This window comes from Cajanus cajan, chromosome 3 (genome assembly GCF_000230855.2).
Source record: "Cajanus cajan strain Asha chromosome 3, NIPB_CcT2T_4, whole genome shotgun sequence".
NCBI classification, from domain to species: Eukaryota; Viridiplantae; Streptophyta; class Magnoliopsida; order Fabales; family Fabaceae; genus Cajanus; species Cajanus cajan.
Genome location: NC_138519.1, coordinates 24,888,607 through 24,960,695, shown reverse-complemented (window position 1 = coordinate 24,960,695; position 72,089 = coordinate 24,888,607). Strand labels below are relative to the sequence as shown.

General features: G+C 34.9%; 3 protein-coding genes and 1 pseudogene across 17 annotated transcripts in view; 3 read left to right on the top strand and 1 right to left on the bottom strand.

Moving 5' to 3' along the window:
- Positions 1-17,382: 17,382 nt before the first annotated feature.
- LOC145956163 (uncharacterized) lies at positions 17,383-18,309 on the top strand. The gene is made up of 2 exons (XM_083071730.1): positions 17,383-17,644; positions 17,960-18,309. The coding sequence occupies exons 1-2, from the start codon at positions 17,383-17,385 to the stop codon at positions 18,307-18,309; spliced, it is 612 nt and encodes a 203-aa protein (XP_082927856.1).
- Positions 18,310-24,774: 6,465 nt separating this feature from the next.
- On the top strand, positions 24,775-31,299 carry LOC109818371 (putative cyclic nucleotide-gated ion channel 7; annotated as a pseudogene). Its single transcript, XR_014432346.1, has 6 exons — positions 24,775-27,127; positions 27,307-27,509; positions 28,245-28,555; positions 29,032-29,185; positions 29,856-30,080; positions 30,134-31,299. The product of XR_014432346.1 is annotated as a putative cyclic nucleotide-gated ion channel 7 (transcript).
- Positions 31,300-35,359: 4,060 nt separating this feature from the next.
- LOC109818361 (N-methylputrescine oxidase 1, peroxisomal) lies at positions 35,360-45,337 on the top strand. Of its 14 annotated transcripts, none has more exons than XM_083070705.1 (9): positions 35,360-35,498; positions 38,775-40,238; positions 40,317-40,394; positions 40,496-40,689; positions 40,810-40,923; positions 41,025-41,353; positions 42,842-42,904; positions 44,289-44,375; positions 44,687-45,337. In XM_083070705.1, exons 6-8 carry the CDS (start codon positions 41,162-41,164, stop codon positions 44,304-44,306), a joined length of 273 nt encoding a protein of 90 aa, XP_082926831.1. In that variant the 5' UTR covers positions 35,360-35,498; positions 38,775-40,238; positions 40,317-40,394; positions 40,496-40,689; positions 40,810-40,923; positions 41,025-41,161; the 3' UTR covers positions 44,307-44,375; positions 44,687-45,337. The 14 variants fall into 13 exon arrangements, 8 of the variants coding, with proteins under 8 accessions (XP_082926834.1, XP_082926833.1, XP_082926837.1 ...); XR_014432345.1 differs by having other exon boundaries at positions 40,496-40,614; positions 40,810-40,906; XR_014432343.1 differs by having other exon boundaries at positions 40,810-40,906.
- Positions 45,338-71,252: 25,915 nt separating this feature from the next.
- LOC145956162 (uncharacterized) overlaps positions 71,253-72,089 on the bottom strand; it is a 23,477-nt gene continuing 22,640 nt past the window's right edge. Inside the window, exons 2-3 of the mRNA XM_083071729.1 lie at positions 71,447-71,574; positions 71,253-71,328 (exon numbers count right to left, since the gene is read on the bottom strand). Of these exons, the coding sequence (XP_082927855.1) occupies positions 71,253-71,328; positions 71,447-71,574 (204 nt within the window). The remainder of the gene's footprint in view (positions 71,329-71,446; positions 71,575-72,089) is intronic.

Below are 72,089 nucleotides of genomic sequence, written 5' to 3'. Positions count from 1 at the left end.
CTAGGTTCTGAAATTGGTGTGAAGTGTGTTGTGGTGAGTTTCAATATAATTTTTTTAAATGATTCACTGTGTGAATTTTATTGCTTCTCGTTTACTGCATAACTTTTTGTGTTATGTCCCCTTATACCATTTCCAGCATAATACTTAGCTTTAAATAATGGTTAGGAACTGTGTTAATCTTCTATTTGAGACAATCATGTTAGAAAAACTATTTGCTTGACATGATTTCCTTTCTCTCTAGCTTGTTGGAGGAATTGACATGGTACAACAATCCATAAAGATAGCAAAGCTACCTCACATTATTGTAAGTGTTACTGTTGCTGATAAGAATGTTTTGATTTCATTTGTTTCTTTAATTCAATAGTGTTAGATAATAGTTGAGTGAGATCCAAAATTTAATCTTGAGTTGAGTATGTATATAAAATATATCACTCATGTTTTACTAAAAATATATAATGCTGCCACTTTTTGTGTAAATTGTTTCTTTAATATGAGGATTTGATTACAATAAATTGTAAATTGTGCAAACTGTTTAGCAAAAATATATAATGCTGCCACTTTTTGTGTTGTTTGAAACACTGCTTGTTGGTCCATTACCTTATGAAGAAATATGTAGCAAAAGAAAAAAAATGGGTAGAATCTTCATTGATGGCAATTTTGTTTTGTTACAGCTGAGGTTGTGACAGGGTCAGCTGCATGCCTTGGTCGAGGTCTGTCTTGTGTCTGCGTACAAAGAAGAGATAGTGATGCTTCTAACTCTTTTGATTTAACACTAGCCAAGGTATTTTTTTGGTACATCATCACTATAGCACTTTTGCAATATAAGCGTTTTTCAATTTAGATTTGTATTGGATGATCTGTCTTATTACCAAATAACTAGCCTAGTGTTAAATTGTATTTCTGGTTATATGCTTTTTATTCTTGTTTATGATCCATATCTTGTGCATGGTTTGGGAGTGGCAGAAAATCTATTTGTAGGAGGGAATCTTAAGTAGCTCTATTGTGGCTAGTGGTGCCAAGATAGTTGGACAATAGTAATGAGTTATTATATACAGTTGATTAATTGTACAAATTAAATACGCAAGATCTTGAATCAATAATTGTTCCATTAACATACTATAAACGCATTTTTCAATGATTGTTTGTAGCTGATAGGATTATATAGCACACTTAGTTACTTGTTATTAAATTTCAGAAAACAAATGTTATTGTTTAGTCGAGAATAATAGGCTCTGGTAATCGATTACATGACTTGGTAATCGATTACCAGAGGTTTAAAATTAAATTTTGAAAATTTTCATCTTCTGGTAATCGATTACAGGAATGGGTAATCGATTACCAGAGCATGTTTTAGTAAGTGAATTTTGAACGTATGAGATTCATCCTCTGGTAATCGATTACATGTATTGGTAATCGATTACCAGAGGATGAAAAACAATAATTGCCTTATTAAAACTTAAAATATAGAAAACCTTTATCAAAGATGCCCAGTTTGTGAGGGATTCAACCCAGTTAGTGACGGATTTTATCCGTCGCAAATTGTGACGGATTTTGTGACAGACTCACATACCTCTTAATCTCTCTCAAATAGCGAGGGATTTAATCCCTCACAAATTGCGACGGATTTTTATTAATTTCTAAACATTTATTGTTACAAATTAGTGACGGAAATTATATTGTTTGTGATGCCTTAATTCCGTCACTAATTGTGACGGAGAAAATAATCCGTCACTAAATATTTTGTGACGCCAAATTTTGTGACGGAATCATTTCCGTCACAAATTCCGTCACTAACTTATTTGTGACGGATTTTATGAAGATTAGTGACGGATTTTGTCCCTCTCTAATTTTAATTTTTCTAGTAGTGAGTGGATCTTGTAATAACTTTGTAAGCCAAATGTTGGTTGATAAGCTTAACCTAACTACTATAGCCCATCCGAAATCTTATAAACTTCAATGGCTTAATGAGGATGGACCTATAGAAGTTGAGGATCAAGTAAATGTTCCTTTCTCCATTGGAAAATATAAAGATGAAATTTTATGTGATATAATTCCAATGGATGCAAGCCACATTTTACTTGGAAGGCCTTGGCAACATGATAGGAAGGCCATTCATGATGGTGTTACAGACAAAATTCGTCTAGTCCACCTAGGCAAGAAACACACCTTGACTCCTCTTTCACCTTCACAAGTGTTGGAGGATCAAGTATTTATGAAATCAAAAAAAAAGAAAAGAGGAGAAAAAGAAGGTTCTAGAGTTGGAGGGTAGTGTCTCCTCCAAGGAAGTTGTTCCTAGAAGTCAATTTTTAATAGAGCATTCTATTAAAAAATGTCTTCTAGTTGAACAACCTCTTTACCTTCTCAATGCTAAAAAGACACTACTCATGGAAAGGAGTAAGGAGGATAGTGTCTCCTTCAAAAATCTTGTGATAAAGGAAAGTCACTTTTCTATTAAAAATGATTGCAAAAAGACTTTTCTTCTTCACCAAGATTTTAGTTCTTTTTCTATTGCTGCCACGGACTTAGAGCTTAAGATCCATAACCTAAATAATTTTGAAAATAAAGGATCTCAAGTTCTTAGTTTTGTGAAGAAGAAGTGGACTTCACCTAGTTCTACTTCTTATGCTACTACTTTGGTGGTGCCCAAAGTAGACAGCCATTGTCTATTTAGGACTTCTCTTACTTTAGTTGTTCTAATAAAGCACCCAACCTTTGGTTTATATTGTTTATTAGATACATCTCATGGTGTCTTATTTTCTATTTTTGATCTTAAGGGAAGTTCAAACTTCTTTGAACTTAATTTTACTACTTCCCTTCAAGACCAAATTAGATTCTATGACTCTTCTAAACTCTTTACACCCTCTTCCATGATGTATCTAACATATAATATGATCAAGGGTTGTCTAGGTAGTTTCCTTATTATATTCACTTTGTTTTCTTGTAGAAGCCTAGGTTACTACATAGGGTGCTTTAGGCAAGATATCTTAATATATAGGACTACTTCCTTAGTTTCTTATAGTTTTAGCACTTTCACATTTTTAGGATTTAGTTTTACACTTAGACTACACTATAGTGAGGATCCTATTCTTATGCTTAGAGAACCTATCCTTCCTAGTCTAAGGACCCTTGCTAGGATTATAGCAGGAATTCCTCATAGGGTGCACTTTCCACATATATTATATGAATATGTCATCCCTAATGCTTTGTTTTTTGTTTTCATTGTATGTGATGATATCTTTGTGGAAGGACCACTGGATTTGAGGACAAATCCTTTCAAAGGGGGAGGGTATGATGGAAATCTAATCCCCAAGGATCCCTTTGGAAGAGGTAAGACCAAGAAGGGTGAAGGTTGAGCTAAGGAGTCTCCATTGTACATACTTGCATAGTTGTTTTCTTGTACCTTGTATATAGTAGATACTTGTATAGGTGTATTTTTGCCTTTGTATTTGTGAGGCACTTTATTTCCTTTTTAGTAGCTATTGTATATTGTTTCTAGGGTTGGTTACTTGGACACTTTGACTCCATTTAACCTAACCTAGAAATACATTCTTTTCTTAGTTTTTCTAGTAGGAGTGGCATTACAAAATAGAGAGTGTCCTTAGTAAGCTAGAGAGTGCTCCTAGCAATTTAGCCAAAGGTGGTCCTAGGCTAAAATTTACATATTGGACTCATTTTACTCCTAATTTTTCATAGATTTGATTTAGCTAGGTTCCATTCACATTGAATGAACCTAACTAAACCAAATTAACCATATTCAAACCGGATGGAGTAATTTAATTCCAAAGAGCCGCCCACCTTAGAAGTGTGTTCACACTTGTGTTCACACTTGCCTTTGGCCGAATTGTTTGATGGTTCTCTAGCTTGGAAGCTTGAAGCACAAGCTTCTCCTTAGCAAGCTTACCAAGCAAGCTAAGTGAGAAGCTTGCTCTTCAAGCCTCAAGACCATGAGTTTTTAGCTAGACCTTACCATGGTTTCTAGTGAACCATGGTTAAGACTAGCTTACTCTCCAAGCTTACTACTCCTATATTTTCGTTTTCCTTCATTGTAAAACACTTTTGATGTAATTGAGATTATATTTTCTGAATAGAGTTCAGATTTCTCTCTTCCAAAAGTCCCTAAACCTCTTTGAGTTCATCCAATTCTCTTATCCCTTCATAGAAGAGTGTGGTGAGAATTGAAGGGGCTTATCTCTTCAACAAGGAGTGGCGCCTCTTAGGAGAGTTTCTCCACCAACCGTGGTGGTCTTAAGGCCTCCTCCTCCATAGGAGACCTTAACCAAGCCTAGGAAGAATCAAGGAGTTCAAGATCTAGGGAGGAGCTTGAAGGGAACTCAACATCAATCCGGGTTTCTCCAACAAGTTTCCATCACAAAGGTAAGCTAGATTTGAAAGAATATACGTACAACAAGTATAGAAATAAAGACGACTATACTAATCACCAACACCAACATGTAAATAAATAATAAAGCACCTCATGATTCACAACATATCAACATAACAAAACACCTCAATGTGGCACCAACAAGTTTGAAAGAAAAACAACTTAATCATATCAAACTTACACCACAACCATGCCATTCAACAATATAATCACCAAAACATATGAAGAACACCAAATTACACCACATCATATGCATACACCTCAACTAATGCATCATTACGCATTATGTTGGTCCCGATAGAACACAAATCTAGAAAGGGGGTTGAATAGATTCTACACTTAAATGACTTCCTATGGCCTTTAAAAACTTTCTTTATGCTCTTCTTTCTTATTCCAATTTCAATTAATCAAATTCATATTACAAATCAATAATTAGGTACAAAAAAAAAAATATACCACATAGTGGATCAAATACTTGTAATCTAAATTGATTATAGTAATTACCTTCTTTCATTTGTTATTACCAAATTGCATATATGATAAAATGAATATGAATCAACAATTGATAACATGTAGAGAAAATTTTTCTTAAAATTATTTTTAACAATTATCACAAGAATTATATAAAGAGATAAAGGTTAAGAGAGAATTACATACTAGTTTATACTAGTTCAATAAAACAAGGGCCTACATCCAATTTCTGACTTAGCACCCTACTAAATCAAGTCATTTCATTATAATATTCTTTACACACCATGTACAAGAAATATTACAATCAGAATGAAAATCATACAATCTTGAATACATAAGATTTCACAAAAAAAGATTCTTGCACCCCACAAGAACCTACTTGAGAAAAACTCAGCCTCAAGATTTCTCTTAACTCTTCTTGAGACACCCTATCTCAAAGAGTAAATCAAGCCACAAGTAAAAACAAAGATTAAAGATTAGAAACAATAAACCTGATATGTATAAAATGATCTTCCACAAAGATTAGCTCAACAATCTTTGAAAACTTTCAAGAACTTCACCTTCTTGAATTAATCTTTTCCACTTGTATTTTTTTTTTTTTGATCTTTTTCTAAACCTTTTTCAGAGTAAATGTAAGACCCCTCCCGCAAGTCTCTCTCTCTCTCTCTCTCATTTTCCCCTTCCTTCCATTACTCTTTTCTCATTACCTTTCTTGGCTAAAATATGGGTGTTAGGGTTTAATTTTCAAGGTGGAGCTATTGAGAATCAAGAAGAGCGGCAAAGCTAGTCTTCCTCCTTGAAACAATTTCATTTCTCTTCTTCTTCTTCTTTTCCCCTAGAGCTCGGAATTGGAATTCTTCTCCCTCCGAGGTAAGGGAAGCTAGAATTTGTTGATTTTGGAACAAAATGTTATATTTTTGCAGCATATTGTTGGTTGCATGTTGATTAAATTGGAGTGTGTGGAATTAGAAAGAGGAGTTTTGAGTTATTTGAAGAATGTGATGGACTGGGTCGAATTTTTGTTGCATGTGGGGTTTGTGATGTTTTCTTAGTTGCATGTTGATGGTAGGAATGTTTTCTTGATAGTGTAGGTGTTGGGTCCCTTTGGGTTGTAAGTTTTGATGGATTTTGAGTGAAAAACATGTGGGTAGCCATGGAAGGGCAGAAAGTTTAATTTGGAGCGCTGAATTGAGCGCTGTAATTCTGGGGTTATATGACCGTATTCAGTCTTAGAATCTTCATGAAAGTTTTATCCTCGGATGTTAGCTTTCCAATGGCACCAGAATCACCCAAAACGGAGATCTGGAACTCCAGATATGGTTGTTTTAGGGAACAGGGGTCAAGTTGTCAACATTGGTTGTAGCTGTTTTGGTTTTTAAACTTTTTAACAAAGTATATGATAGAATTAGGACTCAATGTCTTCATAAAAGTTGTAGGTAATCTTATTATCTGTCATATGAGATAATTATGAGCATCATAGGAGTAGTATAACTCCAGATATGGATGTTTTAGTGAACAGAAGTTAAGCTGTTAGCATTGGTTGTAGATGTTGCGGTTTTTAAAATTTTTAACAAAGTAGATGATGGAATTAGGACTTGGTGTCTTCATGATAGTTGTAGGAAATCTTCTTATCTTTCATATGAGATAAGGATTAGAATTATAGGAGTAATATAACTTCATATACGTTGTTTTATGTGAAGGTTGCCATTTCACAATACGTAATTTGGTTAAGTTGAAGGTTATTTTGAGTTCTTAGGTTGCTTTATGTTGTTTGTGTGTGTAAGTTGGCATGATAGATGAGTTTTGAACATGTAGTGTGAGTTTTATTATGTCGTAAAAATGTTGTGTGTTGATAATTGTTGAAAAAATATTGAATAATGATGTGGTGGGTGATGGTTTTGTGATAATGATGGGATGTAAACGAGATGTATGAGTAGCTATGAGATGCTTTGTGAATGTTGTAAGTAGTTAGAGATGATTTCATAGAATGGGTTGATGTGTGTTGTGTTGAAAGATGATATTGTGTAGCATGATAAGATACTTAGTAGTGAGATGTGAGATGCATGTTGTAGTTGAGTTGTGAAGTTGTGTAGTTGTGTAGAGATGCTAAATGAGTTGAAGAGTTATACGTTGTGTGACTTGTTGTGATAAATAAAAATGTGTTGAATATGTAGTATGATGTTAAAGTTTCTTTATGTTATGTATTGACTATTTATACGTTGTAAAATGTGATGAGATGATATAGTTGAGAGTTGTGAAGAACATGATGATAATGTTGTGAGTTATGAGAAGCATGATGTGAAGTGTGTAGATGTGTTGAGATTTATACAAAATTTATTAGTAGATTGTGTTGCTAAGTTGTTAGATGAGAGTTGTATGTTGTTATAAATTTGTATGTTATACTATGTGTTAAAAAGATATTTCTTTATGATGGTTGAGTTGTAAATTGTGAGTTGAGCTATTAAACTGTTGAGTTGATTGTGTTGTTTAAAGTTGAAATAAGTTGATAGTTGAGCTGATGAGATGATAATTGTGTTGTTTAAAGTTGATATGAGTTGAATGAGTTGTTGTGTTGATAAACTTTTTTGTTAAAGTTGTGAGTTGACTGTGTTGTTCAAGTTGAAAGTTGATTGAGATGATGAGTTGAAAACTATGTTGATCATGTTGTGATGATGAGTTGTTGATCACTAGGACTAGAGGAGATATTTTCGAAGTTGCTCATCCCATTTTGTGGATTGAGATAGTGATGGTGCTCTGAGAGCCCAATTTGTTGAAAAACCCTCCTTAGGAAGTTGTCCCTTGGAGTGGATGATGTGTTGTTCTCCTCTAAGACTTAGTTGATCTCGTGTGTGGGCAAGGTTGAGGCACACGTGTACAAAGCGACAAATCTTTTTTACTTCTTGGTTTCACAAAGAAAATGCTCCAAGAAGATCACAAAGATCAAAAGTTTCACAAAGTTTACTCATAATATCACTTGCTTGTGTTTCTGAATGAGAAAACCATTTTTATAAAGTTTTCAGGCTCAAATAATCAATTATTTACAATGATAGTCGATTATTTTGTTCTAAGTAATTTTGGAAATCACTCAAGAATAGAATAACCAATTATTTCACAAGATAATCAATTATTCCAAAGAGTGTTTTCTAAAACAATCGATTATTTCTACAGATAATCGATTAGTACAACACGGTTAAGCAGTTTGGAGAATTCTTCAACATGAAGTAATCTGAAGGGCTGGGCCCCTCAAATCCGTTGAGCACCTGAGATAATTCTTCACCATTAAGCAAGCAAAGGGGCTGAGCACTTCTGATCCGCTGAGCGCCTAGGAGGCAGAGAGCACTCATTCTTCCAAGGCTAAAACCACTCAACGCTTAGGAACGGCTGAGCGCCTCTCCTCTTTTGCACTTACTAAGCTCTCTGGCTTGAAAGCGCTCAACCCTTTTGAAAGGCTGAGCCGTTTTCCTCCAGACTTCAAAAGCTACAAAATAAGAGGAGAATCTTATCAAAAGACTCATCACTCCCTGTAATAACGTAAATTAAGAGCCCCTCTTTGATTCTAAGTGTATTTGCCAAAATTATATCAATATGTACAAAAAAATTTGTGCCAGATAAGTGTCTCAAATTTATATTTCATCAGACTAATTAGACACTTATCAAGCTACCCCGGCAACAGCGCCAAGAAACTTGTTGGTTCTCTGAGCAAGTGCACCCAAGTCTCTGTAATATAGTAAAAGGTTGTCGATCCTCAAGGACTTGTGAAGTAGATCTTGATTCTATTATGCTAATTGATACTTGTAATTTCAAAGTTTGAGTATTCACACATGTTAAATATTTTATATGAGCAGTGATTTCAATTTAAGTAACCAAAGTCAGATTAAACTTAAGAAATCAGATATGATGAACAGTTGGGATTAAATTTCATCAATCTCTCTCCTATGTATTCCTATTGATTCTTGTAATTGATTCCATTACTCATTTCCATTGAGTTCTTTATATTCATTCAAACCCAATTCCTTGGTATAAGAAATTCTAAGATATTTAACTCAATGAATGATTCCTCACTTTATTCAGTTAAAGTCTTACATTAAGAATCAGAACTTGTTGCAACTATTAATTTCAAAACCATCCTTGGCTTTCAAAACTAATAGGTGATTTGTTTCAAAGCTAGATTCAGAAAACATTTTCCAACCAAATTCTAAATCCAAGATCAAAGATAAATGATTAGTTTATCAAAGCATTAAGAACAGAATACAAATCACTGACACTGAGTAATAGATGTAATATATATATGAATCAAAAAGGGATACAAAGGAGTTTAATGATTACATTAATCCCAACCCTAGACCTTTAGCTCTCCATAGAAGAAGAAATCACAAAAGTGTAATAAGAAAGGTAGAAGAGGAAAGATTGATCCTAGGAATCACGTTCCCACGAGCTCCAAGGTACTCTATTTTCTTTTCCTTTCTCTGTTCTGCTCCCCTCTCCAATATGATGTTCATTTTCTCTCTCCTCTGCCTTTTTATAGGTGCTGGAATTAAAAACAGAGTAGGCAAGAAGGAGAAGGAACTGCTCAGTGCCTTGAAACGGCTGAGCGGTTTGGAGAATTCTTCAACATGAAGTAATCTGAAGGGTTGGGCCCTTCAAATCCGTTGAGCACCTGAGATAATTCTTCACCATTAAGCAAGCAAAGGGGCTGAGCACTTCAGATCCGCTGAGCGCCTAGGAGGTAGAGAGCACTAATTCTTCCAGGGCCAAAATCATTCAGCTTGGGAATGGTTGAGCGTCTCTCTTCTATTGCACTTGCTAAGCTTTCTGGCTTGAAAGTGCTCAGCCCTTTTGAAGGGCTGAGTCATTTGCCTCCAAACTTCAAAAGCTACAAAATAAGAGGAGAATCTGGTCAAAAGGCTCATCACTCCCTGTAATAACGTAAATTAAAAGCCCCTCTTTGATTCTAAGTGTATTGCCAAAATTATATCAATATATACAAAAAAAAATTGTGCCAGATAAGTGTCTCAAATTTATATTTCATCAGACTAATTAGACACTTATCAGTTTTTCAATTTAATGAAAAATAAAGCAAATAATCGATTATTGTAAGTGAATAATCGATTATTTTGAGTAATATCTCAAAATTTGGTTTTATCATCTAGAAATCTTCCCAAGTTATATTTTATCATCACATACTACTTTCAATTAAATTAGGATAAAGATACCACATGCACAAAGCAAAAACTAACACAAACATGCATAGAGTTAAAAACAAAGCACTTATAATACATAAACTACACTATTACATTTTTTCACTTAAAACATTCCATGATCTTCATGCTTCTTCTTTGTAATCATCAAAATTCTTTAGAAATTGATTTAGCAGCTTGTGAATCTCAACATGCTTCATTTATGAGCTGTCAAACTTACCGATGATGAAGACATTCATGGTATTATTCAAATGTAGTCAAAAACTTCTTACTTGTGCTGAACTATATGCGAATCTCACACAAATAAATAATAGTCGTCTACCTTCTTGTGAAAACCAAACTTTGTTAGACCATTTTCATCCACACACAAGTTCTTTTACCAACCTACTTTCTAGCCCTTTTCAAACCAACTATGACTCACCCTACCTAAACGATGAATTATCACATGGATCCTTTACCAACCTCCTAAGATTTGGAGTCCCACAAGAACAACAAGACATTGGCAGCTTGTTTAAGTCTGGACTTGTAGAAGAAGAAGTTCGTGGTAGCCTACTTGAAGTTGGAGTTCCTGGTGAAGAAGAAGTCGGTCCTTTTAGTGACGATAAAGGTGATGCAAGACTCCAACAAGATGAATAAGATCTTGTTCAACAACAACCTTAGTACGTAGGCACATCTTCAACCACATTCAATTTTCCAACACACATGCACAACGTTGATCTACAAACAGATTTCACTGACCCTAAGTATAAACATGCACTTGACCATGTTGACATTGAATATGCTCCTAACAACCTCTTTCAAGGCATGACTTTTGACACAAACGAAGAAGTCAAACATGTTTTAAACATGTACCATGTCAAAAAAAGGTTTGTATTACAGAATTGAGAAATCATCTCCAACATTAATTGTTGCAGGATGTGTTCACAATGAATGTGGTTGGAGGTGTAGAGTGGCTTTCATAAACAGAAGCCAAAAATGGAAGGTTCATAGGCTTATAGATGAACATCCATGTTCATCCTTAGTGATCTCACAAGATCATGTCAACCTTGGCTATCTATATATAAGTAAATATATTCTTCCATTAGTGAAGAGTGATCCATCACTTTCAATTCCAACAATAATAGTGCACATCAAAAGTGCGAAAGACTACACAATCTCATACCAGAAAGCATGGATGGAAAAACAAAAGGCAATTGAAGACTTACATGGAAATTGGGAACAATCATACCATCATTTACCCAAGTTGCTGCATGCCATGAAAATTTTTCTTAATGGATTTGTTGTTGAGAAGTTGTAAACACTAGATTTCATTCGGGTCACCCCATTAAGGATGAAAGGCTATTAGAACAGCCCTCGAGGACCCAATTAAGCACAAAAATAAACCAAGACAACACTAAGAGGCCCAAAAGACTCAAAGCCACAACTCAAGACCTGCAATGCCCGTTCCCAACCTTGGAATTCAAATTTTGTATATGAAACCCTAGTTAGGAACAACCCTACCCAAACCTAGAACAACCATTCCCAACTAAAAATTTACATTACAACCCTAATTTGGAATGACCTATTCCAAAAAAAACCCTATTAGTGTTATTTTAAGGCCTAGAATGGTCGTTCCAATGTTAGGAGCAACCATTTCCTATCCCTGGGTGCCTATATAAGCGTGCCTAAGGCTCAAACTAGAGGACTTCTTAGACAGTTGGGAGACTCTTGTCAGAATCATTCCATTCTCTTCCTTTACATATTCTTGAGTGTCTATGAGGTTTTTTGTAGAGCAAAAGGCTGCCAAAAACATGACCTTGGACCACTATTTGAAGATTTGTTTTAAAGCTTGCTTTGGAGGTTCTTATTAATTTCTTCTCTCTCCTTATTTATTTAATTTTTTTATTCATAACCCTATTGTTATGCAACAATCAATAACCATGTAGATAATAAGTGTTTAAATGACTAATAAAAAAGGGTAAATATTTAATTGTTTATTAATATACTAAATTCATCATAAGGTATCGAATTAAGGCGTTGTGGGGTGCTTAATACCTTCTCCACATGTAATCGACCCCCGAACCTAAATTATATGGATATGAAGGCCATTCAAACTCTTTCCAAAAATCATTGGTAAAGGATTAGTTTGGTCCTCGGGCATTCCTAAACTGATGAGAATTTCAAAACAAAGTCCAAACCATCTTTGGGCAAGATCAAAACTTTTTGGGTTCCGATATAAGTAGACAAGGCCACTATACAACCAACAAGGTCAAATGGTTCCTAATTATGTTCAATTCCATCGAGTATTTTGGATATTTAAACCTTGTATCGATGGGTTCAAATATCGCAAGCTCGTTGTTCAAGTTGATGGCCCATTTTTGTGTGGAAAATACAAAGGAACTCTCCTTGTGGTCGTGGCACAAGATGGCAACAAAAAAATATTTTCAATTGCATTTTCCATTGTTGAGGGTGAAACAACAGATGCATGGTATTTTTTTCTACATTACCTAAAAAAATATATTTTCCCTCAAGATGGCCTTTGCTTAATCTCCGACAGGCACGAGTCCATAAAAAATACCTACTTTAGACAAGGTAGTGGTTGGACACTAGAGAACTCAGTGCATTTGTTTTGCATTTGCCACATTGCCCAAAACTTAAAAAGGTATTTTAGGAATGCAAAAAGAAAAAAATTAATCATCAACATGGGTATATAGTTTTTTTATTTCTTTTTTATCATTAATTAAATATTTATTCGTATTTGTTTTACTATTTTCAACAATAATAAATTGATGATTTATTGCTCTTTAAAATTTGCAGCTTATGGGATGATTAAGCCTAGGTTCAATTACTACTTTAATATATTGAAAAGCGAACCAGAAACTGAAGGTGTAATTGATTGACTCAACACTATTCCTATAGAATAATAGACTCTTTCATGGGACGGTGGCTAACGATGAGGACATATGACTACCAACTTGGGAAAGGAGATTAATTTCATTCTTAGGAAAACAAGATACTTGCCAATATTTGCAATTATCATGTTGACTTATATGCGATGTAATTCATTATTCATCTAGAGAGGGAAGGAAGTTGATGCTAAACTCATAGTTGGCCAAGTTTATACAGAAATAATAAATAAGGCCATGAGAAATGTAGAATCCAAAGCAAATAGTCATTATGCCCTCGAGTTTGATCGTCCTAGTACACGTTTTTTGGTGCAATAGACCATTAACCCAAGGGAAGGACGACCATTGGATCTTTCTCAGTTAGACTAGATGAGCAGTGGTGTGACTGTAGCAAATTCTAAAAGTTACACATGTCATGCTCATATGTTCTTGCTACATGTAAGCATGTTCACCACCATTACACATCTTACATACATCCGGTATATACATTTGAATATGTTTCCAATGTGTATAATGAATTATTTGTTGAATTGCCCAACGAATCTTACTAGTCAAAGTGTGACGAACCACAAATCATACCAAATCTGGAAAATATAAAAATAAAAAAGGTCGTCTGATATACGCATCGAAAGGGATATGATTGAACTAAGACAACCAAAAAATGTTCTCAGTATAGGAATGTAGGCCACTCTAAGAAAAAATGTTCTTACCATCAAGGGAGTTCAAGTCAACAAGCTTAAATGGACGGTTTTTCATGGTCTACATCTCAATTTCGGTTGATTTTGTTGTGAGTCTTCCACAAATATCATGTTTTGTAATTTTAATTTGTCTTTTCATACCAATATTTTTTATTTGTAATTCCAATTTTAATATATGATAAAAATATTACAAATTTTTAATAACAAATTTAATTATCTATAATTATTAATACAAAATAAATATAATTTTTTTAAATTTAAATATAATTATACTATTATATATATATATATATATATATATTTTCTTAAAAACATTAAATTTAAACAATAAAATTATTATTCAATTACTAAAACTTAAAATAAATTAAAATTATTTTAATTTAAGAAATCAGAAAACATAAAAATAAAAATAAAATAAAATAAAAAAACAAAACAAAAGAAAATTTTCACGTAAATAATCTTGACCTCGGTATATTTACGAAAATAAAATAAAAAAATAGCATATTAAAAAATAAAAAAAGTCAAGATTATATGTACCAAAGAAATTTCTGAAATTGCTGTGATCATCTGCGTTGTATATGAAATAGAAGACTGTACTTTGTCGTATGTCAGGAAACTGCTAAACAGATCTGGTATTCCTGGCGGTCTCTATGTAATTTCTTCAAAATGTTTGACTCTGGTTACAATTCACGGTATATTAGAGGCCAGAAGGAGAAGTTCGTAAGGTATAGAATACATAAGCACAATTATTTTACTGTTCCTTTTGTGTTTGTTTGCATGTAAAATGTTTGATATGATGTCAGAGTTTATAGCTTGAGTCATGAGATGCAAAGGTTTATAGGTTTCAATTTCGAAGCTAGTTGCATGTCAGTAAATTTCCCTTACCAACAGACATGAGATGAATATTAATGTACCTCGAATGTCCCTTGAGGATATATATTTTAACTGATCAAACTCTTTTCTTTATTAGTTGAGAATTCAAAGCAAGACTAGATGATTTGTAATTAAATGCTTCAAAATTCAGATATGATTTTTTTTTGTTGATTCATGGAAATAGAACTTGGTATTATTGGTAGTTTACAATATTCACATGCTTTATTCAACCAACTGTGTTAGACTCTCTTCATATGATACAAAACTTATTGTGTTATATTCCACTTTGATTAACAATCATTCTTTGATGTGTGCGAAGGCTAAGTTGTTAAACTAAACGGTTTTGAATCTGACACACATTGGATGATGTAGGCTGGATGATCTGGATTCAAATTTGTAGTTGCCATCTAGCTCAAGTGGGATGAAAAAACTAAGATTTAATTTAGATTCTCTATCTATTCCTCTTCCTAGCCATGGAAGAAAAAGAGCATCGAAATCCTTTAGGCTTGGAGTGAAGAAGAGTTCAGATGGACTAAAGACATTTGGAAGATCACTCAAAACTAGAGTCACTACTTGGGCAGTATTCCCATAAGATCTCAAATTTTCAGCAAAAAAACTATTTGACCCTCAAGATAAGAACCTTCTGTATTGGAATAAGATTTTGAGATTCTATGCATTTTTTCTGTAGCTTGTGATCCCTTTTTTTATTTTTTTTATTTGCCTTATTTCAACCACAAATCATTTTGCCTTGCCATAGATAACAAGCTAACAAGTTTTATTGTCACATTGAGAACAATATGCGATGCCATTTATCTCGTCAGCATAAGTTTCCAATTCCGCTGCTTACATTGTACCGTCCAGGTCAGAATCCGACCTTACCTCTCTATGAGCGAAAGGCCGACTGTAGCTTGACTGACCCCCTATCTACGAGATACTCGATTGATATCTGACTTGGTGTCCCAGCACAAACTAGGTCGGTCGTATTCCGATCCAAGTCACCTCCAAGAGCCCACTCGGCCACCGCCTGACTGGACCCTCTGTATGGGTCTGGTTGGGCAGGGGCCGATCTGACCTCCCCGTACAGACAATATCTGATTGCAAGGGCAGGGTCCCACCCTCACCCACCAAGTACCTTTCGAATAAGAACGATTAAAAGAATCCCCACATTCTCGAGGCCCATAAAGCCCATAAATAAGAAACTATAAGACCTAAAACCCTAGAGTTAAGAAGACAGATTACACTTTTGAATGCTCTGGCTTTGAGGCTTGACCTAGAAACAAATCCTAGTCCACCCTTTGGCTAGAACATTTTGGCGCCCACCATGGGGCTACGGTAAAACTTTTCCTATGCCCCAAGCAATACGGAAGAATCTACACTCTGTTATGGCGAGAGGCGGCACATCAAACAGTGACTCACAACACCCTACCATGGAGGAGATGATGGCATTGATCAATGGCTTGAGAGAGGAGAATGCACGATCCAGGGAAAGGGAGGAGGCCATCCAGCGAGAAAACGAGGAGATCAGGAGGTGAGCGGATTAAATGCAAGCTATGATAACAGCCAATACCCGAACGGAGGAGGAAGATGTCATGATGAAAGTTCCTAGAGATTTCTGACCTTTCTCGGAGGCTATAGAGGCCGAGATCATCCCGAGAGATCATCGGATCCCACAGGTGGAACCTTTTGACGGAACCTAGGATCCTAGTCAACACTTGACAGATTTTCGAGCACAAATGTTGATTTGTGGAGGGAGTATGGAAATTCGCTGCAAGTTGTTCATGGGCACGCTCAAAAAAGTAGCCCTTGATTGGTTTAGTGGTCTTCCTGACCGATCAATCACTGACTTTGACGTCTTTAGTCAGTTATTCATGGCACAGTTTTCAGCCAACAAAAGGAAACTGCCAATCACGTCAGACTTGTATGATCTCAAGGAGCAACGCGAGGAGTCGTTGAAGGACTTTTTGCAAAGGTTCAATGAGGTCACTTTGAGGATAGCGTCTCTGGATGAAAGGATGGCAGTCATCGCGTTTCAGAAAGGTCTAAGGTTTGGTGCCTTTGACATCGCGCTTGAGAGAGCGAATTGCCAAACAAGGTGAGAGCTTTCGCCCTGAGTCACATCAAGATGGAGGAAGGACAAATCAATAAAAGGGTAGCTGAAAGTCGAGAAGCCGGAGGTATTAATAAGGAGAGCAAGAAACATCTCCGACCGCGTTCTAATTGGAGTAAGCGACGTGACCGTTATAATATGAAGGAGGGCAATTACCGACAGACCGATCATGGTGGTCGGCCAAGAGGCGAGTGGACATGAGCCAATGACGAAGAGAATTTTACTCTGCTCAATGTTCCTAGGAGGCAGATACTTCATGATGTCAACAGTGCATCATTGTTTGAGTTTCCAGCAGTGCCGGAGCGCCACTTAGGTCCCTTCAAGACGGACTGGTGTGAGTTTCATAGGACTCATGGGCATTCCATAGAAAATTGTTTTGTCCTTGGAAGTTAGATTGAACGCTTGATCAAGGAGGGCCGCCTGAAAAAGTTTGTGGCAAGAAAACAGGAAGAAGGCTCATCAGATAGGCGACACAAGCGTGCACAGGACGACGCAAGGAGGGATAGGCATAGAGAGAGGACCCCCCTCAAGGACACCCCAGTAAAGGCATCAGAGGTCCATCAACAAGCGATTCACGGGGACTTTAACACGGTGGCAGGAGGATTTGCGGGAGGAGGAGTCACCTCATCTACTTGAAAAAGGTACACACACTCTGTCCTGTCCGTATCGGAAATCTGCCGACCTCCCCAACCCAATTTCCTTCTCGGATGTCGACTATGAAGGAGTAGCTCCTCATGAGGATGATCCTATCGTCATTTCGACGATAGTGATGGGCTATAATGTGAAGCGCATTCTGGTCGACCAAGGAAGCTCGGTCGACATCCTCTTTTGGGAAGCTTTCGTGGGAATGAAGATCCCCAACGATCCACTAGTACCTTACGTGGGAACCCTAGTAGGTTTTGTAGGAGATCAGGTTATGGCTAGGAGCTATGCTGATCTAGAAACGACCTTTGGTCAGGGCTCGCAAATGAAAACGGTGACCATTCGGTACATAGTGGTGAATGCTCAGTCATCTTACAACATACTCATTGGTAGGCCCACGTTGAACAAACTGCGGGCCGTTGTGTCAACATCGCATCTGAAAGTGAAGTATCCATTGCCGAATGGGGATGTCTGAGTCCTCAAGGTGGACCAAGAGGTCGCCCGAAGGTGTTACGCGGACAGTTTGAAGGCAAGAAGGTGTTTATATACCACACCAGGTGAAAAACACATTCATTCCATTGAACTGGACCCTAGGATGGATCTGTTTGATCATTGACCCACCCCTGCGGAAGATGTCAAGGAAGTAGCAGTGATGGAAGGAAGAACAGTGAAGATTGGTACTTCTTTAACCCCATAAAATGAAGAAAGGTTGGTCAAGGTTCTAAAAGAAAATGCGTCGGCATTTGCATGGCACTCCAGCGACATGCCTAGCATTGACCCTAATTTCCTGTGCCACAAGCTGGCTATAGAGCCTAATGCAAAAGTAGTGATCCAGAAGAGGAGGAAGTTTGGAAAGGAGAAACAAAGGGCCATTGCGGAAGAAACGAAAAAGTTGTTAATGGCAGGACATGTCCGAGAAATCCAGTATCCGACCTGGTTAACAAATGTGGTGATGGTTCGCAAGAGTAATGGAAAGTGGAGAATGTGTACGGACTTCACCGATCTTAATAAGGCTTGCCCAAAGGACTCATACCCACTACCCAACATAGATTGATTGGTTGATGGAGCGTCGGGGTACGAATTACTGAGTTTATAGATGCTTACTCGGGGTACAACCAGATCCGCATGCATTTAGCAGATGAAGATAAGACAGCCTTCATAGCAGATCAAGCTAATTTTTGCTACAGGGTTATGTCGTTTGGTCTAAAGAACGCGGGGGCGACTTATCAACGACTGATGGACAAGGTTTTAGTGAATCAGCTGGGTCGGAATGTGGAAGCTTATGTGGACAACATGGTGGTGAAGTCGGCGAGCACCGATCGGCATTTTGACGACTTGCAGGAATTGTTTGACACTATCAGTAAGTACCAATTCAAGTTGAATCCCGAAAAATGCTCTTTCGGGGTCCAAGCAGGAAAATTCCTTGGTTTTCTACTAACTCATCGTGGCATCGAAGCAAACCCTAACAAGTGCTCAGCCATCATCAATATGAGGAGCCCATCTACGGTGAAGGAGGTTCAGCAACTGGCGGGAAGGATGGCTTCTCTGTCTCATTTTCTGTCAAGGGCAGCTGATAAGGCATTACCGTTTTTCCAATGTCTGAAGAAGAAATATCATTTCACTTGGACGACCGAGTGTGAGGAAGCTTTCACGGAACTCAAGAGGTCACTGGCACCACCGCCCATTTTGATAAAACCACGACCGAACCTCCCCTTGTTGGTTTACATATCGGCATCCGACCAAGCAGTCAGTTTAGTTCTCGTACAAGAGCAGGAAGCTTCTCAAGTTCCTATTTACTTCATGAGTAGGGCCTTACAGGGAGCAGAGACGAGGTACCAAAAGATTGAAAAGTTGGCCCTTGTGATACTGGTTACCGCGAGGAAGTTGAAACACTATTCCCAGAGCTACGAGGTGGTAATCCGAATTGACCATCCGATTCGGCAAGTCTTACAGAAACCCGACCTGGCAGGCAGAATGATGAAGTGGTCGGTTGAGTTATCAGAGTTCTCCATCAAATATGAGCCGAGAGGAGCAATCAAAGCTGAAGCCTTAGCCAACTTTTTAATGGAATTGACCCCTCCTATTGAGGAGGGTAGTGTCGGAGAAACCTAATGGATTCTATCAGTGGATGGTGCTTCGAATCTAGGAGAAAGTGGAGCCGGAATCGTCTTGGAGGGTCTGGGGGAATATTACTAGAGCAGTCATTACGATTTGAATTTCGGGCAAGCAATAACCAAGCCGAGTATGAGGCGTTGTTAGTAGGAATGATTTTGGCGAAGGAGATGGGGGCGACGAGTTTATCAGCTCGAAGTGACTCTCAGTTGATCACGGGGCAAGTAGCGGGAACTTTCCAGGCAAAGGATCCCCAATTGGCTAAGTACCTGGAAAAGGTTAAGCTCTTATCGGAAAACTTCTGAGAGTTTACACTTAACCATGTACCGCGAGAACAAAATTCGCGAGCTGATCTCCTCTCTAAGTTAGCAAGCACAAAGAAGCCAGGGGCCACTCGGTCGGTTATCTAAGAAACCTTAGCTTAGCCGAGTATTAATGAGCCACAGGGGAGTGCTCTTTTCATCCAAGAAGAGCTCGATTCGTGGATGGGACCATATATTGGATACTTGACACGGGGAGAGTTGCCAGAGGACAAAAGGGAGGCGTCATTGGTACAAAGGAGTCACCCAGGTTTGTAGTCATCAATGAAAGGTTGTATCGAAGGGGTTTCAGCACTCCCCTTTTGAGATGTTTGACCACATCACAAGCGTAGAGAGTGATGGATGAAGTGCATGGTGGCATGTGTGGAAGTCATATCGGAGGACGAGCTAAAGTTACGCAGGTAGGGTACTTTTGGCCGACTTTGAGAAACGACTGCGTCAATTGAGTCCAAAAGTGTGATGGATGTCAAAGACACGCAACCTTGCACCATTCCCCAGCCGAACGACTTTATTCAATCTTGTCTCCTTGGCCATTCAACAAGTGGGGTATTGATATTCTCGGTCCATTTCCAATCGCAGTAAGACAATTGAAATTCTTGATAATGGCTGTTGACTACTTCAACAAATGGATCGAGGCGGAGCCAGTAGCAACCATTTTGACAGAGAAGGTAAGGACATTTTTATGGAAGAATGTGATAAGCAAATATGGTGTTCCTCAAGTGCTCGTATCAGATAACGGGACACAATTTGCGAGTGGGGGAGTCCGTGATTTCTGTCGGGAGATCGGTATCCGAATGACATTCACTTCCGTTGAAAACCCCCAGTCTAATGGCCAAGCGGAGTCAGCCAACAAGGTTGTGCTATCGGGATTGAAAAAGCGCGTCCAGGACTCAAGCACTTCGTGGGTATAGGAGCTTCCCTGAGTGTTATGGTCATACCACATGATTGTTCATTCGTCGACCCAGGACACCCCTTTCAACCTAGTGTATGGGACAGATGCGATGATACCGATTGAAATCATCGAACCCTCGATATGTACAACATGCTTCTCTGAGGAAGAATTCGAACAAGGAAGACAAGTTGATTTGGATTTGATTACAGAAACAAGAGAAAGAGCACGGATAAATCAAGTAGCAGCTCAGCGAAGGGCAGCTTTCAAGTACAATACAAAGGTCATCCCAAGAGATTTTATTGTAGAAGACCTCGTTTTGAAGCGCGCTCAGCTAACTCAAATGAGGAACAAACTGTCACCTAAATGGGTCGGCCCCTATAAAATTGACGATGTGGTCGGCAAAGGAGCTTACCGATTGAGAACACTGGATGGAGGGAAGATCCCGAGGACTTGGAACGCTGCAAACTTACGATTCTATTATAGTTAGTCTATTCATTTGTATCAGGTGCACTCTTTTCCTAGCTTAGTATTTATTCCCCATAAAAATGAGAGGGGGTTTTTGCTGAGAAGGTTTTTAACAAGGCACCACAAACTAATAATTTCTCAATTTTAATAAATATCATCCCCAACTATTCTTCTATGATTTCTAACATGTGTTATTTTAAAGGCACCAAACTCGTGATTGATCGGTAAAAATCTGACTAGGCGAGTATAAATAACTCGAAGACAAAACTCGTGATTGATCGGTAAAAATTTGACTGGGCGAGTATAAATAACTCGAAGACAAACTCGTGATTAATTGGTAAAAATCTGACTAGGCGAGTATAAATAACTCGAAGATAAAACACGTGATTGATCGGTAAAAATCCAACTGGGTGAGTATAAATAACTCGAAGACAAAACTCATGATTGATCGGTAAAAATCCGATTGGGCGAGTATAAATAACTCGAAGACAAACTCGTGATTGATCGGTAAAAATCCGACTGGCCGAGTATAAATAACTCGAAGACAAAACTCGTTATTGATCGGTAAAAAGCTGACTAAGCGAGTATAAATAACTTGAAGACAAAACTCGTGATTGATCGGTAAAAATCTGACTGGGCGAGTATAAATAACTCGAAGACAAAACTTGTGATTGATCGGTAAAAATCCGACTGGGCGAGTATAAATAACTCGAAGACAAAACTCGTGATTGATCGGTAAAAATTCGACTGGGTGAGTATAAATAACTCGAAGACAAAACTCGTGATTGATCGGTAAAAATCCGACTGGGCGAGTATAAATAACTCGAAGACAAAACTCGTGATTGATCGGTAAAAATCCGACTAGGGGAGTATAAATAACTCGAAGACAAAACTCGTGATTGATCGGTAAAAAGCCGACTGGGCGAGTATAAATAACTCGAAGACAAAACTCATGATTGATCGGTAAAAATCTGATTGGGTGAGTATAAATAACTCGAAGATAAAACTCGTGATTGATTCGTAAAAATCCGACTGTGTGAGTATAAATAACTCGAAGACAAAACTCGTGATTGATCGGTAAAAATCTGACTGGGTGAGTATAAATCAAGAAGTTTGGCCCATTCCCATTAAGCTCATGCAATCGGTATTTGAACGACTCCAAAACTTTAAAATAGAATCTTTAACTTGGTCATTTTGTTACCAAACCGAGTCGGACTCTGGACGACTTCCTCATATTAATAATTTTTAAACTTGGATTATTTTTTCCACATCCGTGAATCAGAATTTGGACGATCTATGTTATTGAAAGGGGAAGTTTAAACTTGGTTATTTTTCTCAGCAAACAGAGTCAGAATATAGGCGATCTATCTAGTTAAAATTGATTTTTAACTTGGATTATTTTCACTTCATGTGAGTCAGAATTTTGGCGATCATAGGTTGATTTTCTAACCATATTGACTCGGAATTAGGACGACGTACCTAGTCAATAATTTTTTTTAATGTGGATCAATTTCCCAACATCCGTGAATCGGAATTTGAACGATCTAGTTTATTGAAAGGGGAAGTTTAAACTTGGTTATTTTTCTCAGCAAACAGAGTCGGAATATAGGTGATCTATCTAGTTAAAATTGATTTTTAACTTAGATTATTTTCACTTCATTTGAGTCAAATTTTGGCAATCATAGGTTGATTTTCTAACCATATTGACTCGAAATTCGGACAACTTACCTAGTTAATAATTTTTTTAATTTGGATCATTTTCTTCACATCCGTGAATCAGAATTTGAACGATCTATGTTATTGAAAGGGGAAGTTTAAACTTGGTTATTTTTCTCAGCAAATAGAGTTGGAATATAGGCGATCCATCTAGTTAAAATTGATTTTTAACTTGGATTTTTTTCACTCCATTTGAGTCGGAATTTTGGCGATCATAGGTTGATTTTCTAACCATATTGACTTAGAATTCGGACGACTTACCTAGTTAATAATTTTTTTTAATTTGGATCATTTTCTCCACATCCGTGAATCGGAATTTGAACGATCTATGTTATTGAAAGGGGAAGTTTAAACTTGGTTATTTTTCTCAGTAAACAGAGTCGGAATATAGGCGATCCATCTAGTTAAAATTGATTTTTAACTTAGATTATTTTCACTTCATGTGAGTCAGAATTTTGGCGATCATAGGTTGATTTTCTAACCATATTGACACAGAATTCGGATGACTTACCTAGTTAATAATTTTTTTAACGTGGATCAATTTCCCAACATCCGTGAATCGAAATTTGAACAATCTATTTTATTGAGAGGAGAAGTTTAAACTTGGTTACTCTTTTTCTCTCTCACCAAATATAGTCGGGTGTTAGGTGACCTCTCTAGTCGAAATTGAGATCGACATATAGGCAACCTCTCACACTTCAAATTTAAACTTGGTTTGCTTTTTCAATCATTGTTGCAAGAAATCTTATTTTTAAATTAGAATTTTCTTTCATGGGTAATTGAAATCGAAATTCGGACAAGCACTTCGCCACAACGTGGTATTTTCACACATCGATACAACTAGAGCTTACGCGATATAAATATCTTATTCTTTAACTTAGCATTTTCCATCATGGATCAATTATGGTTGGCAGTTCGAAGGTAAATTCACACAATGACTTGAGTTATTCAACTTATATCAAGCAAAAAGGCGTACAATTCATAAAGGTTTCAAACAAAGACATAATTGTTCCACAAAATGACAGACAAAAACCCAAAAAATAAGGTAAGTACAAATTAAAAGAAATCAATCATCCTCAGGGGGATCCACCAACTCTCCACCTATGATTTCTTTGAAGTATCTGATATCCCCCAGATCCAGGTCGGGATGAAGGAACTTCACTTGGGCAGCGGCCGCATCAAAACCTGCCATGAACTTCTTCAAGGCATCTATCTTCACAACATGAAGCTCGACCTGCAAATTCCCGACTTTGGCTTTAAGGGTGGACACATCAGTTTCAAATACCTGGGCAACATCGGCGTTCTTATCTCGAGCAAGACGAATCTCCTCAAGTTCCTTCTCCATCCTCGCCTTTTCCTCCGCCCAAACTTGTTTCTCCTTATCTAACTCTCAGCGACCCTCAATAAGTTTGTCCCTCTCGGGGGTCACACACCGCAAGTCCGATTTTCCCTTACTCAGATTTTCTTCCAATGTGCTCACCCTTTTTCCTTGAAGTTTCAGTTCTCCTGCCATACCCCGAACTTTGTCTTCATTGACTAGAGAGAGGATAGAGAGCCGATTGGTGAGAGACTCTATTCCTTTCACAATAGAGAAAGCACTCATCTTTTCTAGATCGGTCTTATCACCCTCTAGTACGTCAGTCCCACGGATGTGACTAGAGTGATTGAACTTCTCATCCCAAAAGGAGGGAGCCTTTCCCCAATCAGCGCCATGATCCACGGGTTCCCAGTCATCACCAAGACATAAGCTCAAGGTTTTTTCCGTAGATTGAACCTCATTTTCCTCATTCTTTTCGTTTTCCCCAGTAACGACCAGAGTCTCCAGGTTCACGACCAAGATTGACCTATCGGTCTCTCGGCGACGATTCATGGAAGACTCACCTTTCTTCTTTTAAAGAGTCGGGGCCCCAGTCTCCTCAACCCTTTCAGCCACTGACCCCTCAGCACCGACAGCTTTAGAGGCCTCTTGTTCCTTCCACAGTTTCATCAGCTCTCGGGTACTCATGCTGGCCATTTTCTCTGCAATCATTCCAACAATAAACAACACATTCACAATTAAGCATTATCAAGCAAAGCGACAAGAATAATCATGGGAAAATATCAAGTACCTATGTAAGTTTTCAATTCAGTAGGCATATTTTCTAATTCTAGAAGTTTGGCGGTGTTGAAGGTGGTTTTGAGGTCTTCAAGTTTTTTAGCCTCTTCTCGGTCTTTTTCCGACAAGGCATCAGCCCCTAGCCCTCCAACGGATATTGGTTTCTCACACCAGTATAGGGGGTATCCCTCGAGTAAGATTTCGTTGCCCGGCATACAACGAATCCGGAAATAAGATTTTTTAAAATCCTTATATGATGACTGAAATAGGGATAGCAAACCCCGCTCATCGACACCCAAATGCTACGCTTGGTTACCCGACTCTCAAAAAAGTAAAAGAACTTGTCTGCAGTCGGTGGTATTCCGAGTCCTAGGCACAAAATCTCAAATCCACGAACGAATGCCCAACTATTTGGGTGAAATTGAGTGGGGGCCACATTTAACGCTTGGAGCACTCCTTTCTCACACTCGGTAAGGGGCCATCTAATTTTAAGCTTGGAAATAAAGGTGGCATAGCAAAAAGTGAAGCGCTCTATTGAAGGAAAACTAACACACACGGGCTCTTTATCTACACAGGGCTCGCAAATGATGATATTGTCACCCTCGCCACACACTACGTGCTCTCGGCAAAAACTATCCATGGCGGCCCAAGAATTCAGTGATGATTCACATTTTAAAACATCATCTTTAACCCATTTATACAACTCTCCGTAAGTTACACCGGCCATTTTATAAATAAACCCTAACTTTACTAACAACTATGGTGGGATTTGGTTTCAAAATAAATGCTACTAAAACGATGGAATAGATACGCGTACCTAAGGCTTCTCTCAACAACTTCTCCCACCCAACATAGTCACAGAACCGCTGTGGACCGTCGTAGACCACAAGGAGGAAAAAAGAAATATCGCTAGAGAAGAAGACACGCGAAGTAAAGAGACAAAAATGAAATCAAAAATTGCCGAAGGACTTATATTTATAGAGTTGAAAGGCCGCGCGTGAAAGGGAGGCCCAAAGGTCACAACGCGCGTGAGGCGTTGCAACCCCTGACCCTGGGGGGCCCCACACCCTGGACTTTAATAACAGGCACCGCCACGTGGCAAAGTCATTATTTGCATCCTTTAACGCCGGCTTTGCAATAAATACATGTCCCCTAGTTGGTAAGGTGAAGAGAAATCCCTTATCAAATCCCGAAGAACCAAAAATCGAGGTGTCAGACGAATGAGCTGTCTCGACTTACTTCCGATAGGACCATAGCAGCTAGGCCTTAAGGTGTACCATTCAGGTCGGAATCCGACTTACATCTCGGTTTATTTCCGATATCCATAAGAGTTAGGTCTTAAGCCCTTTCGCCTTATAGGCTCAGGGCTGGAAGGCAAGTGTACCGTCGTATTCGAAATTCGACTTACATCTTGGTTTATTTTCGATATAGTCCATAAGAGCTAGGTCTTAAGCCCTCTCGCCTTATAGGCTCAGAGTTGGAAGGCAAGTGTACCGTCCAGGTTGGAATCCGACTTACATCTCGGTTTATTTCCGAAATAATCCATAAGAACTAGGTCTTAAGCCCTCTCGCCTTATAGGCTCAGGGCTGGAAGGCAAGTGTACCGTCTAGGTCGGAATCCGACCTTACCTCTCTACGCGCGAAAGGCTGACTGTAGCCTTGACCGACCCCCTATCTATGAGATACTCGGTCGATATCCGACTTGGTGTCCCAGCACAAACCGGGTTGGTCATAATCCGATCCAAGTCGCCTCCAAGAGCCCACTCGGCCACCGCCCGATTGGACCCTCTGTATGGGTCTAGTTGGGCAGGGGCCAATCTAACATCCCCGTACAGACACTATCCGATTGCAAGGGTAGGGTCCCACCCTCACCCACCAAGTATCTTTCGAATAAGAACGGTTAAAAGAATCCTCACATTCTCGGGGCCCATAAAGCCCATAAACAATAAACTATAAGACCTAAAACCCTAGAGTTAAAAAGGCAGATTACACTTTTGAATGCTCTAGCTTTGAGGCTTGACCTAGAAAGAAACCCTAGTCCACCCTTTGGCCAGAACAGATAACAAGCTAACAAGTTTTACTGTCACACTGAGAACAATATGCGATGCCATTTATCTCGTCAGCATAAGTTTCCAATTCCGCTGCTTACATTGTGCCTTCATCTCGAGTATTTGGGTGAGGTGAACTTGTTATAGATCCTGCAAAGATTGCCAAGAGATATTTACAACATTACTTCATCGTTGACTTCATTTCTTTGTTGCCTATGCCACAGGTTTGAAAAAGCTTTCAGTAAGTAATATCCTGCATTGCTGATATTCATGAAAGAAACCTAAACAATTATTAATGGCTACTAAATTTGACCTATAATGTCAATGATGATAATTATGGTTCAAGTTACATTTGGAAAGTTTTTATGCAAATGAGGTTCAGTTGTTTTCATGTTTGCTGCAGATTGTAGTGTGGAAATGTCTCAACAGAACAGGACGTGTAGAGGTATTGGCCACAAAAACGGCATTGTTGAGAATTGTGAATCTTCAATATTTTCCAAGATTTCTACGCTTTATACCTTTAGCTTCAGAAGTTAAAAAGACAGCTGGTGTAACGCATTGCTCAGTGCCATGTACTATTTGATCTGGTATATGCTTGCTAGTCATGTAAGTGCTTCTTGTAAAACAATCTTTTTCTAGTTCTCCTTATTGATGGGATTTTGCTAGGATTGTTCATGGTTCGGGCTTCTGGAAAAACAAATTAGTTTTGTTAACTAAATCCCTTTTTATAGAATAGATTGGTTCAAATTTTTGAAGTGGAAGGCAAAACATTTTATGAAAATAGTTCGATTAACCGAACTAATTTTTATAAAAGTGGATTGATTTAGTTAATCAAACAAATTGGTTTTTTGTACATGATAATTTTATAAAAATTGTTTAGCTAATCAAACTGTTTTTTATAAAGTAGACTTGTTCCATTTTTCTAAAAATGGTTTATTTTTTCTAAATGAATTAATGTGATTCAATTCTTTTATCCACTTTATACTCATGTGAATCAGTTTTTTTTCAAAGAACTAAACTAAATCGAACCAAGCCACTTTATAAAAATGACTCAGTTAACCAAACTATTTCTACAATGTGGTTTGGTTTGGATTTTTTCTCAAAAAATATGGATTTTATAATCTAGTTCGGTTCAATTTTTTATGCACACCACTAAGTTATGTTGTATAGAAATTTTACAAGGTTAAGAGGATATGTGGCAAGACTTTGAAGTCCTAGATATAGCAAACTAGATCCTCTGCATTTCTTTTACCATACAGGCTAACTAATACAAGTATGAAGAGAATTTATTAAGTTATGTAGTAATAAGTGCATTCTTCTGACTCTTCCCTAATGCCACAGATAACTGGCTCTGTCTGGTACTTACTAGCCATTGACCACAATGACACCTGCTGGAAGAATGCTTGTAAAGAAGTTGAAGGGTGCAATACACATTTCTTGTACTGTGGGAATTCGAACAAGCATATGTCAGGGTATGAAATGTGGAAAAATGTCAGCAAGACTATTCTGAAAACCAAATGCTTTGTTGAGGATGATTCCTCAGAATTTAACTATGGAATCTTCTCCCAAGCTATACAGTCTGATATTGTTGCTTCCATAGAACTTTTTCCAAAATTCTGTTACTGTTTATGGTGGAGCCTTCAAAACTTGAGGTATATTCTGCCTTGTCTGATTCTCCAAAAAATTGAATTTCATGAATAGACAAGTACCAGGTCACACTACTATCTTGTGTTTAATATTGATGTGAATATAGGGTCAATAAGAACCGAACTCAAGACCAATTGATTTAGAAGACTTCTTCACCATCTGATAAATTAATTTCACTTGTATCATCTAAACATTTACTTGATGCTAGCTTCATCTATTTCTCTTCCTTGCCAACTAACATGTAAACAAATATACTTTGTTCCTATAAATTCTAAATATGAACTTTATTCAGTGTTATTTAAAGTGAGATGTTGACACTTAGACCTCACATGTCCAACGATTGCATTTATTATACATATGTTTGATAAGTTGGTGCAGATCTCTATTTTTATTTCTTAATTAGTGGTTACTGCTTGCACCTAGCACGTGTGCATTTCAATAACTGAAATTGCTTTACGTTCCAAAGTTTTACAAGGCTAAGCACCTTCTGTTTTGCGTTCCACGGTACACTTGGTTAGGGGCTTCTAACCAGTACCTACCCTGGAGAGGTTATGTTTTCCATAGTAATAGCTATTATGGGGCTTATCCTTTTTGCTCTTCTGATTGGTAACATGCAGATACAAAAAGCTTTAACTGTAGGTATTTATCTATCAATGATTATTATTGATGTCTTGGTTAATATAATACGGCAAGATGAATGATTGAACTCAATGATGATAATATGGCAAGTTATGTAACTTAACTTGTTTTTTTGGTTTTTTTTCTAACAAAGACTAAGCGTGAGTGTTACTTAACTCAATTCCAACAACTCAAATAAATCAACTAGTTTGCGACTTGGGAGAGTCACTGTATGAAATTTCTGTTCCCAACTCTGTTTGACACAAGACAATTATATATACTTCTAAAGTAAATGCTTTGGAAAAAAGAGATGATTAAATACATTATTGAGTCACATTCATGTGTTCTCTGTACTCATGAGAAAAAAAAATCTAGTTCCCAAAGACAAAATTGTCAATATTTAAAAGATTTTTAATGTAGTTTTACAGCTCTACTGTTTTGTCATCAAGACAACTACCATCACCATCTTTCTCTGCTTCTCTTCTATTTGGAATGGCCTGAGCTGTAGTTTAGGGGCCGATTCACTTAACCTATGAGCTTTAACACGTTTAAGGGATGGGTCAAAGACAAACCATCACCATGCTTTAACATGATATAACATTACAAGTTTCTTGTCACTAAATGGAGAAATACTTTTTAACACATTTATAATAGTTCAAATGTTTGAGTTATCATGCAATTGGACAGACCTACCTTCAATCAATGTCAGTTCGTCTTGAGGAAATGAGGATCAAAAGATGTGACTCTGAGCAGTGGATGCATCATCGCTTGCTTCCTCAAGTGCTGAGGGAAAGAGTGAGACGCTATGACCAATACAAGTGGCTGAACACCCGTGGAGTAGATGAGGAGAGCTTAGTTCAGAGTCTTCCAAAAGATCTCAGGAGAGTGATTACTGAGTGCCATAATGTCATTGCCACTTATTAGTCTTCATTTTCTCGTGTATATCACAACATACATATATTCAGGTTCCTCTCTTTGCAAACATGGATGAACGCTTTCTGGATGCTATATGTGAGTGATTGAAGCCTACTTTATATACAGAGGGCACTTACATCGTGAGGGAAGGGGACCCAGTGAATGGGATGCTCTTCATCATACGTGGGCGTCTAGAGAGTGTTACTACAGATGGTGGAAGGAGTGGATTTTTCAACAGAGGTCTTCTGAAGGAAGCTGACTTCTGTGGAGAAGAGCTACTAACATGGGCATTAGACCCCAAATCTGCTGCTAACTTGCCATCATCAACGAGGACAGTGAAGGCTATAAATGAGGTGGAGTCATTTGCTTTTGAAGCAGAGGAGTTTAAGTTTGTTGCTTCACAGTTTAGGTACATTCACAGTAGACAGGTTCAGCACACATTCCGTTTCTATTCGCAGCCATGGAGGACGTGGACTGCTATCTACATTTAAGCTGCTTGGAGGCGCCATTGCATGAGAAAGATCGCAGAACAGCGCAGGAGGGAGGAAGAAGAATTGTATGATTCTGATAATGAAAACGGTGATGATTCAACCAGGGCCTTGATCAAGCATTCTAATTCTTCTTTTGCTGCTTCTAGCCTTGGACTTGGTACAACCGTCTACGCTTCTCGCTTTGCTGCTAATGCACTTCGTCATCATAGGCTCCGTGGTTCAGGTTCCAGGGACATGATCAAACTACAAAAGCCCCCAGAACCTGACTTCAGCAGTCTTAGTCTTGATGAAGACTGATCCTCCTCTTTCTGTGGACAAATTGCAAAATCTATTGTGTCCTTCAGTAGAATACTATTTGCACTTGCAAGACACTTTTTGTCAGGTCATATCACTATCAGTGTTAGCTTATATAGTGTCACAATTTTGGTTGGGGTGACCAAGAACATATAACGTCTGTAAATTTCAAAATATTTTTTTGGGGCAAATTTCAAAATATTTTAAAATTTTAAAAATGGCTTTGATAGCATAAGATATGTTTATTATTAAGTGTAAAAGAAGTGCAGAGGATTAAACTCTTCCTGACTCCTAAAGTCAGCCTAGTAATGAAATTGTTATAGTATACTGAAGCTCTTACGTTTGAACCTTTGTGTCATTAGAGTTAATATTGTAATTCTTCCATAAAAAAAATACTGTGCATGGGACATTACTTTCACGGGCACGAATCATATTCGGTATAACCCTAAGTCATCAAATAAATTACAATAATGTGATTCATGTGCATTCTTCTTGTCGCTTACATACCAAGCAAAGTAAATTATCTTTGTATCTGTGATGCAACGTGTAAATCAAACACAATACAGATTGCATAGTCTAACAGTGTACTACTCAACTCCGCCATGCAGAAGATGCTTCTTAATCAAAATCTTCTTCCCACCACTTGCTTGCCTGTAATATCACACAATACAGGCAAAAGATTTATAACTGAACTAGAGACAGACCAAATAAGATTTAAGATCTCATAATTAATCCACTGTAGCAGGAAATTGAGTCAACTCAATGCTTAAACAAAACATAGTGAGAATATGGTCATTTGCATAAATAGTTAATATAAAAAAATCACTAATTAAGCCTGTTGGAATAATAAAATAATGAACAACAAAACCCACAATAATTTGTTAAATGTATCTCTTCTTAAATTTTAGCCTAAATTATATTTCTATCCTCTGTATTTATTTTTTAATTCAATTTAGTCATATTATTTTTTAAAAATTCAATTTGGTCCTTTAATTTTTAAAAAATATTTAATGTTGTCATTTCGTTCAAATTGATACTAATGATGTTAATAAATAAAGTTAGGTAAAAAGAACATTTAACATTTTTTTGAAAATTAGAGGACATTTAACATTTAACATCCAAATCAAACATTTTAAAAATGGTGGGATCAAATTGAACATTTTAAATGATTCAATTTAATGTTGTTACATAAACTGGAAAAATAGTCTTCCTAGTCAGGTCTAAAGCAAATTTATCAAGTAAATGGTATAACGATAAAGCCCACAACTTCTATATGTAAAAAATTGTAGTGACTTCAAGTCAAATAATTACTGTAATATGGTTCATATATATAAGAAACACTTGTGACAATCGCATAACTATTACAAAGTCTTCTCATAGTGGATCTATCCCACAAAAATATTACTCTTAATATTTATATTTATATCCCGACTTGATATCTTATATCTATGACTCATGAAATGTGGTTGTTAGTTAACTCACACAATAATCTTGATATTATTATCATTTTACTAAACAATAATACTTGATTACGTACACTTTAAGAATATCTTTTTTAATCGATAGAATCTCATAATCAAACCACGCTAAATGTATTTTTGAATGAACAAACTATTCTAAAAATATTATTATGTTATTCAATAAATAACATAACTAAAGATGCTTTTTATATAAATAATCAAATATTTATACATTAAAGTCATGAAACAAGTGGAAGGATTCACTATAAGAAAAACTCAAATTTCCGACGGTTAATTCTGTCGGAAATTTTTTTTTTTTTGACGGATTAAATTCCATCGGAAAATGTATATTTCTAATGGAAATTTCCGACGGATATAAATTCGTCGAAAATTTCTGACAGATTTTTCTGTCAAAAATTTTTTACGGATTTTTCTGTCAGAAATTTCCGACAAACCGTCAAAAATTTCGTCGGAAACCCTGAATGCACTATTTAATATTTTCTTTATTATATGGGTGTTTTTAAAATATAAATATATATATTATTTGTAATGAATAACATAAATACAATGAGTGAGTGACATATATTATTTTGATATATATATTAAATCATAGTGTGCATGATATTTAATTTAATATATATATATATATATATATATATATATATATATATATTTCAAAAGTTGAAATGAAATAAGAGATCAAATCTATTGATATTTGTATATTAATAATTTATTTTCTCTTAATATATAGTATATAAATAGTATTATCTTATATAAGTAGTAATTGTATGTGCCACTATTAACAAATAAATAAGAAAATTAATACTCACTTAAAAATTTGAGAATATATATACAACGTCATTTAGAAAAACTTCAAGTAGGGGTCAATGTAATTTTTCTAGATTAAATGTTCTTTATTTAAAAATTAAGACATTATAGTTAAAATAATTACACTAAATAATTATTTTTGTTCCTAATCTTGATTGATTTAAAAAAAATATCTCTCCAAGTTGTAGTAATTTCTTAAATTTGCATTTTATTAATTGATTTATGAATTTTATATTTAAGTAGTAAATCAGTAAAATATAGGTAATGAGTATAAATATATGAGTATTTAAAAATTCAATGAATCTATATATAAAAATTAGAAATAAGTAGATTGTTAATTATAAAGGTAAGTATATAAATAAAGATTAACTAAATATATATATTATTATTCATAATATAATTAATTATCGAGCAGTGTGTAATACTTAATATATAAAAGTTACACCCGGTATCAATGTTAGTATAACCTGTTTTTCTCTATATATAGAGAGAGACAGAGAGACTGAGAAAATGAATGGAAGAAAAATAGTTAAATATATAGTTGTTTGATTATCTATATAGTAATTAATAGATAAAGGGAAATATATATACGTCATCTTGTAACTGATTTTTGTCTCCAAAATAATGGATAATTATATACCCTTAATTCTTAAGAAATAAATAAATAATTTTTAATTATTAGTTTTACTTTTTATTAAAAGATTTAAAGACATGAAGTGTATAACGGTATGTGATAACCTAATTTTATATGAATAAGGATCCTTTTACTCCAACAGTAAGTTTACCTAGACTTACTTCATTCAATAACTCATGTTCAACATTAAATTTTAACGATCAAACTGTTAATTTAAAATTCTTAATGCATAGATCAAGTCTGCAAATTTTTAGAAAATTTGAAAATCATTTGATACTTCATTTCATTAATTCAAATTGACGGATAATCATAGAATCATTTTATACATTGATTAAAATTAATGAAATGAAGTATCAAATGATTTTTAAATTTGCTAACAATTTACATATTTGATCTATGCATTAAGAACTTTAAATTGAACGGTTAGATCATTGAAATTTGATAGAGAAAATGAGTTATTGAATAGAGTAAGTCTATATGTAACTCTTAGAGTAAAAAGATCCATCCTCTTTAATATATATATATATATATATATATATATATATATATATATATATATATATATATATAATTTGCTTTCCTTTTGTGTTTCATTTTCTTTTTATGCTTTTTTCGTTTATCAGTTGTTGTCATACATGTGTTTGTTACCTTTTTATTTAATTTGGATTTTATACGATGTAAGTTTTAATTAGAGATTCAACGAATCATATTAATATTTAAGATTTTAACAAATTATATTACTATTAAACATCCGATGAATAACGATATATTTTAAGAAATAACTTATTTAAGATATTATATAATAAGTTTTCATGTAATAAGATCAATGAATAATGATATGTTTTAAGAAATAACTTCTTTAAGATCTTATATAATAAGTTTTTATATGTAAGATCTTATAATATTATAAGTGTTTAAAATTTAATAAACTTTTGTATTTGAATATGTTAAAAAGTAATTATATAATTTTAAGTGTTGGATGTATAATTATTTAAATACTTATAGGATGTTATTTCATTTTAAAAATAAAGAAAAATTATTATAATTAAATTTTGATTGAAAGTAAAATAAAAATATAATTAAAAAGTAACTAAATAACTTTCAAAAAAATAATTAGAAAATTACCACGTATAAGAAAGAAATAAAACTAATTAAATTTTGATTGAAAGTAAAATAAAAATATAAAAAGTAACTAAATAAAATTAAAAAATAATACATATAAGCATCACACATAAGTACTTTAAAAAGTGTAAAAAAAAATGTAATTAGAAATGAAGGTAAAATTTAGAAAAATAAGAAAATTTATGCGCGACAAAATTTTAAATTGCCTTTTCACTTGTTGATAAAAAGTTTTCTTTGTTGATACATTATTCAAAAAAATAAAAATAAAAATAAAAATAAAAATTTAATATTTTTATAAATACTAGAGAGATTTTATTATGATTTGAATTATAAATTTTATAATATTTTGATTTAATATTGACCGAATAAAGTTGTCATGAATTAGGTTTACGAGTTTTTTCCACTTTTGGACTCCTAAACCCATTATTAGAAACGAAGCCCAACCCATTTACTTCCCTCTGAATTTAAGCATTTCATTTAGGTATTTCATTCTTCCCTCCGAAATTTAACAACACAGCTTTCCACTCCTTGCCCTAGCACACATTCCAGACTCCCACGCCGGCCACGACACCTCCTTCCCTGTTAGGTATTTCATTCTTCCCCACTTTCTGGTTCTGTTAGGTATTTTACTTTCATTCTTCGCCGGCCATGACACCTCCTAGTTATGCATTTCGCTTATGAATTTGGAAATTCTATTTATTTCGTTTTACACGAGGATTGTTGGTGTTGTTGTTTACTAGGAATTGAAATTAGCGAACGGCTAGGTTTTGGTGCATGAATAATTGAATGTGTAAAGCTTTTAGGTTATGCCTCTTTCGAAGCTGTTTTTGGTGCCTTGAGTTCGAAATAAGTCTTTTAGGTTACTCGCGCATTTGTTAAGGGACCAAACTTTTGGACCAAAGGCTGTGACAATGTGCACCAGTGAAATATCGGAATTGGTGAAACTGATTGATGAGAACAAGATGGTTGAGAATCATGTGGTGGAAAAATTGGTGGAGGGTGATGAAGGGAAAGAGGATTTTATAGTTTATGGGGCGAAATTGACGTTTGTGGAGGGTGATGAAGGGAAAGAGGATTTTACGGTTTCTTTGCCAAGGGATGAACTAGATCAGCTGAAAGATATGCTAGGAGAATGAGGCATACACTAATATTTCTTGCCGTGATTGTTTTTTCGAAACAACACTTGCTTATGTTTCGTTGATTGTTTTTCATTTGTTTTATTGTTAATTGCTATTATAGTTTAGTATGTATGCCAGTAATAATTAAATAATGATTTGGTTATCCACTCTTATAGGGTATATTGAATTGGAATTGGAACCAATTCTCAAAATTACTAAATATAAAGGAAAATGAAATACATTATATGAGATTAAATGGAAAACCTTGATCTGGGCCTATGATGGGGGCCCAAAACCCAAGGGTGAAATTTTCATGTGAGCTAAGAGATAAACATTGTGCAATTTGCTCATGGAAATTCCCCCTTCACATTTTGTTTCCAGCCAAATAAGGTTACAGAAACTTGTTCTGTTTTGTGAGTCTCAAGAAGAACAAACTTTGAATGTCAAGTAACAATATTATAGAGGGGGTAGCATTTCTATTTTAGACTTGTTAATTCTTGAATGAAGTAAGTGTGTTCATTTTTGTGATAAATCTTTTGATGCATTTTGTAATGTGTTCATTTATGAGATAAGTGTGTTATTAATATTTTTGGAAAGTTAAATCTGCATAAAAGGCAATGCAATTTTGTTGTTTGTAATTGGGTTTAGTTAGTTAGTTACCTCTGTAGCATTCCCTTGTAAATTGTTTGGTTAGTCATGGAACTTGAGAAGTTGAGACGAAGAAGTTTTAGTATCGTACACTGCTTGCTTAATTAAACCAATCACGTGCAAATGGGTCAATCTATCTACATGATTAGTGACGTTAAAATTTGGTATCTATTTCTTTCGTATGTAGTTCTTCTTTCTTGTGAAATATCAAATCAGCTCATTGTCATTTCAATGCAATTGGCTAATGCTGGGACGAGCCTCATGGCTTTAGTAACTATCATCGTTTTCTTTATCTATGTTATTTTCAACTCATCAATGATCCATCTCCCTAATTATTAGTTAGGTCTTTTATTTTTGTGTGTGTTTGAAGTACAACTATCTTTTATGAATACAACTATCAGTTTTTAATACCAAAGCATTTTGCTCATAATTGAATAATGCATGAGATGATTATAAATTTATTTAAGAGAAAACTTGAATGAAAACCAAAGTAGTACGTCAAAACTAAGCAATGCTATCCATACAACTTTGACGAGTCATTTTATAGGTTTGAAGCACACGTGCCCATCTCATTTCGGGCCATTTCTGCTTAGCCATTAAAATAAAGAAAATGCTAAACAGTGCTCTTACAGAGTTCATTAAAGAATATAAATAAAGTTTTTAATTAAAAAAAGCGTATTTACTCATTCTTTTGTATAATTTTATTTCATTTTTTAATAAAAACTTTTTACATATTGATTACTTAACCAGTACTCTTTGCAAATACACTTCAAATAAAAACTATTCCTAGTACCCTTCTAGCTAGTTGCTAACACTCGATATGCATGCATCCAGTGTTGTTAAATAGCCGTTATGGCGGCGCCATAACGGCGCCATAAAGGTATGGCGACGGTGGCCGCGATCCGTTATGGCCGTTTAGGCTGTCTATGGCGGGGATCCGCCATTTTGAAGATGGCGGCCGTTACAGCCGTTATGGCGGTGTAGACATGGCGGTCCATGGCGTGAATGGCGGACATGGTGCTGTTTTGGGCCTTTTTTTTGTTTTTTTCTGATTTGGGCCATTTTTTTTCTTTTTCGGTTTGGGCCCGGGTTTCTTTCCTGGGTAGGGAACCCAACACATAAAATACGGTTGCAAAAACCCTAATACATAATAGCCTCTCTTCCATGCAACCCGCGGCTACTCCGACAAGACCCCCCGCCATCGTCGCCTCCGCTTGCCACCATCACCTCTGACGCGGCCACCAACATCACGCACGACGTGCCTTTCTTCTCCCCCTCCGCGTGCACCATTGTCGTGCCACCCTAACCTCCGCGCACGCCACCCTAACCTCCCCGCGAGCCACCGTCACCTCTGCGCGTGTCATCGTCACCTCTGAACGCGCCACCGTTACCTCCGACGAGACTTTCTTCATCCTGGTACTTCCTCCGCGCGTGATAGATTCTCCCTCCGCATGCCTCCTCCTTTGAGTTTCGCCATCGCCGTTGCCATTTAATCCTTTTGTTGGTTAGGAATTTATGTTTCTTTAAGATGACTATCACTAGATTATGAATGCCATTAATTTTATATTGTTATATTGTTGGTTTTAAAATGTGTTTGTTATTTTTCTGTTTTTGCATCATATTATATATATATATATATATATATATATATATATATTTTTTTTTTGTCCGCCATAGACCGTCATGGCATCCGCCATGGCAATACGGCACTTAAAGGTTCTTGCCACCATCCGCCGTATAACCTTATTGATAACCTTGCATGCATCTTGTTCACTATATATGCAACGTACCCTCACATGCTATGGAATAAATTAATAATAACATGAACTAGAGGCTTAGATTCATCCAAACTTGATCTAATCCAATTCGCTTACACTCCTATTTACAAGATGATTACGCTTTGAAATACTTGGCAAACTTTTATCTACTTTTATGATTTATACTCATTTACATGAAAGTTCATTAAAGACATGCATATTTTCTTTTAATAGGTGTCTGCTACATCTCATAAATTTTAAGTTAGAAATATTTGTTTCACATGTTTGCTTCATTATTTATGAATAACATTTTTATGCTTACTTTTTGTTTATGTACAGCAAAAGGAAAGAAACATGGCAAATGAAAATGAAATTTTGCATATTGTATGGGCTTGCTCTTGGACTTTGCAAATCGCTTTACTTTGCCATATGGGTAGTCCTTTGAAGAGTTTAATTGAAGTTATAGACAACAAAGGAACACTAATAGTTTATTTAGATCTTGCGGATGCATATTCTTTGCTTCGCATACCCATACTATGGACGGCCATGGTTTTCGGGAACAGCATTGGAAATGCTTTAATTGTTCAGCCATTGAGTATTTGTCAGCATTCAAACATAATGCTGGTACTTACTACATTGACTTACATATCCTTATTAAAAGACAGAATATCTGGAGTTAGTGTCTTGATTGGCTCAGTTGAAGTATTAGCCCTCTTAATTGTGTGTGGAGGGGCCATTGTTGTATGGCTACTTGTTGGCATCATAGCTATTGGAGTTAAGTTGTTTAGGCTTTTCACAAATATGTTTCTTTGACCAAAATAATGTTCAATAGGAGATTTAGCAGTCATTTTTTAGAAGTGAAACTAAATTTTTAGTATATTAATGCAATCTTGTGGAAGTTTATCCACTTTCATTTTCTGAAAAAGGTGTCTATCATAAACTTGATGAGAAGTTGAGCATTTTTCTTTAAATGTCATAGTTTAAGAAACTAATTCTTGCACAGAAAACTTAATTACAAAACTTGAGCTTTACAATATATATATATATATATATATGTGATATGAAGTGAAAAAAAATTACTTGAGCATATAATATTCAAAAGAATTTTTTTTATCGAGATGAAACTGAAATAAATCAACAACATTCGTAGAGTTTAAAGAAATTCAAGTTGTTTATGATTCAGCTAATTGTAAATTTTTATGTGATTGTCGACTTTTTAATCTCGTGGAATCCGTTTTTGTCACATCTTTTGTGGCATGAGAAATGAGTATATTGATTCTATCCCTGATAGTTTGATTTTAAAACAACGGGCAAAGACTGCTAAAAGTGACCTTATAACGGACAAAGTCTGCTTTTATTTCCTCAGTTGGAACATCAGAAATTGATCCTGATAGCATTGCATTGGCTCGTTTTGGGGCTTTATCCACTCTTGGTAATAGGCTGTTTAAATTGCTTAAGAAAACAGTGAGGTGTTTAAAGAGATTAGGGGTGAAATCTTGAAACTTACTGCTAAGGTTATAAAACAAGGAGATCAGTGCATCAAAACCTCATCTAAAACTATTATTGGTGATATGACGGTGCATCAAAACCTCATCTAAAACTATTATTGGTGATATGATGGTGGACTAGTGGTGAAGACAAAAGGTGCTCCTTTAAAGAATAAGTTAAGGAAGAAGAGGAGATTATGTTCTAATTGTAGAAGACCTAGACATGTTAGTTGTTACAAAAAATGTCCAGTTTCATGGTAATAACCACCGAGAGAGTATGAATGTTGAATGGCCTGCGGCTTTTAATGGGAAACAGGTAAATAATATCTTTATTTAATATATTTTGTTGAAATATTATTGGATAAATATTTTATTGTGTATGATTTTTTTCCAGGGTAAAGAAATCTTGTCATGTCCTAAGAACAATATCAATGATGAAGGCTCAAATAAGTCAAAAGGCTTGGATGAATATGTATGACAAAATATAATACATTGCGGGTTTATTTTGCTATTTAATTAAGTTCTCTTAATTTAATCATGTTCAGTGTTAATTTTTTTTAATTTGTATTGCAGATTATGGAAGCAGAGCCTACCAGCTCTTGCAAATTGAAAGAAAATGAGGGAAATGTGAATTCACAATTCATTTAAGGAAGTTGTTAGTGTTTTGTGGTTCACTATTTGTTAGGAATAATGTTCGTAGTGCCATTTTCCCTTGTTACATTTTTCATTTGCTTATGAATGAGAATTCCTGAAATATTGAATGAAAGGTCAGGTCATAATGTTGAAATTCAAGTGATTCAAGATCTTCAGATATTTTTATTTTATTTGTGTTTTATGTAATAAGTTGCAATTTCAATTCCTTAATGTTCGATTCTATCCATCTTCAGGATGCTATGGAGTATGCAGAATGTTAGGCTATTGCTAAGGATTTTCCTCCATTTAGAGAGGCCCTGAAGAAAAAGGGGCATTGAAGACATTGACCTTGTAATGGTTAATGCCTGGTAATTTTAGTTGTGTGCATTGATCTTTGTTCAGATAAGTTGTTATTCTTTTGCCATGCATTTTCTATATTTAAAATTTGTACTTCATAATTGTTCTGCAGGTGTGTTGGTTATTACAGTGAAGCAGAGGGTCCGAATCGTAGACTTTCTATGCCACTTATATCTTGCCGAGCCTCAAGTGACTGCCCATGGAAAATGGCTATGCATGCCCAGTTGAGGCATTTATGTGCTTCTTGATATGCAAAACATGTCAGTCATTGAATTTGAAGACTATAAACACGTTTCTCTACCTCCCATTGATTCCTTGAGGAACTATACACATGGTGAAGCAAGTGGTGGATCTGATAGAAGTGATATAAAACCCTTGCAGATTATTCAGCTTGAAGGTCCAAGCTTTCGTGTTGATGGGTCTTATGTTGAATGGCAAAAGGTTCATGTTGAATTGCTTCTTTATTGAGTTAGTTACTTATTTTGCTAATGTTCAACTATTTCTATAACTACCACTTTGTTCTTTGCTTGTTAATAGTGGAACTTTCGTGTTGCACTTGCTTTTGATTTATATATGTGACAGTGTGATAAATGCAAATTTTTATTTATACACACACACATGGATTAATCTTTTTCCTTAAAATAGCAGAAAATGGCAGGGTTTAACTATTATTGTAATGTAAAGTGCTTTGCTAGAGTTCATTCATTCAAATTGCTTCTTATATTATTATTTCTTAGCATCTCTAGTGATGCTCGCTTAACAAATGTAATTAAAGAAGTAAATGCTTGCTGTTGAAAAACTCTTTGCTTCATTGGTTTGAATTAAGATGTTGCAGCTATGTTCACTTCTTCATGCTTGCTGTTAGCAGTCCAGTTTATTATGGTTGGATGCTTGTGTTTGTTTATTGAGTGTATCTGGGAAATCAAGGCCTGCTTTTGTGACATTTAAAGACCCAAAAGCACTTGAAATAACATTATTGTTGTTGATATGTCTCTTTTGCTTTGTATATTTTTTGGTGTGTCAAGTTTGATTTGTTATGATTTTCTTCTTGATTGAGTTGAAGAGGGAATTGATTTTCAGTTTCAATTGGTTTTTAATTCATTTGGGTCAATTTTTGTAAGAGGTTCATTACAATTTTGAGATGGTGATTAGACACTGAACTGAATGCTTTGATCTTTTAACTTGGATTTTAGTTATAGGTTCAACAACAAAGCCTAACTAGGTGGTGTCGGCTGCATGGATCAAATGAAAATGATGGTTTTTTTTGTCAAGTGAACTTGGTTGCTGTTGAACTTAGTTTCATAAATGGAAGTGTTAAGAATATCATGTCTTTTGAATAATGAGCATTGAACCATAGCGAAAATGAAGGAAAGTGATTCCTAGTAAATGACGTGTACTAGATTGAGGTGCCAGTACGATGAACATGAACTATCCCTTGGAAATGATGAGATTGAAATCCTCAAGATGTCATTTCATGTTTTTTTCAGTTTTTGTACAAAAAAAATATATCAAAATAAAACTTATATGATTTCTTTAGCACATTAGGCTTTGTACTAGCATTATCATTTGCAATGACAAATTTCTTGCAACTGCTATTCACAAAGTATGATGTCGTCACATTAGTAGAGAGCAGGGTTATATTTTCATACTTAATTGCTTATTTTAATATTTTGGTTTAAATTCCTTTCCTCTGTGGCTTTGTCTTTTGATGTGATCACATTTTGGTTTTCATATCGAGTTGGGAGCTTACCCAAATTAGATAAGGTTTTGCACTTAGTGATGTGTAAAAGTTAAATTTCTGTTGTCTCTGTCAGGGAGCAACAATAGTAGACCAGATTGTGAGTATAACTTCAATTGAGAACTAGGTACTAAAAACATGAGGATGAGATGCATAAGAAATTGAGAACTGATCCATTGCAATTTATGCAGGAAGTAAGGATAGAAAATGCTTTAAATGTAGCTCCTTCTGAAAATATTTCACTAAATGTTGAGGTAAAATCCAAAATCCAGATTTAAGATTTTGCATGATCTATTTTCCCTGTCGAACTCTTCTCCATGGGAGGATAAGGTTAGGTAAAAAGGTGTGAAAAATATCATGAGTATACTAAAGTTTTGCCTATGCATCTGCCTGTATTTTAATATGCATATTACTTGGACATTGCAATTAAGACAACTGTTTGAGATGAAAGCTCCAATTATGAATTCTTAAGTAATTTATATTTTTATTAATAACAAAATTTCTAGGGTTTCTCATATAGTGTCAGTCTTGGATCACTTGTTTAATGTTTATACTATTAAATAGCACATTCAGATTATTTTGAAGAAGGCAAATATTACCGGTACTGTTCACTTAGTATTATGATAAAATTATCTTTTATAAATTGAGGTTATGGTTTGCCGTACTACATCTCTCAGCAATAAGACAAGATACTTTGAGCAAAGCTAAAACATTTGATAAAAAACATCAGTTGACTGCAAATGCATCTGCAAAGGTCATTTCTTTTGACAAATGAGTTTGACTGACAGAGAAATCAACAGTTGGCATTTCTTAGGTGAATGAGAAAGTGAAATCTATTTTCTATAATATATTTGTATAAAGCCTCATTTTTAAATTAACAAACATATAATTAAATATTATATATATATATATATATATATATATATCATAATACATTTTCTGTAAACCGTAAGAAAATTTTGTATTTTTTAAAACTTATGTACATTTATAACTTTATAATTATATTTTTTTTAAAAAATATTTTATTTATATTTTACTTGTGTTTAGTCTATGCTATGTATAGGACACATATTTTATTATAAACTCAATGTGTTCTTTATAGGAGGATATTAAGTTTAAAATTGAAAAAGAAAAGTTAAATTTAGATGATTTGTAATTTATAATTGTGAATGATGGAATAATTAAATTATTTTATAACTATATTATAAATAAGAATATCTTTTATTTAATTTTAATAATGTTTAAAGTTTATGATCAATATTTTAGTAATTAAAAAATAATTAAATTAAATACAAACTATTAAAATAAAATATTACTTGAAATAAATTAGTATTTTAACATCTAATGCACTATTTATATTTTATTTAAGCTTATCTAATAACCGTGTATTAGATATAAATTATATCTTATAGAATAAATATTTGTTATATATAACTAAATTTAATAGTAAATTATATTCACCAATAAATATATAAATTATATTTACAAATTTTATAAGCAAATATTTTTAAATATGTAGATTATATTAAAACAAATAATTTATATTACTGTAAAATATAATTTTGTTTATTGATAATTAATTTTAAAAGAATTATAACTTCCGGTATAATTATAAGTATCACTTTTATGTTTAAACAGAGAGCGAGCGAGCCATAGCCAGAGAGATTTTTGCAACCTGCTGCGAGCCACAGCCAGAGAGATTTTTGCAACCTGCTGCGAGACAAAGTGAGAAGACGAAGTCCAGTGATTTTCTTTCTTTCTTTTCCCTTTTATCTCCCCCAATTTCTTCGTTCTCTTACAAGAATCAGGAGATGTTATATACATCAATAATGTTTATGTGCATATAAACTATCATAAATAAGAAAATAAAATCATACGAAAGTAAAACAACTTAAGTCACCCAATCCTAAGTACAAAAAGTCTAAGTGCAGAAATCTTTAATCTGTCATAATTTTGTGTTATTGCATTCTAGAGTAAGAAAACATTTCGCTATTTGCAAAATGACATTTTTGTGCTTATTTTTGTTTTATTTTCAGAGGGAAAGAAAGATGACACATAAAATGTTGTATGGTATATGGACTCTTTCCTGGGGACTGCAATTTGGATTACTTATCGCAATGGGAAATCCCTTCAAAATTGCATTCACAGAACAACGGCAACTGTTTTAAGTTTCAAGGAGGCATGTTTTATGCTTTTGACACCCGTACTGTTTACTGCACTAATATGTGGGAACAGCATTGGAAATACTGTAATAATTCGATCGTCGTGTATTTGTCTGCTCTCAAGCATGCTAATGGGGCTTACTGTATTATGTTACATATGGACATTATATGTGCAAATATCCCAAGTTTATGTTGAGTGGGGATCAAAAAAAATCTCAGCCCTTTTGATTGTGTGGGCGGGTGCCGTTGTCATATGGCTGCTCATCTGTTTCATAATGATGGGAATTAGGTTGTTTAAGATTTGTAGTATGTGGGTTTTTGCTATTGATAGAGATGAACATGAGAGTTAGCTGCCTTTAGGAAAACTGAAAGTCAAGTTTTGATATTGCTATTTGCTATTTGTTTTGAGTGTTAGCTGTCTCAGGTTCTTGACCACTTCTACCATGCACTCTTGTAAATGTTGTGCATGGATGTATTAAAGATGTTTTTACTATTGATCAAATAAAAAAATAGTTTAACATTTGAGATATTTACCTCAATTTATTTGGCATGTAATATTAAAAGGTTTAAAATTACAAAAAAATGGTCTCTGCAGCTTCACTAGATCTTCATGTCTATAAGAAAGAGATCAACCATAACAAAGGAGCAAATTACTATTAATTCATTCGAACAGATTTATCACTGTTTGCACTATATCCTCTCAAAGGAAAAGGGTCACTGCCCTGTCAGGCAAGGTAGATGGCAAACTTTTTTATACTACCCCGATGCCTCTGCATTCATCTACTGTCACTGGAGGTTATTGAGAAGCAAAGGTATGACTCTAATTTCATAACTTGAGTTTTGAGGAGAGTAATTGCTACCTTCAGCAATACTAACCATTGATGTGCTATGCTTGAGATAGAAAACAGAAAAAAGAAGGTTCATGCGTTGGAACCAAAGGATTCCGTGCCCTGGTAATATCTTCTTGTCGATGCCATTCACTTACATCTTTTAACGCACTTAGAAGGGCCATTTTATGTTGATTGAAATACAAATAATATTTGTACATAGAGAGTGCCACTTTCAGATGCTTGTAGAAGAAGTAAGCAACATATTAGCACTTAAAATGATGATGTTATACTTTAATGAAATTAAATGTGAAGCATTTTCCTACGAGGAAAGAAATCACTATTTTTACTCAGGGTTACCCCACATCCTTTAAACTATTTACGGTTTATTAGAATACTATGGCTTAAATTTCAACTGGAAGCTAGTTTCCTGGATGCAGTATAGGTTTGAGTATCCATACTTACCATTTCATTCTGGTAGTGGTACAAATTATGGTCTCCTCCTGACTATAGAAACTTAAAAAGGTGCATTTGTTTAAGATTTCATATATAGGATTTTAAAAGATTTTTTTTGAATAAAAAAGTTTGTTAGTATTCGATCAAGATTTTATGTCACTTAAAAATAATTCAATGATATTTAATATGGATTTTCAAGATTTTTTAAAGAGTTTATTAAAATCCATTGATATTCATTTGAGACTTTTTACAACTTAAAAACAATCTATTGGTATTAAAAAATATAGAGATTTTAAAGGATTGTTGTATTAGAGGGATTTTGAAGGACTTTTTAGTGTTATTTATAAATACCAAATTCATAAAACAATCTCATCCAAACCCACCAGATTTTGGAGAATTGTTTGAAGTGACTTTTCAAGTATTTCAAGAATTTTCAATTGAGTTTTTCATCTTTTTTTTTTCTATGCTCATGTTTTCTCTATTTTTTTCTCTTGCTAATAATACTACACTAGTGCTCATATATAATACTGGTAAAATTTCTATACATAAATAATAATGTCATTGACTTGCTCTATTTTTCTTTCTGTTCTCTTTAATTGACTTGCTCTATTTAAATGAGTTTGTTCCTTACTTATATAACACAGAAAACACTTGAAATTTCAACCATGGTAATTTTTTTATAACACGCGTCAAAAAAAAGGGAAAGATGAAAGGTAATATCATGATCTTTATAATCAACGGTAGATCTTCAAGACCTTGTAATCAATTTAAATTTATTGGAACAATATATACACACACACACACACACACACACACACACACACATATATATATATATATATATATATATATATATATATAAGATGAATTTGAGTTAGGAGTTTTGTGAGTAGAATAAGATAAGAATGGATCTTAAAAAAAGTATCTTAAAATTCAATACTAAAATTATTTCTTCTCTTGAATTTGTTACGGTTATTCTTTTCCTTTTACATCTCAACAATTATTTTATTTCTTTTTTTACTATGAATTTTTTTTATTTTTATATTGTGAAATTATAATTTTTTATATTTAAAAAAATTAACACAAGACATTGTAGTATCTTGACATTCAATACTAAAAATATTTATTCACGAGTAAATAATTGGAAGCAATTAAAAAATAAAATTATTTTTTACCTGTAACAAATTTCAGATATATTTTTTTTTCTTCTAGTTGATGTTTGTAAATTTCTACTTTACTGCTAATATAAAATGAAGGGATATATTTAATTATAAGATAGTAGGGTAGTTTAGTTGTCCCACTATTTTTTTTAATCATTTATAAATAAAATATTTTAAGTCATAAATTATAAAAAAATATGAAATTTTTAGAATATTTTTTTAGCATATGCAGCACTATATAACTTTCTTCGTAAAGAATGTCATTCTAATGAATTTTCAATTGGAGTGGTAGACGAACCTTCATCTTCAACATTACCGATTAATGAAAATTATAATTTTGAGCCTATTATTAAAAATCATGAGCAAGAGTTAAAAGATGCAAATGCTTGGAGGACTAGTATAGCTATGGATATATAGGTGAATGCTATTTAGAAGGACATGATATAACGGAGAATTATTATTATTATTTATCTAGACATTGTTCTTTTTTTTAATTATTTTTGTTTTTGACTCTTTTTAAATTTGAATATATGAAAAAAAATCATGAATTCTTATGTATGTAAAAAATCTATGAAATTTTACAAAGTTCACAAAGTCTCACAGAATCTATTAAAATCCTTATTTAAAAGTCTTGCAGAATCTATTAAAATCCTTATTGAAAGTCTTGCAGAATCCGACGAAATCTTAAAAGTCATATATGAAAATCTTACAAAGTCTTTTAAAATCCATAGGATTTTTTTTCAAATAAAAAAGTCCTTTAAAATCCTAATCTAATACACCTCCCTAAACTAAAAAGCTTAAACCATAAAACCTTAAACTCCAAAATCTTATACCCTAAAATCATAAATCTTAAGCCCTAACTTTTGACCAACAAATATAAAACCTTTTTTTTTTACCTTTATTAAATTATCTAAAAACTTATAATTAAAAATTTTTAATGTGTCAAATATAAAAGATTACTAGAATAGTTGTGACACCCTTTACCCCAACACACATATACAGTAATTATTTAAAAAATAAAATTCTTCATCATTAAAAACCATATCTCCAACCACATAAGGGTAAAGAGTTCACATTCATAAACTTAATCCAAATAACATGTCAGTAAAATTACAAAGAAATAAAACTGAGTTTTCAAATAGTTTAATGGAAATAGCATCCTAAACTAAGTCTAGCTATGCCTTGATGTCACATATCTTATCAGAGCATGCCCAACTGAAGCCTAAGCCTCATCACCAACATCCTCATGTTGATGATCACCTGTAACACAATTTAAACACATACAAAGAACAACAAGGGAGTGAGAAACATCTTACTCAGGTTCAAGCGTAGAAATAAAGGTTAGATAGCACACACATACACACAACAAACATATTACAAGTCACAAACATCAATCACATATAAACAATACACATACATAATTAGTATCACATGTACACTCATTTATCATACAATGATGTCAAGGAGTCGACTCATAAATTCATGCATGTGGCGCCATACGAAATTTTCACATTTCTCATCATTGGTATGCTGCTACAGCAACATACCTGGGGGCACGTTCATTCATGAATACATCACTGGTGACCAAAGGTACACCTAGAATAGCTTGTTACATCACTTGTGACCCAAGGTACACCTTGTTAGCTTGTTACATCACTAGTGACCCAAGGTACACCTTATTAGTTTGTTACATCACTGGTTTGTGGCCTAAGCGGCACACCTGGAATAGATCATATATGCACATGATGCATGTCACACATTCATGATTTTATTGACTCAACATTTCACTTATCACGTCTCATTATATCTCATGTCACATTATTTCATAATAACATGTTACAGATCATATGTTCACCTTTCACATTCTTACGTCATATTCACATAGTCTCATACAAGGAACTTCTCGTAGTCATAGACGTCAAAATAGTACATAAATCGTACCAAGAAATTATCTAAAACATGAAGCCATCATCAATTTTACATATATTGCCTCAAAATCATCCAAAGATCATATTCCTAATTTTACCTCATAGGGTTTCCCACAAGAACCCACAGAGCACTCTAATTCATATCAAAACTTGTCTATTTTCAAAATTAATCACATATTAATACATCTTATTCAACAAAGAACACAACAGAAGAATCAGAAAGCAAAACATAAAACATTCATATTTTGCCTGTTCCTAGAAACATGCATCAGGCAAGGGATTGTGCCTAATCCTGCTACCCAACAATTATTCTCATACCCCCGAGCGAGGTTTCTCACTCCCCTTACCTGGATAAGCAGAAGACAAAGCTAGAGAGAAATCTAGTTAATCTCCTTTTCTTGGTTCTCCTTGGTCTTCAGAGAGTGTGTTCAGAAGCAATGCCAAAGTCTACTATTTATAGATGTTAGAAGTGGCCAAAACGGCCCATTTCGAATCTGGAACGGCTCATTCTGATCCTTTCATCATGTCTTAAATTCACATTTAGAATAGTCCGTTCTGGAGTTGAGTTTAACTCATAACAGTCATATTTGGAATGACCCGTTCTTAAACCAGAATGGTCTGTTCCTAACTAGGGTTACAGGCCTTTTTAGTAGTTTGTAATGGCTCGTTCCAGTTTGGGAACGACCCGTTCTAGGCTACTAAATCACCCTTATTTTAGTAGTTTGGAACGGTCCGTTCCAGTTTGGGAATGACCCGTTCTGTACTACTAAATCACCTTTATTGAGTTGAGCCTTCATATAATTTGTGAAAATTGGGGTGTTACAATAGTTACAAGATTTGTACACTTTTTTCACTAAGACAATTCTATTGTATGAAAAATAAAATAATTAAACTTAAATTATTTAAAAGATTATGTGTAGTTTATATTTAAAGTTTGATGATAAGAATCATAAAAATTAATGAAATAGGTATTGAATTCAAATAGAAAAGTATTTAACTTCTTTATCTTCAATTTTTGTACTATTTCATTTTTTTATTTCATCCGATGTATCTTAACTAAAATTTAAAAATAAAAAATATTTCAGTTACAAAAATATCACCAAACAATTATGACATTTGAAAATTATATTCACAAAAAAAAATTATTGTTTTTGGTAAAGTTTAATATGTTTTTTGGTAAAGAGAAAAAAAATTCAAATCCAAGAAAATAAAGATATATATATATATATATATATATAAGAAGAAGAATTATACGATTTGTATACTATTTTCACTGATAGATAATTTTGTTATAAAAAAAAAGTAAACTAAAAACCTTTTTTTGGGTAGAAAACTAAATTTTTTTTAAAAGATATAGTTTATATTTGAAGTTTAAAAGAAAAAAATTTAAAAATCAAATAAAATAAAATAGATACTAAATATGTAACAACCCATTTTTCATAAAATATAATATAGGTATTTTATTAATAATTTTGATATTTTTATTTTTATTAATGAGAGTTGATTAATATTTATTTTATTATTATTTACAATATTGTGATAATTAAATATGTTGATTTTAGTAATTATTGGTAATTATTTTTATATGAATATATGGTGAGATTTTATAATGAAAGATTATATTATTTAATTATTTATTAAATAAGGGAAGGAATATTGCTTTAAGTAATCATGATTCACATTTTTAACTAAAGGGATGTTATGTTTGAAAAAAGAGAGAGAGACAGAGCTAATATGATTTTAGGTATTCACTTTTTAAATACGTTCACGCTTTAGAGCTCGAAAAACCTAAAGGAGTATATTGGGTAAGGGGGAGTGAGCCTCGTTCTGTGTGTGAGAATGTATATTGGGTAATAAGATTGGTCTCAATCCTGTCCTTGTTGTATGTCTATGTGTGAGGGATTTTTCCAAATATGCATTTTTCTTCTTTGCGTCTCCTTGAATGTTCTAATTAATGTGATTAGTATGTGTGTATGAGTATTGTTTGTATTTGGCTGGTAATTGTAGATTTTGGTGTTCCTATGGGAATACCACTACTAGAAAAGTTAATATTTGTGACGAATGTTTGCGACGGACAAAATATCGTCACTAATAGTGACTGTAACAGCCCAAGCAACCCGCATGAGGATATTGTCCGCTTTGGCCCACGGCCGCACGGTTTTGCTCTTGGCGATGCGTGTCATCGCCAAGAGCAAAACCGTGCGGCCGTGGGCCAAAGCGGACAATATCCTCATGCGGGTTGCTTGGGCTGTTACATTGGTATCAGAGCCGGGGCCCGGATCGGTGTGCCAGCGAGGGCGCTGGACTCCCTTGAGGGGGGTGGATATAGTCCCACATCGGTTAGGAAGGCGAACGAAGCATGCCATATATATGGGTGTGGATACCTTCCTTGTGAGGAGGCCTTTTGGGGTGGCATGCGTGTCATCGCCAAGAGCAAAACCGTGCGACCGTGGGCCAAAGCGGACAATATCCTCATGCGGGTTGCTTGGGCTGTTACATTGGTATCAGAGCCGGGGCCCGGATCGGTGTGCCAGCGAGGGCGCTGGACTCCCTTGAGGGGGGGTGGATATAGTCCCACATCGGTTAGGAAGGCGAACGAAGCATGCCATATATATGGGTGTGGATACCTTCCTTGTGAGGAGGCCTTTTGGGGTGGCATGCGTGTCATCGCCAAGAGCAAAACCGTGCGGCCGTGGGCCAAAGCGGACAATATCCTCATGCGGGTTGCTTGGGCTGTTACAGTGACGAATTTTGTGAGGAAATTTTAATTTTTGTGACGGACTACCATTTATTAAAGTTTGTGATAGATTTTATGACGGATGAAATTTTGTCTATAAAAGATTCGTCACAATTAATAAAATTAGTGACGGATTTTGTGACTGATTAAATTTTGTCTCTAGAAGATCCGTCACAATTTTCGTCGCTGAATGAAAAAATAAAATTAGTGACGAATTTTGTGACGGATTAAATTTTGTCTCTAAAAGATTCATCATAATTTTCGTCACTGAATAAGAAGATAAAATTAGTGACGAATTTTGCGATGGATTAAGTTTCTCTATAAATATTCTCTCACAAAAATGCGTCACAATACTATAATAAATAAGTCAGTGACGAATTTTGTGATGAAATTTTTGTCAACATTTATATTTTGTCACAAATTCCGTCACAAATAGCTTAAATTTTTTTATGACAAAATTTATGAGGAATTATTGATCCCTCGCAAAATATTAAATTTTATTTATGAAATTTTTATATGTAAGAATTATGACGAATTAAAGAATATATGTTAAATATATTTTTAAAAAATTATGACAAATTTATCCATCTGAAAATTTATATTACTGATGGAATATGTTAAATATTTTTTTAAAAAATTAGGAAAAGTTATATTACTGATGGAATATTTCCAACAAATTTATATTTATCGAAAATGTAAGAATTTTTTTACGAAACTTGACAATCATATATTAAAAACACCGGTATAATTACTTTTACTATATATATATATATATATATATATATATATATGAGGAGGGTCATAATAACACCGGTATAATTACTTTTACTAAGTATTACACCGCTCAATAACTTTATATTAAATTAGAATTTTGTAAATCCAACCGTTAAATTAAAAATTTACTCTTAAATCATATATACAAAATTTTATATTAATCCAAGATGATTTGATACTTCATTCTTATAAAACAAAATTAACGTAATACATACATTTCAAAATATACTAAAATATGAACATTTTGATTACCTTCACGATATTGTTCAATTTTAACGAAATTTGATATAAACATATAAAGTGATATGAACTTTTAATCTAATGATTAGATTTACAAAACTAACATTTAATATAAAGTTATTGAGCGGTGTGTAATACTTGGTAAAAGTTACACCAATATTAGTATAATCATCCTTTCTCTCTCTCTCTATATATATAGAGAGAGAGAGATAGAGAGAGAGAGAGAGAGAGTGGAGGAATCAAATAACTTACAAAATAACTTTTGATAAAGTTATTCCGCTCAATAACTCATGATGTGTGTTGAATTTCATCGATCCAATTGTTAAATTAAAAGTTATAAAATTTTACTAATAATTAATATAGAAAAAATTAATTAGCTTTGAAATAAATTATTTGTTAATTAACAATATAATTGAAACATTAGTTATTTTAAATTATTTAAATAAAATCTTATTGACAATTTACTATGTGATCTTAATATTTTTGTATAACTAATATATGGTTTTAAATTTGATGTGAAAATATTATGATATAATTAAATAAGATTTTAAGTTAGTATTTTATTAGTGGTTGATAATTAGAAAATAAAACAACGATAAATACATTTTTTAAATTTTATATCTTTGATTTAAGATAAATAAATATATTAAATTATTTAATAATTTATTTAAAGTATTAAAATTTAATTTATAAGTATGTAATAAATAAATATTTATAATTTTATAAATTATATCATCATTATAAATTATAAAAATAAATAATTTAAATTATAATTTTAAATAGAAATAAGTAGATTGTTAATTATAAAAGTAAGTATACATAAATAAAGATTAATTAAATATATTATTATTATTATTCGTAATTACATTAGTACATTAGTTAGACGAGCAGGAGCGTATATAATTATTATATATTATTATATTTTTATAGTAATCTAACGGTTGGATTTACAAAATTCACATTTAATATAAAGTTATTGAGCGGTGTGTAATACTTAGTAAAAATTACACCAGTGTTAGTATAATCCTCCTCTCTCTCTCTGAGACAGAGATAAAGAGAGAGAGAGGGTGGAGGAACCAAATAATTTATAAAATAGCTCTTGATAAAGTTATTTCGCTCAATAACTCATGGTATGTGTTGAATTTTATCGATCAAATTGTTAAATTAAAAGTTATTAAATTTTACTAATAATTAATAGAAAAAATTAATTAGTTTTGGAATAAATTATTTTCTAATTAACAATATAATTGAAACATTAACTATTTTAAATTATTTAACTAAAATTTTATTAAAAATTTACTATATGATCTTAATATTTTTGTATAACTAATATCTAGTTTTAAATTTGATGTGAAAATATTATCATATAATTAGATAAGATTTTAAGTTAATATTTTATTAATGGTTGATAATTAGAAAATAAAACAAGGATAAATACATTTTTTAAATTTTATATCTTTGATTTAAGATAAATAAATATATTAAATTATTTAATAATTTATTTAAAATGTGAAAATTTAATTTATAAGTATGTAATAAATAAATATTTATAATTTTATAAATTATATTATCATTATAAATTATAAAAATAAATAATTTAAATTATAATTTTAAATTGAAATAAGTAGATTGTTAATTATAAAAGTAAATATATATAAATAAAGATTAATTAAATATATTATTATTATTATTATTATTATTCGTAAAATAAATAAGGAAATCTGAATGTGTGTGTGTATGTAAGGAAATCTGAATGTGAGCTATGTCCAGTCTCCTTCAAACGAAGGGTTCCATTAGATAAATTATTAAGTACAAGTATTGTTTGTTCAGCCTCTTCAGGCTTGCATTGAGTATTATAGACCTCGTAGGTCTCGACCACTCCTGGTCCAAAGTATTCTCAACCACTTCTGGCTCGTCAGCTTCACTTGCAGACGCTAGTATTCTTGAACCACTTCTAGTTGCTCGAGTATTCTCAACCACTCCTAGTTCATCAACTTCACTTGCTAACGCTAGTATTCTTTGATCAGCCACTTCTGGCTTCTAATGAGTATTCTTGACCAACTCCTGGCCCGCCAGCTTCACTTACTAGCGCTATTATTCTTTGTTCAGCCACTTCTGACTCTCATTGAGTATTATCTCAACCACCTAAGTATCAGACCACTCCTGGTTACAAGTATTCTCAACCACTCCTGGCTTGTTGGCTTCACTCACCAACGCTAGTATTTTTTTCTTCAGTCACTTCTGGCTCACAGTGAGTATTCTTTGATAAGCCTCTCCAGGTTTTACAAGTATTCTTTCCCTAGCCTCTTCAGGCTTTACATGTAATGGCTAAGCAGGTTTGGTTTGAGTGTATGGGTTACTCTCAAGGAGAGGATGCATATTTTGTTACACTCACTAAGGTGTGTGACCTTAGTTCTACAGAGATTTAGAGTGTGTGGATTACTCTCGTAGAGAGGATAAAAGGTTTTCTACACTCGCTAAGGTTTTCGTCCCTAAGTTACACTTAGAACACGTTAGACTACAGAGATAAATACAATTGCTCAACTATATATTTTTCTCTATTTGGGCTTGATCTCTCTTCAGCCATTCTTACGGTTAAGTCATAGACCAGGGCAACGCCAGCCTTTTTCGGTTTGAGGTTATGACATATATATAGTCTTGCAAAATCTACCCTTTACAAGTGTCTGTTGAAGCTGATATGGATGTTCATGACTAGTTTAATCTTTCATTTAATGCTTAGAATCTTGCATTAAATGTTTGCATTAAATGTTGCTTCCTGTTCATAAACATTGTGTGAATTCTTCTTGCTTTGTTAGCAGCTGTGTCTGAATTTATCAGAGACCTAGGAACCTTTTTGTCCTTTTCTGGTCACGTTGCGATGGAGTGTTGTCATTTTTAGAAAAAGTGATGCACTTCTTCTAACACATGCTTGCTTTTACTTTTGCGCTTGATTTTCTCTTTTTCTTCTTCTATTTAATTCTTGCGCATTTATTTGAGAGCCTTTGTGTGTTTGTAGACGATGCCTTGATTTGTCCTTTGAGACTTGATTCTTCAAGTGCTCGCGTGGCAGTCTTTGTTTGCATCTCTTAGTTCTGTGCATCTCAATCTTGACCTTCGTCTTAGTCTGATGTATAGTTGACTTTCTTCTTATCTCTGACAAACCTTAGTTTGGTGTTTGTGTTTGATTGTTCATCTTCTGACGTTATCACACGACTTTGCTTCTTCTGATCTTTATGTTGTAGTTGATACTACGAAACTTTGACTGATAGTACGCTTCGTCTTGTGTTTGTTGTCTTTTAGTCTAGTTTGAAGCTTTTCTTCCTTTATCTTGTCATATGCACATTCTCTATTCTTCAACTTGTTTGTACTTATGTTCCTCTGAAACACTAACGCACTTGTTAGAAATAACATGTATTATATTTGTCTCATTCAAAACCTTACTGGGAATTGTTCCGTCTATCTTAACAATCTCCCACCCCCCTTTTTGATGATAACAAATATAATTGATCAAATTGTTTCAAATAATCCTAAGTCTTATAAATTAGAGCAATTCAAAATTTATATTTATAGCAAGTTCACATATTATTATCGGTGTATTACTACTCAATGCATTACAACTCTCTCCCTTAGTATATACTTTCCCCTTTCCTTAATTATTCCTTGTAGACGTATTTGATTCATTTAACATATTTAATTAGTTCATTTCTATGTTCTCCCCATTTGTAACCATTAAAAGCAAGGAAGTATTGCTTCAAAGAAAAGTTTACACGTGAGAAATTAAGCAGGATCAGACATAGTAATAGTATAACATTGATTAGAGCATGCATATCACAAGACTCATCAAGTCATGTCATATATCAGGATAATAACTTTGGGTGAAAAGTGAAGATTGAATTTGGTTGAACACAAATTTTATATAATGAAAGAGTTCTGTACAATCATAAGAAAGAAAATACATTAGATTCTTCTCCTCCTAACTCAGTTATTTCTACGTTAGTCTCCTAGAGTGAAGATGGAGGTGGATCTTTGGAGAGCTTAAGGTTACAATCAAGAAGAACATTGTTAAATTGCGTTATTAATTTTGATAACCAAGATAATGTTCCATCCTTTATCTGCATGTACAAAATTTGTCTGCTACAGGTGAGAATTGAAAAACTCGCTTACTTTTCATTACTGCAACGAAAATGACGGTCACGAATTGGAGACCCACTTTTTCGTTCCATGCTTGTGAGGATAGTTCTCGGGAGACGAGCAATAGGGAAGGTGAGGTTCGAATACTAATTATGAGGAGTACTCCCTATCATAGTTTTAAAAACCGGACAGGTCATCGAACCGGTTAAGGTACTGGGTCAGTGGGTCAAAGGTTGAACCGGTGGGTTACTAGTTGAACCGCATGACTCGGTTTTTATTTATTTTTATTAAAAAATATTCATATTAAATATATTTTATACTTATAAATTTTAATAAATTTATATCTTATTTTAAATTTCAATTTTTCTATCTTATTTAAAATTATTTTTATTTTTATTTTGTAAAAAATATATAAAAAATTACATATTAAACTGTATATTAATACAAATTAAAAATATAAATAATATGTACATATATAATATGCTTGCAATTGATATCACAAAATAATATATGTAATATTTACATATATATTATATTATTAAATATATAATATAAAATTAATAATATACTATAAAAGTTATTTAAGTTGTATATTATATAAACAAATACATTAGAACAAGTAGTTATTGTTATATTTAATAAGAATCTTTGTTCTTCTATTAAAAGATTCAATTTTCATTATTATTTTTTGTGGTTTATGGTCCCTTAAAAAATAAAAAAATAAAAAATAATAAAAAAATATAAAAAAAAGTGGTTGAACCGGTTTGACCCACCGGTTCACCGGTTGAACCAAAAAATTGACCGGTTCAATCCGGTTTGAAACGGGTCGACTGCATAACCGATCCAACTTAAGGTTCGGACCGGCTGGACCACCGGTTCCCGGTCCAACCAGTCCGACCGGCCGGTTCGGTCCGGTTTTTTAAACACTGCTCCCTATGCCCCACTCCTAAGAGTTTATTTGTTTAAGAATTTATTAAAAAGATTTACATTAAAATCTAAGAATATCTGTAATTTTGAAACAATCTCTTGAGTATAATTTTTTTTCTTCAAATTAGTCCTTGAATATTTGTAAAAAAATATATTACCAGAGATTATTGAATATTTAAGGGCCAAGATTTAAGACAAAACAATCTTTCAGAAAATCGCCGTAAGAAAAAAAGAAAAAAGTTAATGGCTTGCAAGTTAGGGTTTTCCCTGGCACTGTAGAGGACTTTACTATCCTAGGGCAAGACTATATAAACTATGAAATGCGTAACAGAAAGCAGGAACTTTATTATGAACATAGCATAGCATGACTCAGAAGCAGAATCCCACAAAGACAGAAATTTGGATTTCAAAAAAAAATAAGATGCACGTAAATTAAGAAAGACAATACAGTGGATAGGTAAACATTACAAAGCAAGTATAATAACCAAAACCCCCCAGGATCCCACTTTTGAAGCACCGAAACCCAAAAAGGTGTGTGTTGTCTTCAGGAGTCCTTAGAGGAGGGTGCGTCTTGATCGGGGGATTTAACCGGAGGAGGAGGAGGAGGGTGGTCGCGGTTGTAACGAGTGACGAAGATGTTGATGAGGCTGTAGAAGTGGTAGAATAGTTGCGCACTAACCAGCACTATCAAGCACATAACAACAAAGAGAATGGATGTTGGTAAGATAAAAGTCTTTAGGTTGAACTCTTGAGTCCAACTTGGAGCCTTATTAAAAAAGAAAAAAATCAATTCAGTTTTACATGTATATTTTGAGCTTTAAAAGGCTACGAGGAAAACCTAGAGAAAAACTATAAAGAACTCGTGGAGTAGCTATAAAGACGACATAGGAATGCACTTGTGTCATAAAGGTTTTAACTTGAGGTAAGAGGGGGAGTGAGAATGTTTCACTTGCAGGCATGTATAAGGAGTATGGCTAGTGAGATAACCCCTAACTCTCTTAGGTTTATGGGTTGGAATTCGTTGATGAATATGTTAAGTACTTTGATATTGATACTATAGAATGATAATTGTGGTTGTAATTTTTGTGGTTGAATTGATAATGTGTTTTCTACAATTTTGTGAAGTGCAGGAATTGTAATGGCATCGGGCATGCATTTAAAATGCCCAATTTGTGACACCCTTACTACCCCCAACACATATATTGTAACAATGTAAATAAGCTAAAGAATAAAATTTTTAACGTTGCTAAAAGGATTCACATAAAACCTTCATAATTGTTCTCCAATATCCAAAATAATTGAAAATAAAATTTGGAAAGTAAAACTTCAGAGTTTACAAATTGTTTTCAAAAGAAAAGGTACAACTCCAAATACTTATAAAAATTTATATCCTAGAATCCTCTACTCCGATGTCACAATACCAGAGTACACCCATAATTCAATTGTTAGTATTCTAGATGCCACTCAAAGCCGGGTCTTCCTCACCTAAAACATCCACAAATTATACAGTGAGAAAAGAAAACATCTATATGTAAAGCACATTGATCGAAGCCGTATCCGGTCAAATAAATACAATTAAATGTAGTACTAGGAAGTGACTCCTAGGTCGTCTCCCAAGGACCGTCTTTTACTACTAAAGGCTTAAACACACAAAGTGGGGGGTTTGTTTCAGATGTTTTTCAGTTTGTAACACAATAAACGCAAATAACATAGCAAGTAAAATAGATTGACTCCTTGTTCGGATTGCAACTCTGTTTTCCCTGGTTCGAAAGATTACTCTATTAACCACTTAATCCTTGTTCCGTCCGAGTTAACCAACTAAGCGAAGATTAACTCAAGATTTCCCTACACGAATTAAGCAAACATATACAACATCAACCTCTTCATAGATTAAGCAACTGTGGCATTGAAGCACAACCCATTAAGCATGGACACAGAGGTTAAATGGAGAAGAACAAGCAGAATAGAGACAGACAAATATACCCAACCTCAAACAGAGATTACAATCCACAACAAGAAGCCAACCCAGTGGTTTTTAGCCTTCCATTAAATCAAAACGCAGCATAGAACCGAAAATGCAAGGAGAAGATGGAAAACGAAATTACAAGGCAAAGAATAAAACGTAAAAGAACCCAGCTAGAGGAGAAGCAAAATGTAAAGGAAACAGAAGCTTTAAAGAGAAAAACATGAATACAACAATGAAGTTTTTCAGCAGTTCAAAAGGAAGCAAAACGTAAAATAAACAGAAATAGAGAGCCCCAAAACGTGAACTGTAGCTACAGAGAAAATAAAATGTGAATGAATGAGAGGGGAGGCTACTGTTCACATAGTCACCTCAGCCCCTTCATTTAGTGGCTGCCAAGTCAGCCCTACCCTAGCCCTAGGGTCCTATCAGCAAAAAAAATGAATTGGGCCCAATAAAATACAAGTCTGACCCACTACAATAAAATGGACTAAAAGCTGAAAATAAATGCTGAGGTGGAAAATGGTGCAGCAGTGACATGGCAGATGACATGGAAGATGATGTGGCAGCTCCACTTGAAGTCCAGAAATTAATTCCAAGCCCCGATAATTATGAAACTGCCCTGAAAATAAAATTTGGAATAATTAGATTCAGAAAATTCAAATTAGTTAAAATATGAATTACCGGTCCAATTAAAGCCCAAATAGAAAATAGTCAAGAACATCAACAATTAAGCGTAAATTGGAGATTAAAATAAGTACAGAAAGGTAAGAAAATAAGGGAAAATAATGACTCATCAAATTCCCCCACACTTACCCTTTTGCACTCCTGGGAAAAATAAAAAAGTAGAGCAAGGAACAATTCCAGAGACAACAAAGAGAGTAACACAACAGGAAGAAACAGAAACAAGAATACACACAAGAAAACAAATAGATTTACACAATCCTCAATGAATCCTGGGAAAGAAAAGGAGTAGACAACATCCAACACAAGAAGAGTCAGAGAAACCAGATACTTATAGAAATCATCCAAGCATTTCAAAACATGGCAAGACAATCAATCAGCTCAAGAGGTGAATCAAAAGCAATAGAGCCTCACTAGATGCACTGTATCACTGTATCTCTCAAGTGTCTAGGCAACTGTATACTCTCAAAGCACTCATGAAAAACAAGCAACAGATAGACTTGGAAAGCCTCTAAAATCAACATCGAATAAACATGCACATAAAGATCAAAAGGTCTTTTTTAGGGTTGTAATGAGGCCAAGGACAGGGTAGAGGAAAATATATGGGATAAGTAACTACAGACCAAAGGAACTAGAGGAGCAATGGGGAATAAGTCAAGAATGTGCACAAGAAACAAACCCAAAAACCTCTAATGACCTCTATGATGATGAATCCTCTTTCTCTTGCCTCAAACAACTTCTCTTTTCGTTTTTTCACTTTTTTTTTGTTTTTTGTTTTTTTCCTTTTTTTTAAACATGAACAGTACATAGTGAACAGTACACACGAAAATTTGAAATGAGATAACATGTAGAGAAGCAAAGTGTACAGCATAAGGAATCAACTAGCCAACATACATCATCCAATGAAACATACACACACCCCCACACTTATTCAAGAAATTTTTCCCAAAACAATTCCAAAGCTCCAAAACTCCCTAAGGTTAAGGTAATCATGGTTTTTCGCTTAAGGCTTGTAATGAGCTTCAAACAAAGAAGGGGGAAATAGGCTCAGCAGGGGTTATCAGAGGAGTTAAATCAAGGTAGGCTTATTTGGCCAGAGGCTTATCAGAACAAAAATGCCTTAATCATATCCAAACATGCATGTGAATCAAGAAGTATCAAACAGAGTCAAGACAAGGAAACTATGCAAGCAATCAAGAGGCATAACACAAGTAAGAACAGAGAGTGGCTTAAATCCTCACACAGGGTATATTTGTCACAATTAAAACAACCTCTCAAACCTCAAAATCATCTTTCCACGCAGAGAAAAACAGGGATTTCAAACCATATAGTATCAAGAAACTCCTATCCAAGAATGAACTAAGTGCCTACAAACAATCAAAACCCAAAAATCACAGAGAAACATGCAAAGCTGTACAGAACACCTAAACATAAAACTTAAAATAACAGATAAACCCTAAAAGGATGTAACCAAAATAGTCCCCCCCCACACTTAAATCACACATTGTCCCAATGTGGCACAAACAGAAGATCAGAGCAATCAGAACAATCAATAAATCTGGACAAGTGCAATAAAAGTAAAGAATGAGAAGTGGAAATAGAACTCCCTAAGTCATGGTGGGAGAGTAGTGGGGTCAAGCAGAGACATCTCCTCTTCAACTGCATTCAACAGGGATGGATTGCTGAGGAAAGGCTTCAGACGGTGCCCATTAACTTTGAAGCTCTTGTCTGTGGATTCACTTTTGACCTCAACTGTACCATAAGGAAAAACATTAGTAACAATAAAAGGTCCAATCCACTTAGAACGTAACTTACCACCCATGAGTCCGTGCCAAGAATTGTACAAGAGAACTTTCTGGCCAACCACGAAGTCCTTCCTAGCTATCAAGCTTTCATGGAACTTCTAGGTTTTCTCCTTGTAGAACTTAGAGTTCTCATAGGCTTCAAGGCGGATCTCATCAAGCTCACTCAGTTGCAACTTTATTTCCTGTCCAGCCTGATCAATAGAGAAGTTGCAGGTCTTCACATCCCAGTAGGCTCGGTGCTCTATTTCCATAGGAAGATGACATGCTTTGCCAAAGATAACCCGATAAGGAGACATCCCTATGGGTGCTTTATAAGCAGTCCTATGTGCCCAGAGAGCATCCTCTAGCCTATTGCTCCAATCTTTCCTGTTGGGCTGTACAATCTTCTCTAAGATCCTCTTGATCTCCCTATTTGAAATCTCAGCTTGCCCATTAGTCTAGGGGTGGTAGGGTGTAGAGATTCTGTGCACTACCCCATACTTCTTGAGCAAAGCCTGCATGGATCTGTTACAAAAATGGGTGCCCTGATCACTAACAATAACTCTAGGTACTCCAAACCTGCAAAATATGTTAGACCTGACAAAATCCACAATAACCTGAGCATCATTAGTTCTGGTGGCTTTGGCTTCCACCCATTTTGAAACATAATCAACAGCTAGGAGAATGTAGGAAAAACCAAAAGAAACAGGAAAGGGACCCATGAAATCAATACCCCAGACATCAAACACCTCACAAAATAGCATGGGCTGCTGAGGCATCTATTGTCTCCATGTAAGGGATCCTCCTGCTCTCTGACATTGCTCACAAGTGCTGCAAATCTTCCACGCATCCTTGAAGATGGTGGGCCAGTAAAAACCACAGTCAAGCACCTTGCGAGCTGTCCTCTGAATGCCAAGATGACCACCAGATGCAGAAGAATGACAGAACTGCAAGACCGAGTCAATCTCATGGTCCGGCAAGCATCTCCTGATTACCTTATCATTGCAAAATTTCCACAAATAGGGGTCATCCCAAACATAATGTTTAGCATCACTCTTAAGTTTATCAATCTGAGCTCTAGATGCTAAAGGAGGAAAAACAGAAGCAACTAAATAAATGACAATGTTCTCAAACCAAGGGGTGGGGGAAGGAACAAAAATTGTTAACAAGTGTTCATCAGGAAAATCATCCTGAATGGGCAAAGTGTCCTCATCCTCAGCTCTCTCAATCCTGCTGAGATGGTTTGCCACCAAGTTTTGTGCTCCGCTCCTGTCACGGATGCCCAAGTCAAACTCTTGAAGCCAGAGCATCCATCTGATCAGTCTAGGCTTTGAGTCAGCCTTCTTCAACAAGTACTTTAGAGCTGCATGATCTGTAAAAACAACGACACGAGAACCAAGCAATTATGATCAAAATTTATCAAGTGCAAAAACAATAGCTAAAAGTTCCTTTTCAGTGGTCGTGTAATTTTCTTGAGCAGCATCCAATGTCCTGGAAGCGTAGTATATCACCCTAGGTGATTTGTCAACCCTCTGTGCTAAGACAGCCCCTAGTGCATAATTTGAAGCATCACACATCAGCTCAAAGGGAACTGTCCAGTCTGGTGCCTAAATGATAGGAGTGGTGGTCAAGGCTCTCTTGAGGCAATCAAACTCCTCATTGCACCTGTCATCAAAGTCAAATTCAATATCCTTCTAAAGCAAGCTAGATAGTGGAAGGGCTTTCTTGCTGAAGTCCTTAATGAAACGCTTGTAGAAACATGCATGGCCAAGAAAAGATCGCACCTCTCGCACGCAAGAGGGGTAAGGAAATTGTGCAATGACAGATATCTTTGCAGGGTCAACCTCAATGCCCCGACTAGAAATGATATGCCCTAAAACTATACCCTGTTTTACCATGAAATGACATTTCTCAAAATTAAGAACAAGGTTAGTCTCAATGCATCTATTCAAAACTCTATCGAAACTATCCAAACATGCATCAAAAGAGGATCCATAAACAGTAAAATCATCCATAAACACCTTTATGCAATTTTCAAGAAAATCACTAAAAATACTGAGCATGCACCGCTGGAATGTGCCAGGGGCATTGCATAGGCCAAAAGGCATCCTCCTATAGGCAAAAGTACCAAAAGGGCAGGTGAATGTGGTTTTTTCCTGATCCTTAGGAGCAATATGAATTTGAAAATAACCAGAGAACCTATCAAGAAAACAGTAATGAGATTTACCTGCCAGGTGCTCAAGCATCTGATCAATGAAGGGCAGAGAAAAATGATCCTTCCTTGTTGCTTGGTTGAGCCTCTGGTAGTCAATACAGACCCTCCAACTGTTTTGGACTCTGGTGGGTATGAGCTCATCCCTCTCATTCTTAACAACAGTGAGGCCTGTCTTCTTGGGGACCACTTGGATCGGACTCACCCATTGACTTTCTGAAATGGGATAGATGATCCCAGCTTGTAGAAGCTTGGTCACCTCTTTCTTCACAACATCCAAAATCACCGGGTTAAGTCTCCTTTGAGGCTGTCTCACTGGTTTAGCTCCATCCTCCAATAATATCCTATGCATGCATGTGGATGGGCTAATACCAGGAATGTCTGCCAGGGTCCAACCAATTTCCTTCTTGTGCTTCCGAAGCACATGCAGCAACCTCTCTTCTTGATCAGCATCAAGGGATGTGGATATGATCACATGGAATCTCTCCTCACCCTCCACGTAAGCATACTTGAGGTTCTCTGGAAGAGGCTTCAACTCTGGTGTGTGTGCTGGCTGAACATCAGAGAAACCAAAGAAGAAAGAAGGGGTTCCGCAGCCTGTACCTCAACCTGCAAGTCAGATTCTTTTGTACTTCCTGTAAAATGGTTAGTGCATTCTGACTGTATAAAATCAAGAGCAAGAGGTACAGCACCCAAAATGTCAAATTCAAATTCAGATGCCTCATAATCAGTTTCACATTCAGATTGATATTCAGATTCAGACTCAGACTCAATGCATGGAAGATAACTATACAAATCAGATGAAAATGAATGCTTCTTAGCATGAGAAGAGTCTAAATCATGAATGTGCTCATCAACTAGATCATCAATCAATTCAGCACGAAAAATAGAATGTGCTTCAGAAGGAAATTTCATGGCATCCAAAATATTAAAGTGAACAACAATATCACCAAATTCCATAGACAAGGTGCCAGCATAAACATCAATCTTGGTCCGGGCTGTTTTCAAAAATGGTCTGCCTAGAATGATTGGGACAGAACCATGGGAGAATCCCTCCTCCATATCAAGAACATAAAAATTAGCGGGAAAAATTAGTTCACCAACCCGAACCAAGACATACTCAACAAAACCTGTGGGGTGGGCAACACTTAGAGCCGTCAAAATGGGCCGTGGCCCGTGGGCTAACTCGGCTCACCTTGAAAACGGGCCGGGCCGGGCCAAAATAAATAGCAATTTTATGTAAAGTGGGTAAATTCAAACCCAGCCCACTTTTACCCGGCCCACTTGGGCTGAACCCGTAGTGGGCCGAGCAACCCACCAGCTCACTTAATTTTTTTTTATTGAAACCGAACACCCAGGAGCCAGCCCAGCCCAATAGACAAGTTTCACTGCTTCAGTTAAAAAACAGTCCAAAAATTAAAACCATATTCTAACAACTTAACAAGGAAACGGGAGTACGCCACGGGACCACGCCGCAGTGACGAAGGTTGTGCTTCAGTTCGAGACTACGCGCAGTGACGAAGGCTGTGTTTCAAGTTTTCAACTTTCACTGTTTCTTTCACTGCTTCAATTTGACTAAGGCTTCACACGAAGGTGCCCCTCTATGGCTCTATATAAATGCTAATCTTTATAGTGTAGTTTGTTTTATGGTTCACGACTAATTATTTAATAAATATATTGGGTGATGGATTAATGTTATTTTTTTTAACAAATTATTTAATAAAATAGATCTATTTGAACTACTGGAGTGAATATGATAATGAAGGATTGAAGTAATATATATAGAGTCCAATTGAAACATGATGTCATCATTATAATGATTATGAGTTTAAAGAAACTTCTACATTGGAAAAGTTTCACATACTATTTTGAGGTGCCAAATATAATTCATCGAGTTCATAATTTCAAGCATTTAATTATTTCTGGTTTTTAATGATACAGGTTTCGCTTTTCCAGTTTTTAATGTTAATTTATTAACACTAATTAGTATAAATTGTTTCCGGTTTTTAATGTTAATTTATTAACACTAATTAGCATAATTTCAAGCATTTAATTATTTCCGGTTTTCAAAATTTGAATCCTAAGTAGCATAAATTTTTTCTTTTATTGTAGTTTCGTATAGTTAGCATTTAGGCATTGCTATATATTATTAATGTCTTGATATATATTATTACTAGTGATATATTGGTGTTTAATTGTATGAGTAACTTTCTTTTTATTAATGCTTTCAATATACAGAATGGAATCTGAAACCCATGAGCAAATTATTGATGTTGGGTTAAATGAACAACTTTCTCCTATTATTAAAGATATTGATGATTCTAGGCCAACTAAGAAGCCTAAAACAACCACATCTAAAGTTTGGGATAATTTTACTAAACTTGGGGTAGAAGATGGTAAAGAAAAAGCTAAATGCAACCATTGTGGTAATGAATATGTTTGTGGTGGTGTAAAAATAGGAACTTCATCCATGTTACGTCATTTGCAAAAGTGTGACATCTTAAAGCAAAAACAAAAATCTGCACAAATTGGAAATATGATAATTGATCAAGCTGGCAAGCTGAGGTCTAGAGAAATAGATCAAAAACATTTTGAAGATTTGCTTTCAAGGGCTATTATTGAACATGGGTTACCATTTAGTTTTGTTGAGTATAAATGGATTAGAGAGTTATTTTTGTATTTATATCCTGGGTTAAGAATTCCTAGTAGGAATACAACTGTTTCTAACCTTTGGAGGATTCATGATGAAGAAAAAGTAAAGGTGAAAAATGCAATGCGTAAAGCTAATAGTAGGATTTTCTTAACATCTGACTGTTGGACATGCATAACTCAGGAAGGATACATTTGTGTAACTGCTCATTTTGTTGATTCTAATTGGAAACTGAATAGTAAGATTCTTGCCTTCTCTAAGTTAGATCCTCCACATGGTGGTCATGAAATGGCAAAAAAAATCTTTGAAATCTTGCTTGATTGGGAGATAGATAGGAAAGTGTTTTCCATAACTTTGGACAATGCAAGTGCCAATGACACAATGGTAAATTTCATGAAAGCACAATTTAATTTGCAAAATAGTTTGATTTGTAATGGCTCATATTTTCATGTGAGATGTAGTGCACATATACTAAACCTCATTGTTCAAGAGGGTTTGGGAGTGGCTAGTGGTGCTTTGAAAAAAATTAGAGAGAGTATAAAATATGTAAGAGGATCGGAAGCTAGAAAGATTGCTTTTAAAGAATGTGTGCTTCAAGTGAGGGGTATTGATACTAAGGTGGGTTTGAGAATGGATGTGCCCACTAGATGGAATTCCACTTATGTTATGCTTGATAGTGCAATTAAATACAAACGTGCATTTGGTTGTTTGGCTATTCGAGATAGGAATTATGTTCATTGCCCATCAGATGATGAGTGGAATAGGGCTGCAAGAATGTACGAGTTCTTGAAGCCTTTTTTTGTCATGACAATCTGAATTGGATCTATATTTGGAGGAAGGAAATCTTGATCCAAAGTTTCATGAAAAGTTAGATGTGTTAGCTTATTGGAGGGATCGTCATGATCGTTATCCAAACCTCTCTCGGATGGCTTGTGATGTGCTGAGTATTCCAATCACTACAGTTGCTAGTGAATCTGCTTTTAGTCTTGGGTCTCGAGTGCTAACTAAGTATCGCTCTACCATTCTTCCTGAAAATGTAGAGTTACTCATTCTAACTCAAAATTGGTTACATGGTTTTGAAGAATTAGGTAATTTTTATAATGAAAATTTTCTTATTTATTTTTACAATAACTCATCCTAACACTTTTTTCCCTATTTGTAGATGGAGATAAAATGGATGTGCAAAGAGAAGAAATTGTTATTGACATTTCCGTGCAAGATTCTAATTAATTTTATTTTGCAAGACTTTCGTATGATAAAATATTGAAGCTTTTTATTTTGAAGTTTGGAGTTTGATTATGGTTTGTAGTTCATTTTGTATGATGAGACATTGAAACTTTTTATTTTGGAGTTGGACTTTGATTATGGTTTGTAGTTAATTTTGTATGATGGAACATTGATATTTTTTATTTGGACTTTTAGCATGGTTTGTATTTAATTTTATATGATGAGTTATGATTTATGAGTATTAATAATGTTAATTTTATGATTATTATGTTATTTGAAATTTGAAATTTTTTTTTTGGTGGGTTGGTGGGCTGGCCCGTTTGACCCACCAACCCGTGGTGGGCCGGGCCGGGCCATAAAAATTCTGAAAAAATATAAAGTGGGCTGGGTTGGGTTGGCCCGTTTTTTAGGTGGGCTAAAGTGGGCCGGCCCACATGGGCCGGGCTGGCCCGTTTTGACAGCTCTAGTAACACTCCTATTGGCCAACTAAATGACCACACTCGTAGGTTGCAAAGTACCAAGAGACAAATAATTAAAAATAGACAGAGGCATGACATTAATTGAGCATGGCATTTTCAAATTTATTGTTACCAATAATGCAAGGTACACAAAATGTACCTGGGTCCTTACACTTTTCAGGAATATGTGGAACAGATTTACCTATGAGTGCTGAGACGTTTCTGCCCATGTTGATTCGCTCATTTCCCTTCAGCTTCCTCTTGTGGGTGCACAAGTCCTTCAGGAACTTAGCATATCTAGGAATTTGCTTGATGGCATCCAGCAAAGGTATGTTCACCTCCACCTTCCTGAAGGTCTCCAATATCTTCTTATCCACCTCTTCCATCTTTTTGCTTGGAATTGATTTTGGTGGAAATGGAAGAGGGATAAGAGGTTGATGTAGATCATCACTGTGTGCACTGGAAGAAGGTCCACCTGCATGAAAATTTTTGCTACTACCTGTATGGCCCTCTTTCTCAAGTGTAGGCTCAGGTGGAGGTACAACAACTGTAGGTGCTGGTATGTCAATTTGTTTGCCAGACCTCAAGGTGATGGCACTCACATTCTTCGAATTTTGCACAGTTTCTGAAGGTAGCTTGTCTGAATTTTGGGACTATGCCTGATTTAGCTGAGTGGCCATCTGACCCATTTGATTTTTCAAACTTTGAATGGAAGCTCTGGTCTCTTGTTGGAACTGCATGTTTTGAAGAGTCATCTGCCTCACTAACTCCTCCAATGAAGGTTCAGAAGTACAAGGTTGAGGAGCTCGTGGTGCAGGAGCTTCATGTTGTCTTTGTTGTTGCTGTTGGATAGGAGGAGGCACATATCTGCTAGGACCAACATTGTTTTGGAAGGGAGGAGATGGTTGTTGTTGTTGTTGCTGCTGCTGTTGGTTAGACCATTTGAGATTAGGATGATTTCTCCAACCTGGATTGTACCTATTGCTGGAGAGGTCATAACTCTGCTGCTGTTGTTGCGCTGGTCTGTTATTGTAGATATTTGTAGCATAGGCTTGTGGGGCATCAGGACCTGTAGAAGAGTCTTGCAAGGAGGGACAAGCATCTGTTGGATGATTCATTGAAGTGAAGATGCCACATACTTTTGCCGGTGGTGGAGCTGATTTTTGATTTGCAGCCAGTTGTGAAACCAAGGTGGTGAGAGCATCAATCTTACTCTCCAGCTTCTTATGTTCAGTGCAATCTGAGGCTACCACATCATGGACACCCCTCACAATGAAAAAGGGAATGCCTTCAGGTAGATGTGATCTTCAGGGACATTATGTGGCCTTATGGTGGAACAAACTATGTGGAACTCCTTGAGATGCTTGTGTGGATCCTCACTTGCACGACCATGAAACTTAGGCAACAAATGGATTAGTCCAGTTTTAAGCACAAAAGGAACATCTTCCTCAGGATATTGAATGCATAGACTCTCATATGTGAAATCAGGTGCAGCCATCTCCCTAAGAGTCCTCTCATGAGGTCCATTATGTTCACCCATGTTTTGTGGTTGACTTGAATCAAGTTCAGATGCAACACTTACACTAAGACTATCACTAACACTATCACTATGGCTATGACTAAAACTATTTAAAGATGGAATGATATGCTCTCTAATTAATCTATGGAATGTCCTATCAATCTCAGGATCAAATGGGTGCAAAAATCCAGGGTTGCTCCTAGTCATGCACTACATGAAAACATGCATGAATAGTAACCGTGAACAGTAAAAACAACCACAAGAATCATTAGAATTTTCATGCAAAATTGGAAACCATTAAAAATAATGCACCAACATCATCCTAAAACCATAAGACACTACCACAAAAAAGTTGAGAACAAAATTCAAAACCTAATTATTTTTAAAAAATTACAAAAGTTTGGAAAAATAGTGAAATAAAACTTCAAAAATAAAAAAAAATAGTAAACGACCTTTTTTTAAAGATCTGGCTGGGGTCACACAACATAGCTGTGTAGAATGGATAAATCTTTTTTTTTTCTACACAAAATTAAAAAAAAAGTTTGCCTAATTCCGATAACCAGAGCCAAAGTTATGGCCCTTTGAAGTTTTGCTGAAATTTTTTTTAAAAAAATTTGTATCTCCAAATTTTGACCAAACTATGTGCCCTAGCTATTTTTTACACAAAATATAGGTTGAAAGAAGTTACCACAAAAAAAATAGACAAAAATAACAAGTCTATCTATCAAAAACAAAAATCACAATTAATTGGAAAATTCAGGCACTATTCAGCACTATTCATGCGCCACATTTTGCACCACATTTTGCTCTTCCACACCATTTTCCCACGTTTTTGGCACCTGAACAGAGGACTAGTAGACAGCCAAAACAGAGCATGACCAAACCGAAATAGAACACGCACCAAAAATGGACCAGAAAACGCACCAAAAATAGAGCAAAATGCACCAGAAAACGCACCAGATTTTGAGCCAAAATGCACCAGATTTTGCACCACATGCACCACGAAATGCACCAGAATTGAAACTCAACACACACAACAATGATTCAGCACACCAAATGGAATCAATATAATTGGTCACAATGGCCTATCAAATGCAATAAAGATCAGCTATGACAAACACATGACAGCAAACAAATGCATCAAAAACCAAATTTGAGTTACTGTTCCATTGGTTTATTGTTCATTGTGGTTCTCTCTAATTCTTCAACTGGCTTACTTGCTACACCTGGGGAGACTAATAATAAACACAAATACACAACATAACATGCAATGAGACAAAAACGCAACCACCAAACTAATCACAAAATTCATACAAAATTGAAACAAAAGTTGATGCACTAAAACTGATAAAATGATACACTAATACACTACACACATAACATAACAGAGCTCTAAAACACAAATAACAAACAACAGAACACAACAAGAACAAATAACACACAAACACACAGCCTCTAATAGGAACCGAAGGTCCCCAGCAACGACGCCAAATTTGATTGAAGCCGTATCCGATCAAATAAATACAATTAAATGTAGTACTAGGAAGTGACTCCTAGGTCGTCTCCCAAGGACCGTCTTTTACTACTAAAGGCTTAAACA

What these genes read in the sequence shown, in the direction of transcription:
- LOC109818361 (XM_083070704.1), top strand. Translation starts at nt 41,162, where the DNA reads ATGCAAAACATGTCAGTCATTGAATTTGAAGACTATAAACACGTTTCT. An exon ending in CTTATGTTGAATGGCAAAAG is followed by an intron (nt 41,354 to 42,841) that starts GTTCATGTTGAA and finishes CAATTTATGCAG; the next exon opens with GAAGTAAGGATAGAAAATGC. An exon ending in ATATTTCACTAAATGTTGAG is followed by an intron (nt 42,905 to 44,686) that starts GTAAAATCCAAA and finishes TTTTATTTTCAG; the next exon opens with AGGGAAAGAAAGATGACACA.
- LOC145956163 (XM_083071730.1), top strand. Translation starts at nt 17,383, where the DNA reads ATGGGCTATAATGTGAAGCGCATTCTGGTCGACCAAGGAAGCTCGGTC. An exon ending in ATCTTACAACATACTCATTG is followed by an intron (nt 17,645 to 17,959) that starts GTAGGCCCACGT and finishes CATAAAATGAAG; the next exon opens with AAAGGTTGGTCAAGGTTCTA.